The 56,314-nt window shown below is 39.2% G+C and overlaps 1 protein-coding gene across 1 annotated transcript; it reads left to right on the forward strand.

The window, feature by feature from the left end:
* Positions 1-28,189: 28,189 nt before the first annotated feature.
* LOC124271658 (sodium-coupled monocarboxylate transporter 1-like) lies at positions 28,190-55,678 on the forward strand. The gene is made up of 18 exons (XM_046706817.1): positions 28,190-28,273; positions 35,185-35,555; positions 36,017-36,085; positions 36,785-36,836; positions 37,485-37,552; positions 38,036-38,116; positions 42,428-42,498; positions 43,559-43,696; positions 44,989-45,124; positions 46,592-46,680; positions 48,022-48,140; positions 48,571-48,641; positions 49,126-49,212; positions 50,431-50,630; positions 51,885-51,988; positions 52,704-52,822; positions 53,919-54,211; positions 55,416-55,678. Exons 2-17 carry the CDS (start codon positions 35,190-35,192, stop codon positions 53,973-53,975), a joined length of 1,827 nt encoding a protein of 608 aa, XP_046562773.1. The 5' UTR covers positions 28,190-28,273; positions 35,185-35,189; the 3' UTR covers positions 53,976-54,211; positions 55,416-55,678.
* The last annotated feature ends 636 nt before the right edge of the window (positions 55,679-56,314 follow it).

Raw genomic sequence — 56,314 nt, forward strand, 5'->3', positions numbered from 1 at the left:
TCTACACAAAAGATCAAGTTATAATAGCCTACGTAAGACCGATTTCTTCTTTATCTCCAGTCTTGCACCTCGTTGTGTTGTTTGGGCAGAGTGAATATTATTGCACTAAAGTTTATCCATGTGCATGCTAAGAAGAAGGCATATCAAATTCATTGAAGCCTTTTAGTTAGTTGAAGTCGGGTTATACTGTACATCTCATGAAAGCATCAATATGAGAATTTAAGATTGTAATTTGTTTTTCAATTTTCACTCATTACTCACGTATTAAATGTGAATATCAGCAGAACATAACTCCAGATTCAAAGACAGGTGAACAGTTAGTATTTTGTCAAGTCACCATGGGCAGCAATGCAGGCTTCAATGCGGCGGCGCATACTACTGATCAAAGAAGTTACAAAGGCGTGGTCCATGCTGTCCCAATATCGGACCACCTCTTCTTTCATTTCAGCAATATTTGTCAGATTTTTCTTATTGACACTTTCCTTCATAAGTCCCCAAACATTTTCTATTGGATTTCGGTCAGGGCTATAGCTTGGCCAATCTAATAATGTCATATGTTAGGTCCGAAACCAGGCCTGTGAATGCTTTAAACGATGTTTTGGGTCGTTGTCCTGCTGGAAAATCCAAACATTTCCATAGATCACGTGAGGAGATGGAAGTACATGTCCCTCGAGAATATTTGTGTACCGCTCACTGTTCATATTCCCTTCAAATACACAGAGGGGCGTTGCCCCTAACACAGATATGCCACCCAGCACGTTACATTTTGGACTGTACTTCGGGCGCTGATACAAAGCTTTTTCAGTTTGTTTGGTCCAGAATTTCAGTGTCTTAGGAAACAGCCACACAGAACTTTCATCTGAGAAAATCACATTGTCCCAATTAAAATTTCTATGCTGTAAGTACCAGTTCAACCTCGCTCCTTTTGTTCAGGTTTCATAATCGGTGATGGAATTCCTCGACTTTTCTGCCAACCCATTGCATGCAGCTCAGTTCTAATTGTCTCCTTACAGACCGCCACAGTTCCTCTATCAATCATATCCAGCCTTAAGTTTTCTAAACTCCTTCGTTTGTTTTTAGAAACAAGAATACCAAGCCGGTTTCTGTCACCGACAGTCAATTTTCTAGGCCTACTTGCGCCTCCCTGGTGCTCAATGCCATATCCATTTGCAATATTTTTCAAAACGCGATAAACAGTGGACAAAGGGATGCGCGTGGATTTACCTGTTTGAATCGGGTAAAAATATTGACATGTTTTTGTGCAATGGGAAGTTTTCATCCTAGGTAGTGGGTGTGCAAGATTGGACCCGCCACAATTTATGCACTGGTTTATGGGAAAATATATCTTCCTGGATCTCGATCCACAAAGTGTTCGTAACGTTACAACCTGTCGTAACTTTATAGTATATCATAGATTTACGAATGTCGTAGTGCAAGGAACGTTTTGTGGATCAGGAACCTGTACCGTTACCCTGCTACCCACCTTACTCTAATAACTGTTCCTCAGTTTTGAAAATATGGCTGAAATACTGCCAGCGTGACATTAAGTTTGAATTCACTCAGTCTCTCAAATGTGAACAACACACACCAGGACGCGTTAATACGTTAACGGCGCACTGATCAAACTCCTACACCCACCGTCTATGATTATAATCGAGTCTGGAACAGACAATCCAGTGACTGACATCATGAGTGAGTAGGGTTTTATGCCGCTTTTAGCAATATTCCAGCAATATCGCCACAATAACAATAATAATTTACTTAAGACTTGACCGGCACGCCTGTGAAAGCAGATGAACGTGTGTTGACCTTTGCGAATATCGATTTAAAATCCAGTTTGAATTTGTAATCCTAGACAAAGATGGTCGATGAAGTAATTTGCAAAGATATGAGTTCACTATATGCTATCTTCATGTTTTGTCTTCCATGATGTCATGATGTTTGAATTACCTCATCCGTTCCAAGGTAATCATTGCTCCATTATGTTTCGCTGTCTGTAAACAATACGGAGAATATCGTGAGCGACAATATTTTAAGGGACAATGTGTCTGAAGAGTGTCGTTAAAAACGCTTTTAGGCCGATACATTACTGAGCTTCTTTTCAAGAACATAGTAAATAGCGACAATTTCTACACATAAGAGACGTAACTATAACGCCAACCAATATCTGAAGACCTCTTTGAGGTCAATGACATGTGCCTGATGAATGCATTCTTACACAGATTCTAGCAATAGTGAAAGAAGCTTCATTACACCTATTGATTTCCCGAAAGCTTTGATAATGTATGGAGAATTTGGGGAATTTGGTCATTGTGTAGATTATTAAACCGAGGTATTAAAGGTATTTTTCTGTAGGTGTAAACTGTGTATGCATATATGCGAACGCTTCTCGTGTATATTGGCTTCTTACGTTCTCTTAACCCTAAACTTTTGGCCCTGGTTCTCAAGGTTTTGATTGCCGTGTTTGTTAAGAACACAACGAATATCGACTGGAGCATTTACCATGTAGCAATGATGACATATGAGATATGTGATAATATTTTGTATTGTGTAAGGTGACAACCTTTCTGTGTGTGTAATTGCTAACACTGAAATAAGTTCCACATTAAATGTTAAACTGAAACTGCATTCTTTGTAAAGCGAACATATTGTAATGTTTGATGATTACTGCAGTCGCTAATGTGTCACATGAAGAGTTTGGCGTAAATTCAGTTGACATGTACTTCAACTAAATCTGGCAAGGAAAATATAAATAATAATAACAAACGTGACAAGTTACAAAATATGTGGTACTTACCATAATTAGTTACAATGAAATCAAATGCTCTGAAGTAGGAATAGGGCCCGTAAGTAGGTCACGGGACTTCGCAAGACATTAAGTTGTTTAGTACTGGTGACAAACAACGTTTCATACTTTTGACAGTAAGGTACCGATAATCCTTGCAGGAATAACAAACTTCCGATCTAACCATAAAAAACTGGCCTACTATTACGACTGACAACAGCTGTGACAGCGAACCATGGTTTGCACACTTGGTCCGGTCTAGTAAAGTCAAATTTGGCGGTCGCGCAATTTGGAACAGAACTGACCGGAAATCTGATACCGGAAGTAAACTGGGCCCCGTCTCGCATATCGCAAGCAAAAGGACCCGGGAACCAGCTTAGTACTGGAAGAAACGCATCGCGAGACTTACAGGCCCTATGGCACACAACAATGAGACTAGTGAGAGCTCAAGGCGTCCTCATCTGGCTTTGGTTTGATTTGTCGCTACTTCGAATATCAATCAACAATTGTTTCAGCAACATTTGATCCCAAAGACGTCGAACCACCTCTACTCAAGCAATCGTTATTGCTGCACTTTTGACATTGGACGGGCGAGAAACTTTGAACAGCTTAAATATACCGGAAGTACACTTAGGACCGTAGTGATTGGCGCGATCTATTGGCAAAGTGATAAAGGGGAATAACTGAGGAATGTCGCACATTGCTAACACTGAACTATAAAGAAGGATAACAATATATGGATGAACGTCTTTATTAGACTGAGAGCCACGTTTTGGTAAATGTGTTAACACCGTTTTCGAAGCAAATGGTGAACAGAATAAGGATTGAGAGGCATATATACATGTAATGGGAATTGTTTGTATAGTACAATGTGAATTAGGACAATCGTATGGGAAGGCCAGCTAACTACGTATTGCTTAAGATAGATAAAATGAGTTTGTAGTAGCGAAGGACTGACCTTCACGCGGAGACTGACCATCGGCAGGTTGTTCAACTATAAATCTGTTGTGAGACTATGTTGAGATTAAATATTATATTATCATTCTTCTGAAGATGAACTATGATTCAATGCAAGTTTGTTTTTTTCTTTGCTTTTGTCATGATTAATGTGTGTTTGGTTCACCACACACCACTGCAAAAAGACATAAAGACTATGCTAAATACATGGGGATCTCACAATGGCTGAGGCAGGGATATTGATATGGTTTATTCTTAATAAGATAAATTTCATCAACCGGATACGCCCTGAGACACACACTTCTTGACATACGACTCAAATAATTCGAATATTTAATTTGCATAAAGTCAGAATGATTTGTTCAGGTAAATAATTTGACCAGTACCTCAAAAATATGAATTAAGGAATCAAATTTAAGCAAGTAAAAATCTATGGCCCGTTTTTTATTGTATTGTTGTCCCTAGTGATATCTTTTTTATGATAGCGTACTAGTTTTATATTACGAGCTGTGATACTCTAGTAGTTTTACTGTCCTTCGATGACAGATTTTGTATGTTCTAAATTTATTGATTAAATGTTGATATAAATTGTTCTCGTCACGATATGGCTACATATTGCCGATGTACGTTAAATATTAACTCACACAGTCAGGGTCAGGGTGTTAGGCAAGGAACGCTATTCCTGGAACCAACCCTTTCAACCACAAGACACCTTGTTTGAGTGGCATTTTAGAAGTTGAGACGTACAATATGGAACAAGTTTTTATGGATAATAACTTCTTTATTTCGTGAGTGCGACGTTTCGATACAGATTCTTGTACCGTTGTCAAGCAAGAGTGATACATGAAGTGGAGGAGCTGCATATTTATGCTGTGTATAACAATGAAACTACATACATTGTAATTGACAAAGGAAACAACATAATTGCCATAATTGGTTAAGCAGTAAGCTGAGGAAGCCAGTGAGTACACAAAGGATAGTGAATGGAAGCCAGAGATGTATAAATACAGGAGTGGTACAATGAAGGAGATGTTTATACAATAGGTGCGATGTTTATACAATAGATTGGGCTTGGTGGAGGAGTGGATCATAAGCTGATGGAATGAAGTATCCTTGGTCACGGTTGATGGTCACAGGACACCTGTCCACATTTAGTCTCCTCTACGGAGAGCAATGGGGTACTGTTAAACATAAACCCTAAATCTGGTAATGGGGTTAACCTCTGTTCAATGGTATTACCCTTACTATAGTTCTGTACATACATGAGGAAGGGGGATTTTATGGATGACAACTTCTTAAGAGGAACACGTTGCGGAGTATATCCTAACTCCTTCATCGGGTGAATGAATGGTATGAGGCTGACAGCTTATCAACACAAGTAATAAAGCACAAAGACAGCAGCAGGCTAAACAATGGAACCCAACAGTTAAAGGACAAATGGAAACGTGCACTTGAAATGTCTGATGCATACTGGGCTTGTACCAGACTGGACCTATGATGCTGGATGCCCGTTGATGCTTGCAATCGTATCTGCATTTCGAAGATCGAATCACTGGATTGTCTGGTCCAAAACCCCGCCTAAAACAAGTATATTGCTTTGTAAGGCATGGGACACGAAAACGAACATTATCTATATATGTATCTTGAATTGACGCGGCAACCGACAATCAGTTCTAACTCCGTACGACCTCTCACTTGAGAAAGAACGGGATCTTAAAACTCAAGTTTCGTAAATATATTTATACTGCCTAGGAAAGGATATGTCAAATATGCCAAAGTTGTTCTCCTGATATGCATAATTAAAGAAATTAGCATACCCGGGTTAGAATCACTCCTCAGCAGCCCGTGCTTGTCATAAGAATTGGTAGTCAGACTTGCTGAGTTGGTTAACGCATGTCAGTTTATCCAAATTTCTTTAAATTCTCATGGTGTCAGTCCCTTGATTGTATGGTTTATACTTCACACACCGTCGTCATACAACTCAAATCCTGCTGAATAGGGCGTTAAACAACCATCAAACATGAAACGGGCAAAGTATTCACAAATTATCATGAATATTATCACACGTGTTCATATTTATTAGGGTAGCCTGGTGGTTAAAACGTTCGCTCGTCACGCCGAAGACCCGGGTTCGACTCCCAACATGGGTACAATGTGTGAAGCCCATTTGTGGTGTCCCCCGCCGTGATATTGCTAGAATATCGCTAAAGTTGACGTAAAACCAAACTCACTTATATTTATGAAAATTTGGCTCTTTCATTTCAATAGTTGAAAAGACATACATCCACAGCAAAGGTAAACCTCTTATACAAATGTTTTCACACAGCGTTTGCAAACGTTGATGTAGAAACATATAGCAAAAACACAAATGGTCACGGTCGTGCTTCCACAATTTTTAACTTTACATTCAGTCTTTTCAAAGATTAACATATTCCTCTTAATATATACATAGGAGTTCGTGAATACGTTCACCGCATTTGTTGTCGATTAGTCGTATCTATGTTTTCATAAATGAATTTTACATTTTATCTTTTCAGTATGTTAAACGATTAACACATTCCTTGAAATATAGACATACTATTTCGTGAAAAACGAGAGCGGCTTTTGTCAGTATTACAAAAGGTTTTTGTCACAGTGACTGAGCACGTGCATGCATGACTGACTCAGCATAACGTCCTTACATAAATGCCATGCTTGGTAAAGTACTAATAATTGTAGCTGTAATAACACCCTTTCACTATTGATATAGTGATTCTACACAGCAAATGTAGATCCACATCGACGTTGCACGCAGGTGACTGATCCTGAATGTGATGTTTTCCTGCGGTACTGCTGCATTGTCCGTGTGCTTTAATCATGAAAACAATCGTATGTAGTCCGTATTAATTAACTATCGCGTGATGTCCGATTACACTGGCATTTTTGTTTAATTTGCTGTTCATTTTGTTATTCGAAAACAAATCTTATTTATTGTCATATATGACCGTATTCTAACTGACAGATGTTCAGTCTATATTATTCACTTGTAATAGTGGTTATGTTGGGCGTTCTTGATGATTCTGGGGTAAGATCCATTTTAGTGTAAAAAGGCACAAAACATCTCTGACATTTCAACAGAACCAGTGTTCTATTGGGTAGTGTCCCATTCTTGACGACCGCCTCCGTGGTGTAGTGGTTAGAGCCCGGAGAGCGGAAGGTCGCGGGTTCGATCCCCGACCGCGTCATACCAAAAGACGTTAAAATATGGTACTTGTTGGTCCCTGCCTGGCTCTCGGCATTAATGGGTACAACAAGGACTGGTCGGCTCGGAGTCAGTATAATGTGTCTGAGTGGGGTATTCATGCTTCACTGCGGCATGGTATCTCAGTGGGCTAGCACCAAAGAACCAGCTTCAGTCTGGGCTAGTACCAGCAACCGCACATACACATACACACGCATTTACGTCGTCATATGAGCGAAATATTCTCAAGCACGACGTTTAACCCAATTTCACCTCACCTCACCCATTTTGGACTGATCACTGATCCGTTAAGGGGTGAAGTGACGCTGTCAGAACTGGGACTAACAGAATGACCACTATCAAAACTGGGATAACTAGCTGTACCAATTAAGGGTAATTATGTGAATGCAATCAACTGAGAGAAGTACAGGGCAAGTAACATTCCTGAACACTGATACAGAGTTATGGCGTCATATCTCTCTGCCTGTGGCAGTGTTGCTCAGTGAGTGGTGACTTTGAAGTGATTGACTTTCAAGAATAAACTGTTTTAGTTTTAGTCTTTTTTGTTTTAGTCTCAGTTTTTAGTTGCATCCGAGGTTTACTCCCACTGTGCCATTGGAAATGGGCAGTGTTAAAACAACAGAGGGATTAGGGTATAGTCTGTATCAGGCTAGTGGGCAGTAGTATATATAATACAAACCCCGCCTAAAACAAGAGTATATTGCTTTATGGGCATGGGACACGAAAACGAACATTATCTATATATCTTGAATTGACGCGGCAACCGACAATCAGTTCTAACTCCGTACGACCTCTCACTTGAGAAGGAACGGGATCTTAAAATCAAGTTTTGTTATGATATATTTATACTGCCTAGGAAAGTCAAATATGCCAAAGTTGTTCTCCTGATATGCATAATTAAAAGAAATTAGCATTACCCCTGGTTAGAATCACTCCTCAGCAGCCCGCAGCTTGTCATAAGAATTGGTGAGTCAGACTTGCTGAGTTGGGTTAACGCATGTCCAGTTGGTCCCAAAATTCCCTTTTTAAATTCCTCATGGTGCCAGTCCCTTGATTGTATGGTTTATACTTCTCCACGCACCGTCGTCCGTACAACCTAAATCCTAGTTGAATAGGGCGTTACAACAACCATCAAACATGGAAACGGGCAAAAGTATTCACAAATTATCATGAATATTATCACACGTGTTCATATATTTATTAGGGTAGCCTGGTGGATTAAGACCAGTTCGCTCGTCACGCCGAAGACCCGGTTCGACTCCCAACATGGGTACAATACCGTGGCCAAGAAGCCCATTTTGTGGTGTCCCCGCCGTGATATTGCTAGAATATCGCTTCGAAGTTGACAGTAAAACCAGAGCTCACTCACTCACTATATATGCATGAAAATTTGGCTCTTTTCCATTTCCAATAGTTGACAGACATCCACAGCAAGGGTAAACCTCTCATTAATAACAAGTTTTCTACACAGCGTTTGGTAAACGTTGATGTAGAAAACACATTGCAAAAACACTCATTTTAGGCCACGGTCGTAAGCTCCATTTTGTCATGTTCCACACCTTAAATCTTTACATTCATTCTTTTTAAAGCATTAACATATCTCTTTAAATATATGCATAGGAGTTCGTGAATACGTCTACAGCATTTGTTGTCGATTAGCTCGCATCTATGTTTCTTTGCTAAATGAATTTTGGCATTTTATCTCTTCTCAGTATGTTAAACGATTAACACATCTCTTGAAATATAGACATTACCATTTCGTGAAACACGAGAGCGGATTTTGTTAGGTATTATTGTGTGCAAGGGTTTCGCCTCACAGTGACTGAGCGTGCGTGACTAGCTCAGCAACGTCCTTACATAAATGCCATGCTTGGTAAAAGAACTAATAATTGTAGCTGTAATAACACCTTTCACTATTGATATAGTGATTCTACACAGCAAATGTAGATCCACATCGACGTTGCACGCAGGTGACTGATCCTGAATGTGATGTTTTCCTGCGGTACTGCCATTGTCCGTGTGCTTTAATCGTAGAAACAATCGTATGTAGTCCGTATTAATTAACTATCGCGTGATGTCCAGATTACACTTTAGCATTTTTGTTTTAATTTGCCATTCACATTTTGTTATTCGAAAACAAATCTTATTTATTGTCATATATGACCCGTATTCTAACTGACAGATGTTTCAGGTCTATATTATTCACTTGTAATGAGGTGGTTATGTTGGGCGTTCTTGATGATTCTATGGGTAAGATCCATTTTAGTGTAAAAAGGCACAAAACATCTCTGACATTTCAAGCAGAACCAGTGTTCTGATTAGGTAGTGTCCCATTCTTGACGACCACCTCCGTGGTGTAGTGGATTTAGAGGCCGAGAGGCAGAGGTCCTTGGGTTCGATCCCCGACCGCGTCATACCAAAAGACGTTAAAATATGGTGCTTGTTTGGTCCTGCCTGGCTCTCGGCATTAATGGGTACAACAAAAGGACTGAATCGGCTCAGAGTCAGTTATAAATGTGTCTGGTGGAATTATTCATTGCTTCACTGCGGCATGGTATCTCAATTGGGCTAGCGCAAAGGGGAACCAGCTTCAGTCTGGGCTGAGTACCAGCAACCGCACATACCACATACACACGCATTTACGTCGTCATATGGGCAGAAATATTCTCAAGCACGACGTTTAACCAGACTTCACCTCACCTCACCCATTTTGGAGTGATCACGCTGATCCGTTAAAGGGTGAAGTGACCTTCTAATCAGAACTGGGACAAACAGAATGACCACTATCAAAACTGGGATAACTAAGCGCTAATACCAATTAAAGGAGTGAAATTATGTGGATACCTGCAATCCAACTGAGAGGAGGTACAGGGCAAGTAACATTCCTGAACACTTGATACAGAGTTATGGCGTCATATCTCTCTGCCTGGGGCGAGTGTTGCTCCGAGTGAGTGGTGACTTTGGAAGTGATTGACTTTCAAGGAATAAAGCTGTTTTAGTTTTAGTCTTTTTGTTTTAGTCTCAGTTTTTAGTTGCATCCGAGGTTTACTCCCACTGTGCCATTGGAAATGGGCAGTGTTAAAACAACAGAGGGATTAGGGTATAGTCTGTATCAGGCTAGTGGGCAGTAGTATATATAATATAGTGTACTTAACTCTTAAGTCATACATACTTAATTCATAAACTAGTATGTAACTGGCATTTACTCTGCAAGACAAAAGCGTAATAAGTTTGAAATAATAAAAACATACAAGTGATATGCATCTTAGGAAACATCAGTATGAGTAACATCAATAACATCATCAACATATCTGGAAACACCAGTTAAATGAGAGACACAATCAAGGTATTGCAGAACAGATTTTCTTTTATGCTGGAGATCATCCTTCAGGGTGAGAAATCTAGTGTTAACGTCATGTGTTTATAGATAAATAAAGCAAAGATGCAATTAACAATATGATGACAAGTGAACATACAGGCATGCAAGAGTTCTAGCTTATAGATTTTGCAGTCATAATCATACGAAACTTGCCCTAACATTTACAAATCGATTGCTTTTAGTTATGAAGTGATGAACAGATTTCAGTGGCGGATCTAGAGGAGGGGGGTGGGGGGTGCGGGGGTTCGACCCCCCCTGAAAATTACTAAAGACCACATTGAAGTTAATGTTTTGCAATGGCAGAGCCAAGGTGGGGCTCTGAAACAGAAGGTGGGGTTCTGACACACACCCCCCCCTTTTGAATTTTTTTGGATCCCCCTATGGGTTTGCATATCAATGATGATTCTCTATTAACTACACTTCAAAATTCCCACGAAGAGGGGATTGCAGATTTTGTACACTGTCTTCTTGATTCAGCTTCAAGTATGAAAAGACAAATGAAACATTTTTATCCTGAAACTAGTAAACCTAAATTGAATAAAGCTTGTAGACAAGCGAGGACAGAAAGCAGGAAAGCCCTAAGAAACTTTAGACGATGTCGCAGTGAATATAATCGTACAGGCTACTGTAGACTTACAAACCTTTATAAAGCTTCTTACAGAAAATTCAAATATGATATCCATATGATATTTTGGAAAAAATATACGTTCTCTACAAAGTCGCTCTACCCCAACAGGAAATATATCGAAAACGGAATGGTTATGTCATTTTAAGAATCTCTTTTCCAATAAGGATATTGCTTACGATGTTGATAATTGGCCATTAGATTGCGACAATGATGTGCGCAGTGAAGAGTTTAATGATGTTGATAGGGTTCTGCTTGAATCACTTATTACGGAATATGATATACTGGATGCTGTGTCTCGTCTTAAAGTTGGTAAATCTGCTGGAGTTGATGGTGTTATTTCAGAAATGCTGAAATACTCACTACCTGACATCATGCCCTTCCTGGGTGAAATGATGAATCGAGTATTTGATACAGGTCGTTTTCCTTCCGTCTGGGCGCAATCTATTATTATCCCGTTATATAAAAACGGAAATGCACAAAATCATGACCAATTATAGGGGCATTTCGCTGACTAGTATTCTTGGTAAAACTTTTACATCTATTATCAACAGTAGGTTAACACAATGGTCGAATATGTAGAGATTCGATACCGGAATCTCAAGCAGGATTTAGAAAGGACTACTCAACATTTAATCATATATTTACCCTGTATGCTATCATTGAGAGATATTTATCCTTTAGCAAGCGGAAGTTGTCTGTAGATTTTGTAGATTTCAAAAAGGCGTTTGATTCTGTAGATAGAGGTAGAATGTGGAAATGTTTAAGAAATAGAGATTTGAGGGGTAAAATGTATGTTGCCATGAGATCGATGTATTCCAATGTAAAATCATGTGTCCGCTGTGGCAATGGTGTAAGTGACTTTTTCGATTGCCCCGTTGGTCTACGTCAAGGATGTGCTTTTTAAGTCCTCTTCTTTTCCGCTTTTTCATTTCGCCAACGGGATTGTATTTAGATATGATGAAGTCTGGTAAACATGGCATCCAACTTTCTCCCGATCTAATCGAACTTTCATGTTATTATTTGCTGATAATGTGATTCTTATCGCTGCAATTGGTCTGTAGTGGTCTTCAAAATCAACTTGATATACTTTCCTTACAGTATACAGATATAAATGGCAGTTAGGTGTGAATCACAGTAGGTTAACACAATGGTCGAATATGTAGAGGTTTGATACCGGAATCTCAAGCAGGATTTAGAAAGGACTACTCAACATTTAATCATATATTTACCCTGTATGCTATCATTGAGAGATATTTATCCTTTAGCAAGCGGAAGTTGTATGTAGATTTTTAGATTTCAAAAAGGCGTTTGATTCTGTAGATAGAGGTAGAATGTTGAAATGTTTAAGAAATAGGGATTTGAGGGGTAAAATGTATGTTGCCATAAGATCGATGTATTCCAATGTAAAATCATGTGTCCGCTGTGGCAATGGTGTAAGTGACTTTTTCGATTGCCCCGTTTGTCTACGTCAAGGATGTGTTTTAAGTCCTCTTCTTTTCTCCTTTTTCATTAACGAACTGTATTTAGATATGATGAAGTCTGGTAAACATTGCATCCAACTTTCTCCCGATCTAATCGAACTTTTCATGTTATTATTTGCTGATGATGTGATTCTTATGTCCAATTCTGTAATTGGTCTTCAAAATCAACTTGATATACTTTCAGCGTATACAGATAAATGGCAGTTGAGTGTGAATCTTGATAAAACAAACATTGTTATATTCCGTAGAGGTGGTCCTTTGTCGGCTAGAGAGAAATGTTTTTTTAAAGATAAACGTATGAATGTTGTGAATGATTATATATACCTTGGCATATTGTTTACCCATACGCTGAATCTGAATAGGTCTGTACTTAACCTGGCGAGGAGAGCAAAGAAAGCTCTTTTACAACTTCACTGTGTTGTTCCTATGCTCGGTGTTATTCTACAGACTATTTACTTCAAATTATTTGATTCCTCAAGTACAACCAATTTTAATGTATGGATCTGAAATATGGGGTTTAAAGAGTATTATACCTATTAAAAAATAATTTGCTTGCCTGTAAATAGTTACTAAATGTTGGTTTATCAACACCAAATGCTATGGTTTATGGTGAATGTGGGAGGTTTCCATTGTACATATCATCTTATTGTCGTTGTTTAAAATATTGGTGTAAAATAATTAATATGCCTAAAAAAGTCGTTTACCTAAAAAAGCCTTCAATATGATTTTACATCTTGATTATCTTGGAAAGAATAATTTGAATCTCATATTCACACCTTACTATTTAGATATGGTTTTGGTTGTATTTGGTTACAACAGACCGTTGGCAATGTAAACATGTTTATTAGACAGTTTCGTATGCGGGCTGTTGATATGTTTAAGCAGGAATGGCATTCAACTACTAATGAAAGTTCTAGATATGATTCATATTCTCAGTTTAAGTCGTTGCTTGAACCAGGGTCTTATCTTGCCCACCTTCGCTACAGAAATGTTCGTAATGCTTTTATACGTTTTAGATTAGGCCTTAATGATTTATTAATTAACCGTGGAAGATATTTTCTATGAAAAAAACCCAAAGATTATGTCCATTCTGCTACATTATTGAAGATGAATTCCATTTTATGTTTATTTGTCCTGTATATGAAAATCTAAGAAATAACTATCTACAGCAACTGTCTTTATCTCAAATCAATGTTAAACTATTGTCTTTCTTACTTTCCTGCAAAGAGCCTCCAAAACAACACAAAGTAGCCCTATTTATTTAAAATGCATTTTTGTGAAGAAAAGAATTGACTAGTTAATAAGTTGATTATATATGCCATTGTTAATATGTATATATTTTGTATATGGGCCTATGGCCTTTCATACAATAAAGAATTGAATTGATTTAATCCAAGACGTAGGCCTCCCCATGGGCACCAATCATCTCCATTCCTGCCGATCTCTTTCTTTATGCACATAATTCGGAATTTGTACTTGAATAGGCGAAGTTAAAATAAGATAATTTGGCCAAGAGTTTTAATGTGGTTGTCATATGTACATCGATGATCTGGTATAAAGCAGCCATGAAATGTCCACTACTAGTCCCTTCTGCTGACTTACTCACCTGAACTGTAGATATGAAGGTGATCGGTGAGACCGCCTCGTCTGTTTCTTAGTAGGTCTATGCATAAACGATTCTTTATGATGAAGCGCCCCAACAAGACTGTGTGGTGATAGCCTCAACTTTCGCTTTGTGGCCAGCAATGTTTCAGCAGCTCTAGATCTAGCTGTTGGTGTTCATATTACACCACTTTTAAGGTACAGTCAATCAAACTTTCTGCCAAGAGTTTAAAGACTTTGATATCGAAACCATTGTTTTGATCCAGGATTTTGCAACTTTTTCAGTTTCGGGTTAAATGCTGGTGGCCATCTTGGATGTTCAGCTAAAATTAGCGTTCGCATTAATATTCAGGTTGGAACCAAACTTTTTTTAAACTTCTTTAAGTAATGAACACAAAAGAATATGTCATTTGCTTTCATCAAAAACTTTCACGGAATCCCATAAGCTACTTGACTAATAGTTCCGTGTCACTCTAAACATGAATGCGTACATCTAATTATAAAACCAATGAGTCTCTAATCGGCAGTTCAGAGGAAGGTTATTGGCTATTTGACTATTTGTGAACGATAACAGGTCATCGTTGTTCTTGAATATTCTCGGAGCCTCTGGATATGCCGGAACGTTGTAGCACAAGTCTAAATATAGCAACGGAAGCAAGGCCTAATAGTAATAAATACAAGGACAAAGACACCAGCAGTGATGGTAAATTAATTTAATAAGTCCCAAGCGCTAGGAAGATATGTTCCCTGGTCACGATTGATTGTTGGTTGGCTTCTTCTGATGTCTATGGCCTCTTGCAATTTTCTTTGCCGCCAGTTGTTGTTGTTGACAGATAGGGCCATTCAAACCCCACTGTTGTTATCGGAAAGTTGATGACACATTTACAAGAGAAAATTGCAAGAGTCACTTGGGACTTATTAATTTAATTTACCATCACTGCTGGTCTCTTTGTCCTTGTATTTATTACTACAAACATTAATATTACTACTGTGAAAAAATGCGGAGCAAGCAAAGGGAGGTAATATAATTATTGGGCCAAGCCATGGATGCATCCAGGGTATAGTGGAGAGTGATCGTAACGTATACCCTGGAGATTATCGAGGATGGATCCCCTCAAGCATGGCTGGATGAAAGGCACTGTAAACAAGAGTTTGCTTCCAGTTTTGCTTCCACCAGGGACCCCACCAGCTCCCGACTACCTTCTCAAACTGCTGAAATGTTGCTGTGCAAACTCCACCTCAGCAAAGTGTGGATGTGCTGTTGCTCGACTTCCCTGTACAAGGTATTGTGAATGTGCATTACGTGATGACTGCTATAACCAGCACACGAGAGCTGCCCTGAGTGTGCTACATGAAAGCGACTGACATTTCTAATCCATTGTGCCAAATGACTAAAACTGACTTTGCCTATCACTCAGACTGATCTGGGTAATTATGATGCTGTCATAACATGCTATTATTCATACAATTAATTATTTAACATCTGCAATGTTCTCTGTAATAGGTTTCCTTACCCCTGTTTTCCTTGTACCAGTCACCTAACTTCATTTTAGAAATTTTACAATAAAATAATTGCCTTTTACCTGCTTTTAGAACATTATTTATAAGTAAAATGGTATAATTACATATTGTCTAGATAAAAGGGTTTTTAAAAATTCATAATTCCCTTTGTTTTAATACTGTAAAGAACTCCCATATCGTGTGTGAGCAAAAGTTGTGAAAACATATGTTGTATACCAAGTACATAAAATATCATTAATCACTGAAACGCTCATAGTGTGTTTCCTTGTAACCACAAACATGTAGCAGATTATCAAAAGAGAGTGATTTATAAACAATCTTATTTTTTTAAAACCCTCAAGGGTGCCAAATAGTTTATTCATCTTTAGAATCCGAGGGAATGAATTCATGGAAAAAAACTATTGTGGGACCTAAATTGCAAGGTCAAGTCAATATTCTGCCTTACTATATATCTAAATATAAAATATATAATATATGAGGCAGTTAGTCTGTATTATTTCTGGTACAATTGGCAGTTCAGTGGAAGGAAATTGGCTATTTGACTATTGGTGAACGACAACAGGTCATCGATTGGCTTAAAACGTTAGTTAAATGTTTTGGTCAAATTATCTTGTTAGGAATTTTCGAAAGCCATCAGAAATTCCTGCATTGAGAATCAGATCAACAAGGAGGTGGGCACAGTAGTATTGTCAGGGGGTCCGGAACTTCAAATACAGTTTTTTCCTAAACAGATACTTCCATTTTTCCATTTATGGCATTATCAACACTTTATCAAAAGAAACAACACCATCATGTGGAAGTTTAATGAATTGTAAACTGTATTGGTTGTTTTGTATTACAGTTTCTACAGTTGGCAATTTAGGTCCCACAATAGTTTTTTCCATGAATTCACTCCCTCAGACACTAAAGCTGGACAACAATAATAACATTCGGATTTTGTTTCAATTGGAGCATTGAACCAATGCCAGATCAAAGTAATAGTAATTATATTGTCACCGATTGTTTGAGCATGAGTTGACGAATGGTATTCTAATCTTGAACCATGTGAGACAGGCGTTTTCTGGTAGTTAGAAATGTTTGTTATCTAAACTTTTCATTCAATTCCTGTGTATTATCGAATCCCTGAATAAATAGTCTGGTTAATTAGAAATAACAAACACATTTAAGATGACCTTAGTTGTAGTTGTCGTTAAACCTATTTACAGTGTAAATGGGTGTGATATTTTGTGATATTAATGCGATGAATGATATATTTTTCAAATCCTTTTGCATTGGATACATAGCTATAGAATTTAAATTAGTTTGACAGGTGTACGAAGCAACTCCTCAGTAAGAGTGATTGTGTGAGTTTTAGTGTTGCGTTGTATTTAGCAATATTCCAGCAATATCACAGCTGGATCCTCAGTAAGAAATTGCGAGAAACGGCAATATTGCATTACCGTTCTCTCAGCTTTTTTTCCGTCCTGACACGCTAGTTTTTCGTGCTTTAATACAGCGTTCAGTCAGGGCAACTTCCACCTACGGTAGTTCGTGATATAAGAATTACACAGAAACATGTAGGTTTTATGTCGACTCAAGTTTCGGCTTTGCCAATAGGCCTGGGCCTAGATTTTCGAAGCTCTCTTAGCGCTAAGATAGTCGTAAGTTAATGTTAATGTATGGCACTTACGACTATCTTAGCGCTAAGAGAGCTTCGAAAATCTAGGCCCAGGACCTAGATTTTAAGATGGTCGTAAGTGACATACATTAACATTAACTTACGACTGTCTTAGCTCTAAGAGAGTTTCGAAAATCTAAGCACTGTATTCCAATATCTGACGGCTACTGTTAGACCGCAACTACCGCGGCGCCCCAAGCAGGCAAGCGGGCGCAACTCCAGGAATGTTCCACCATTCTATGGCCAGACTCTTATGGTGTCGTCTTGAGAAAGAACAGGATCTTACAACTTAAGTTTCATGAATATATGTGATTCCTGGAGAGAGAGAAGTATGTCAAGGTCCTTCTCTCGATATGTATAATTTAAGAAATGAGCATACCTGTGAATAGAACCCATCTGGGTTACAATCAACCCTCAACAGCCCATGTGTGCCGTAAGAGGCAACACATTAGCTTTTTGGCTTTTTTTTAATTTCAATACTTGTAAAGACATAAATCCATATCAAAGGTTAACCTCGAATGAAAATGTTTTCTGACTCCAGTTTGAAACGTTGATGTAGATATAGATAACACATGATACCACCATTCATTTTAGGTCACAGTCTTGTTTGCATTTCTTGTCATGTTCTACAAAACAACTTTATATATAATATTTTCAGTCTTTTAAAAGATTAAAATATGCCGTTAAATATATATATAAATAAAGTCTTTTCATCTAGTTGTGAAAATTCATTTTGAAAGACTGTGAACGTTGTTGAACTCTTCCCTGATGCAGGTGGTCAATATATGACTGTGAGGGTCAGATTTCCAAGCCACTAGTTACAGTGGCAGTGATTGGTTCCATGGAACTGTATTTTGTCAAGTTATGAAGACGAACATTAAGCATTCCTTTATGGACAATGGCAACACGTCCGCCATTCAGGTAAGGTATTTACAATGTTATAGTAACATGGTAACATGACTTATATAACATTGTTATCCTTGGTTTTAAGCCAGGTGCTCGTGGTATCAAGGTCATTTTCCAATACATATTCATGTAGAATGGTTGATTTGTTTCGGACCGACTGGGCATTTATGGGTAAAACCTAAATTTTAACGATGAGGAAAAATTTCTTTGAGTGACATTTTTCGAAGTTTGATATGTCTTTCAGTATGTTCAGCTACAATTAAAGAAACATGTTAAAACTCATCTGATAAGGAACTATATATTCAGGTGATATGATTTGACTAGAATGAAATTTAAAGAGGGTTGCGGGCGGAAGTATTTCCCTTGAGGTATACCTCGCTCTTTCCAAGGTTTTGATTTTTTTGTGTTCCGCAAGTCACTTTGATTTTCTTCTTACCACCGCGACTACCTGACATAATGTCAATTCAGGTTTAGGCTTTGCCAACAGGCCTGTATTCCAATAGCTGACTGTTACTGTTAGATTAACATATACCGTTTAATATATGCATACGAGTTCGTGAAAACGTGAACCATTTCTTTATGTGAAACAAACGGTTTTTGTCACAGTAAATGAACACGTCTATGCATGAGATGGTCGCATTAACGTCTTCACCGAGATATGCATGCTAGCCTTTGTAAAGTACAATTAATTGTAATGCCGTGTGTTCTCATGAATGTTCGGTGTGTGTTTTTAAACTGACTGTCCTATTACACTGACCGGAAATTATGTTGTTAATTTTGCTGTTCATTTTGTTATTCAATAAAACATCGTATTTATTGTCATATATGACCCTATTGTATTAACTGACAACACGTCTTGTCATTAGCAATACCTTTTAATGGTGATTCTGCTGGAAGCCCCATTTCAATGTCAATAAAATGGACAAAAGCATCTCTGACATCTGACTGTACGATTATATCAGGACCATCTCTCATGAGCAAGGTATTTTGTCAAGACGTGGCTGATCTGCTTCTTTATGCACATAATTCAGAATTGGCGAAGTGAAAAGAAGGTGACTTGTCCAAGGCGTTTTCCGTTGTTCGTCACTACCCTTTCTACAACATTTTGTAATATTCCCGGGATTTCTGGACAGGTTGTAGCACAAGTCTAAATATAGCACACTACTGCCCCTCACTGAATCTACAGGTACAATGTATAACAGTTGAAACATTGTTGGGCAACGCATAACACTGCCACACAATACGAATATATAATCGTTGTCAGATGTTGCACTGACTGATAGAATGTGTCACAGACACACCCATTCATGTGTGTTTTGTTTGGATATATACCCCTGCTGTGATTAGTGGAATAACGATATACAGCGCACGACTCAGTTCAGTGAACTGGTATAAATACCAGGCAGAAAATAATCAAACTGTTTCCGTGAAGCGAAGGCGGACATGCTGGTCTTCAGAGGCTGATGACGACACACACACCAAGATAAATACAGTTACAAAGCATTGACCTGATGGTGAGTTGTCAGAATAACAAATAGTGTTTTTTATATGAATAGATACATTATCTTTCCGCAGATAATACCTTTTCGTATATTTATGCATGTGTTTCGTTTCGAGACAAGTTAATCCTTATTATAGTCTATTTATATAGCGCCGAGTTCCAGCTACGCTGCGCACGGGCGCTTTTGTTTCCCTCGATCATAGGATGTCAATCTCAACTCCCTGGCGATCACACAACTTTTCAGCCACTAGCCGCATCAAGTTTATGTGACTTTCCAATCCTTACGAGGTACCCATTCACAACTGGGTGACCTGGGACACATAGTCACAGTACTTTGTCCAAGTTTACTGCACGTTGTTGTACCTGCAACTAGGTGTTTGCACATATTCATGTTGCCACCATCTGGTCATAAACCAACGGAATCGTGGTTTATTTTAAGTGCATAGGGTTGTGTACTGTACTATAGGGGTTGTGACAAGACTGAAAGGGTCTGCATACAAAGTTGACTCCAAGGTTTTTACACCCGGTCACCGGTGGGCTCGATCCTGGCACCTCAATCTCGCTGGATCACTAGCCTTGCGCCTTATACAGCTCGCCCACCACGCCCACCACGCCCCTCACTCCTCAAGCACCTGTAGTAAAGGGGCGGTGGGGTAGCCTAGTGGTTAAGGCGTTCGCTCGTCACGCCGAAAACCCGGGTTCGATTCCCCACATGGGTACAATGTGTTAAGCCCATTTCTGGTGTCCCCCGCCGTGATATTGCTGGAATATTGCTAAAAGCGGCGTAAAACCAAACCCACTCACTCACTCACCTGTAGTAAATGATCGAAAGGGTAGTTCATTTGTCAGTGGCGCCCATTGACTCAGCAGAATCATGTCATATAGGAAAGCCAAGGCATGGTATAGGTTCGAATCTCAGACTCTCGGTCAGATTTCCTGCTTCGTCATCACCGTAGCCATGCATGTGGATTTCATAAAACATGATTCGTTTGTTTGTTGTTTAACGCTGCACACAGAAATAATAAGACGGCGGTCTGTAAATAATCAGACAATCCAGTGATCGACACCATGGTCATTGAATTTTACAGTTGGGACACAATGGCATGTGTCAACCAAGTCAATGCCGTTAGCTGCCTCTTACAACAAGTATGGGTTTGCTGAAGATAAGTTATTACTCATATCTCACAATGTGATGTCCAAAGTACAATTAGATCTGCAGGAAATTACATACTATACATACCTTTCCTGAAAAAGATCATAGTCATAAAAATATCACATTTGGCAATAAGGCATATAGACATATCCCTATTTCTTGTTTACAGTAAGGGTCCAGCATTCTACAGCTTGTTTAGCTTGACCTGAGCTTCTCTGCATATGCATGACCCGGGAGGTCAAATGGCACAAACGGCAGGTCGGGCTAACTTCATTAAATAGGGGAGCAGAAAATGGTATTAATGTTGCGTTCGTGCAAAACATGCATATATGGATTCGTTACAGAACTTATCCCGGAAAACAACACTTCTGAAAAAACAATCATTTCATGTTTTAATTGAATTGTTTATACAGTTATATGCTATCTATTTTGGTTTACTAACTCTAAAACGTACACACGTCAGTAACTTTCACAATCCGATTCACTCTCGCTATCACACTCTACACCCAGGTCAATTATCACTTTTTCTATTTCATGTTCAACTGCAATATTTCTGTTCCAGTAGTCGCCTAAAGCCTGAATCGGAAACATTAAATCATCTGTAGCTTCTTTTTTAAAGAAAGTTAGGACATTGCCGACGATTTCTCGTCACTGAGATGTCAAACGGGGACCTTGTCTCGGCTGTTCGGACATGTTGACAATCAACTGACAAAGGTGCACCCCTTCACAATAATAGACTCAACCAGTTGTGACAAGGTCGCGCAATACATTAGTATTCACTTGATCAGGTCAAGCTGAACAAGTTGTAATCCAGTGAACATAATTTAGTTCCACCACGTCACAAATATTGTCGGTATGTAAATATTATATGATACGCTGGAACGCACTGCAAATTGATATGGCATACATTAATATTGTGTATGTAATAAGCTATATTACACATTTTTTAACATTTTTAAAATTCCTGTTTGTTGCTAATGTGTCGTCGCGCCCATCTGTTCCAACTGTAGATTCTGTCTCAAACCGTATCAACAGTAATGTAAGGGGGAAAATATGATTTTATCACCACCTGTTCATTATAAGACAATTCCGGTTTCTACCACACCTTGGTTAAAATTCTGAAAAGATCTCGAAAATATATAATGATGCCCACTTGACGAGTTGGGAGGGTTACGAATAAGTCGATTTCGTTAAGAGATATCAAAGAACTGTCCGACCGCGTCATACCAAAGACGTTAAAATATGGTACTTGTTGGTCCCTGCCTGGCGCTCGGCATTAATGGGTACAACAAGGACTGGTCGGCTCGGAGTCAGTATAATGTGTCTGAGATGGGTATTCATGCTTAACTGCTTGATGGTATCTCAGTGGGCTAGCACTATAAAACCAGCTTAAGTCTGGGCTAGTACAAGCAGCCGCACATACACATACACAAGTATGCACGTCGTCATATCAGCGAAATATTCTCACATACTACACGACGTCATAAACTTTGGAAAGAGTTCAAACTGGACTTGTTTACTCGAGTTACCTTGCACCTCACCAATAGTTCTCAAAGAACTGTACATACGTCCACTCGTCAGTCATGCCAAATTGTAACTTTGGAAAGAGTGGAAACTGGACTTGTTTACACGAGTTAATTCCCTTGCTTCGGGAACAAGATCACAAGGTAATAGTTTTCATCTTTGTAACAAAGTAAGGAACGACAAAGAGGTAGAGATGGATAAATTCTTGTTTATTTCGTCACATCAGCAGCGGCTTGGCAGTCGGGCGGCCTGGGACAGTCCTTGGCCTGTTTGCTGTGACCAGCTGGTGTTGTTGCTGTCTCTGCTGCTGCCGTCCAGATCTCTCTCTGTTTCCTCTCTCATTTCTGTCTGGCCGTCTTCCCTTATATACCCCCTGGGTCAAGATTAATGGTTCAGCCATCTGTATCCCACAGGCTGTGCAACCAGCTGGACATATGTCAGAAACATCAATGTTAATTCCTCATGAATTATGTTTATCACTGGTCACAGGTAGTGTTCAAACATAAAAGTGTCATTGCCGTTGTGGTGGACTACTTCACAGCAGTTCCTTGCTGGCTGTTGACACATTCAGGGGACTGACCACGGTTTTATCGCAGGTCACACTTAGTATGCAGACATTAATGTGCCATCGCCGTCATGGTGGTTTACTTCACAGCAGTTTCTTCCTGCATATTGCTTTGTTGACACAGACAGGGGCTGACCAGGGATTGACAGGGGACTGACCGAGGGAGGCGAACATCAACTATGTTACATCTTTAAGACACATGTACTTGTTATCGTCCACTTCTTAGTTAACTTGTTTAAACGAGTTAATTCCCTTGCTTCGGGAACAAGATCACAAGGTAATAGTTCTCATCTTTAAGACACATGTACTTGTTATCGTCCAATACTTAGTTAACTTGTTTACACGAGTTAATTCCCTTGCTTCGGGAACAAGATCACAAGGTAATAGTTCTCATCTTTAAGACACATGTACTTGTTATCGTCCACTTCTTAGTTAACTTGTTTACACGAGTTAATTCCCTTGCTTCGGGAACAAGATCACAAGGTAATAGTTCTCATCTTTAAGACACATGTACTTGTTATCGTCCACTTCTTAGTTAACTTGTTTACACGAGTTAATTCCCTTGCTTCGGGAACAAGATCACAAGGTAATATTTCTCTTCTTTTAGAGAGAAGTACTTGTTACTGTCCACATCATATACTTTGTCAACATCTCATGTGTCGACCCTGCCGCGTGCGGTGTAAAGTCACCACCAGCACGTGTGCAGAATATGCTGCTGATTAGACAAAACATGTTAATAATCCTTCAGAGATGAATAATTCTTATGTGACGTCTTAAACATGTAAGGTACTCAAATACCTTTTTCAAATGGGCAGCTTAGACTCGTGCCATGTGCCTAATTGAGCACCAGTGGAATATACTCGGGTGGAGAGTTGTCACAAGAGACCCAGGTACCTCAATTAGAGGGGCTCTTCAGACGACAGAAAGGGCAATACCAAGCTCAACCATACACAAGTCAGTGAAGAATCTTACAAAGCTTTGACTCTGGGATTTTGTATTGAGACTATATACGCTACTGCTGAAAAAATTAATAAGTTTGATACTTACTATTAAAAGCTTATTTTTCACAAAATCAAAGCTGACATTTTTTTCAAGGATTATCATAGACTGGGCATTTGAATTTTAGGATATCTGAGCTTCCGCCCCATCCACTTAAAATTATTGATATAAGTAATCTTATTCATATTTACATCTTGGTTGTCGAGGCTTCTCTGAGTGCTGTGATCATCCATCTTTGTTCTGTAACGTTTTCATTTTCAGTAAACGATAACCTAAACTATCATTCCATGTTCACAACAAATATCAACAGATTGAAGAGTCTATTGTAGGGTTCAGATGATATCATAGTGATGATACCAGGTATTCAGGGAAAGGTGAGCGTAGAATGTCCGACTGGCGTCATGCATCACGAAGACCGGCAATTTGTGGTCACTGGTACATCAATTCGGGACATGTCCTCCATATATAGACCATAAAGGGTTTTAAAGTTTGCTGCGGCCATGAACGTTGTAACGTCAACCCTGTTGTCACAGTTTTATGGATAGTCTCGTGTCTCTCCAAACAGGAATACGTACATGTAAATACGAAACCTGGTACAACGATTTTGAAATTGTCATCCGCATGTCTACCATGGAAGGTTTAGAAAGTATATTTGGGCCTTGAATGTTGCAACGTCAGCCCCGTTGTCATACAGTCTTGAGGATAGTCTCGAGTCACTCCAAGCATGAATGTGTACATCTAAATATTAAACCAATGAGTTAGTCTATATTATTTCTGGTACAATTGGCAGTTCAGTGTTCGGACAGATGAGAATCAGATCAACAAGGGGTTCAGGGGGTCAGGGGGTCCAACACTTAACATATAGTGTCATGAAACAATGTTGTCATGTGGAAGTTTAATGAATTGAAAACTGTATTGGTTGTTTTGTATTACAATTTCTACAGTTGGCTGGACAACAAGAATAACATTCGGATTCTGTTTCAATTGGAGCATTCAACCAATGCCAGATCAACGTAATAGTAATTATGTTGTCAGCGATTGTTTGAGCATGAGTTGACGAATGGTATTTTAATCTTGAACAATGTGAGACAGGCGTTATCTGGTAATTAGAAATGTTTGTTATCTAAACTTTTGATTCAATTCATGCGTATTATCGAATCCCTGAATAAATAGTCAGGTTAATTAGAAATAACAAACACAGTTAAGAGATGGCCCCAGGGGTACAGTGGGGGTGGTGTGTGTGTGTTTTTTGTTTTTTGGTCCTTCTCTCCAATATGTAAATCGGTTAATAATGAGCATACCTGTGAAAAAACATCTGGGTTCCAATCAGCCCTCAACAACCCAACAACCCATACTTGCCGTAAGGAGCCACAGAGATTAGATTTTTGGCTTTTTTTTCAATACCTGTAAGGACATAAATTCGCATCGAAGGTCAACCTATAATAAAAATGTTTTCACACAGCTTTTTTAAACGTTGACGTAGATAACACATAGTAAAACATTCATTTTGGGTCACAGTCATTAACAATTCATCTTTTCAGTCTTTTAAAAGATTAAAATATTCTGTTAAATATATCTAAATAAATCTTATTTATATAGCGCAGAGTTCCAGCTCACAGGCGCTTCACATAGTCTTGTTATGTCAGTTTCTGGTAGCAGAACACATAATTCTGAGGAGAATAGATGAGTTTTAAGCCTGTACAGAGGGTGCAGACTTTAAAGTAAGAGGAAGTTTGTACCAGAGAGTGGAGACTGCACACTTGAAAGATCGATTGTCTAATCGAGTCCTGGATCTTGTCTAATACAGGAGAGGGTTGGCATAATTGATGCGGGAGATGACTAGGGCAGGCGCTTTTGCTGACTCTGTTGTAAGGAAAGGCCGTAATCTGCTAGTCTGATGGAGCTGATGATGGGACGTCTGACATACATGGGTGATTTGTCGTCTCATGTCCATGGCAGAATCAAAGTGGACTCCCAGATCCTCACTGTGGCAGACGGAGTTACTTCCCCATGTCCAATCTTCACTGAAAGGCCTGACAGTGAAGTCTGCAAATGCTTTGGTCCAACAGCCAGAACTTCCGTTTTACTGTCGTTGAGTTTGAGGAAGTTTGTCTCCATCCAGCCTGATGTCAGGAATACAGCTGTCCAATTGTCTTGTGCGATCTTTCAATGATATCAGTCCTGAAGCAATGGTACTCTGGGTGTTATCAGCATAGCAGTGAAACGGAATACAATGTCTCCTGAAGATGTCACCCAAGGGTAGCATGCAGATACCGAACAGGAGGGGACCTAATACAGATCCCTGGGGCACTCCATAAGTGAGACTTGTCTGCTCAGATGCACCATCACCCACTATAACTGACAGCGTGCTGTCTGTCAGATGTGACTACAGCCATGACAATACTGCTTCTGTGATGCCAACTCTTGTCTCAAGCAGATGAAGAAGGGTGGTATGGTCAGGAAGAGCATATTTTCATCTAGTTGTGAAAATTCATTTTGAAAGACTGTAAACGTTGTTGAACTCTTCCCTGATGCAGGTGGTCAATATATGACTGTGAGGGTCAGTTTTTCCAAGCCACTAATTACAGTGGCAGTGATTGGTTCCATGGAACTGTAGTTTGTCAAGTTATGAAGACTAACATTTAGCATTCCTTTATGGACAATGTCAACACCTCCGCCATTCCGGTAAGGTATGTTGACATTTACAATGTCATTAGATGGTAACATATCTTTTATAACACTCTTATCCTTGGTTTTGAGCCAGGTGTCCGTGGTATCAAGGTCATTTTCCAGTACATAGTCATGTAGAATCGTTGATTTGTTTCGGAACGACAGGGCATTTATGGGTAAGACTTCCGCCCGTATCCACCCTAAATTTTAACGATGAGGAAAAATTTCTTTGAGTGACATTTTTCGAAGTTTGATATGTCTTTCAGTATGTTCAGCTACAATTAAAGAAATATGTTAAAACTCATCCTTATACGATGAGGACCTTATATTCAGGTGATATGATTTGACTAAAATGAAATTTTAAGGAGGGTTGCGGGCGGAAGTATTTCCCTTGAGGTATACCTCTCTGTTTCCAAGGTTTTGATTTTTTGTGTTCCGCAAGTCACTTTGATTTTCTTCTTACCACCGTGACTACCTGACATAATGTCGATTCAGGTTTAGGCTTTGCCAACAGGCCTGTATTCCAATAGCTGACTGTTACTGTTAGATTAACATATCCCGTTTGATATATGCATACGAGTTCGTGAAAACGTGAACCATTTCTTTATGTGAAACAAACGGTTTGTGTCACAGTAAATGAACACGTGCATGCATGATATGGTCGCATTAACGTTTTCACCGAGATATGCATGCTAGCCTTTGTAAAGTACAATTAATTGTAATTCATATAAAACCCTTTCACCATTCGTTACACACCGTTGATATAACATTAATACACAGCAAATGTAGATCCACATCAACATCAACAGCAGGTGACTGATCATGAATGTGATGTTCTCCTGCCATACTTTTCTTGTCATTGTACTCAAACTATGAACAAAATCCTATTTTCTCATGAATATACGGTGTGTGTTTTTAGACTGACTGTCTTATTACACTGACCTGAAATTATGTTGTTAATTTTGCTGTTCATTTTGTTATTCGATAAAACATCGTATTTATTGTTATATATGACCCTATTCTATTAACTGACAACGCGTCTTGTCTTTATCAATACCTTTTAATAGTGATTCTGCAGAAAGTCCCATTTCAGTGTCAATAAAAGGGACAGAAGCATCTCTGACATCTCACTGTACGATTCCGATTATATCAGGACCATCTTTCATGAGCAAGGTATTTTGGCAAGACGTGGCTGATCTGTTTCTTTATGCACATAATTCAGAATTGGCAAAGTGAAAAGAAGGTGATTTGTCCAAGGCGTTTAACGTGTTCGTCACTACCGTTTCTACATCATTCTGTAATATTCTCAGGATTTCTGGACAGGTTGTAGCACAAGTCTAAATATAGCACACCACTGCCCCTCACTGAATCTACAGGTACAATGCATAACAGTTGAAACATTGTTGGGCAACGCATAACACTGCCACACAATACGAATATAAAACCGTTGTCAGATGTTGCATTGACTGATAGAATGTGTGACAGACACACCCATTCATATGTGTATTGTTTGGATATATACCCCTGCTGTGATCAGTTGAATAACGATATACAGCGCACGACTCTGTTCAGTGAACTCGTATAAATACCAGGCAGAAAATAATCAAACTGTTTCCGTGAAGCGAAGGCGGACATGGTGGTCTTCAGAGGCTGATGACGACACACACACCAAGATAAATACAGTTACAAAGCATTGACCTGATGGTGAGTTGTCAGAATATTGCTTTCTATATGAATAGGTAACATTTATCTTTCCACAGATAATACTTTTTCGTATATACATGTGTTTTGTTTCGAGACAAGTTAGTCCTTCACTCCTCAACTTGAAGTAAATAATCGAAAGGGTAGTTCATTTGTCAGTGGCGCCCATTGGCTCAGCAGAATCATGTCATATAGGAACGCCAAGGCATGGTATGGGTTCGAATCTCAGACTCTCGGTCATGTTTCCTGCTTCGTCGTCACCGTGACCATACATGTGGGTTTCATGACGCATGATGAATTTGTTGGTTTATTGTTTAACGCATCATTCACCAGTATTCTAACTATAACTTAGCGATCTGTAAATAATCGAATCTGGCTCAGACAATCCAGTGACTGACATCATGAGCATCGATCTACTCTTTTGGTATACAATGACATGCCTCAACCAAGTCAGCGAGCCTGACCACTGATCCCGTTAGTCGCCTCTTATGACAATCATGACACCAATTCTCAGAGAGAATGCCCAATCATCTATTTCTGATGTCGTTTTGACTTGTATTTGTTTAGCAGACGAATAAACACGAATAGAAGTCAAATACGCACCCAGTACTGCCAAGTAAACATGGTAAAATTCGTAGAAATCAACTGGAAATAACTATTGTGTTTGTAACAATAAAACACGTGTCACAATATATTCATTCTGGGTGTCGCCAAAGCTGTTGTGTTTAAACAAATGAGTGAGTGAGTTTAGTTTTACGCCGCTTTTGGCAATGTTCTAGCAATATCACGGCGGGGGACACCAGAAATGGGCTTAACACATTGTACCCACGTCGGGAATCGAACCCGGGTCTTCGGCGTGACGAGCGAACGCTTTAACCACTAGGCTTCCCAAAAAAACTAGGCTTAAACAAATGAATACAATTAGTATGTTTACCATCATAGGCGTTTCAAATCACTTCCCATAGGTTGTACGTACATGAATGTAAAATCTATGAAAAAATGAAGGGATTATGATAAAAAACATAACACAAATGTGACACTACGTTACCACTACTGTACGGAAACATGAATAACAGCTACCTATAAAAGTGATTAGAATGAATGCTTTGTGTTTTCATAGTGTAATAAAACCGAAAAGGGAGTGCAATATGCTTCCAGTCAAGACCATGGCAGTTTGCAAACCGCGAAAGTAATCTACGTTATGAAATCTACGTTACCACCTGATATGGAATCTCACAAAAAATTACTGGAAATAGAACATTTCGCTTCGTAGCATAGTCTGAGAACCCAGGCAAATAATTTAATAACCTACAACAGTTGCCACCTGTTGCTGTCACATGATCGCAGCACTTCAGTGACATTTCACGAAATTCAAATTTGGAAGGCAAACTTCATCTTTATTCGGGAAATTCTCTATGAAACAGGTAAGAATGTTTGTTAGTTTACTTCATTATAGTGATATAGTTTCACAATATTTCAAGAGAATTGGTGATCATGGGTTGCTGAAGATCGGTTTTAACTCAGATCTCACGGGCGAATTATGATGTCCAGAGTAAGATCACAAAGACCAGCAGGAAATTGTATAATAAACATAACTTTCCTGAAAGATCTGCGCTAGTCATAAAATTGCCACTGTTGTCATGGAGACATAAAGAAAAAGCCCTATTCCCTGTTTACTGAAAGATTCATGCATTCTAATACTATTCATATACTTCTTCCACGTCTCAAATATAATGTCACTATGTATACATGACATAATACGCTGGAACTCACCGCAAAGTGTTCACGGGGGTATTCATTTGTTGTCTTTTGCTAGTTTGTCGTCAACGCCTCGTCCAGCAGTATTCCTGCTGGAGATATTCGATTCTGGCTCAGACCATATCAATGTTTATGTGTTAATAATTTGGGGGGAGGGGGAGTTGGACCTATTTTTGTCACCACCTGTTCCCTTTAAAATAATTTTGTTTTCTGCTTTGTTAAAATGGTGAACGATCTTGAAAATATTTGGTGATGCCCATTTGGCGGTTTATAAGCTTTGCAAATATTGCAATCAGCTCAAATTATCGATACAGTTACGAACTCGATTTCGTTATATGATTTCTATTGGACTGTACATACACTTGTCAGTCACGCCAAATGTAACTTCAGAAAGAGTGGAAACTGGGCCTTTTTACATCAGTTAATTCCCTTGCTTTGGGAATATGATCATAAGGTAATATTTCTCATATTTTAGAGACAGGTAGTTGTTATACTCCACTTCATATGCTTTGTCAACATTTCCTTTTCGCAGACAACTTCATGGATGACAAATTCTTATTTATTGCATAGATCGACGTTTGGATGTAGATTTTTACACTGTTGTCTCGCTGACGTGAATACAACCAAATCATGAGAGGTATATAATATATATATATAATGAGAGGTTATGACAAACAGCTGATTAACATTAACAACCACATGTAATTGAACAATAACTGGAGAGATTGGGAGAGGCCACAAGGGGACTATAGAACAACAAATGAAACTGGTGATGTAGCCAATAAACAAGGGGGATTAAGTTGTAATAACAAGCTGATAGGGTGCTTTGGTAGAGTCTATAGTTTGATTAATTCGGCTTAACCCGATGGTATGTAGTATCATTGGTCTCTGTTGATCAAAGGCGCCGATTTCGATGGCTTCCAAAGGTTTTCATTTTATGAAGTCTTGATTCTTGGTTGATAGGATTTCGAATTTGTCAAACTTGATTTGAAGGGAAGGGTGATCTGAGAGGGCTGATTTGCCGTCTGCTTTGGCTGTTAGGTTTGATGTTCTGTTATACGGGTATCAACGGGACGGGAGGTTTCACCTTTATAGGAAACCCCCCGTCCCATTGATACCTGTCGATAAATGATAAATGATAATCGGGACTGGACCAGACAATCCAGTGATCTGCGCAATTGGGAACCGATGACATGTGTCAACCAAGTCAGCCAGCCTGATCACCCAATCCCGTTAGTCGCCTCTTACGACAAGCATGGGTTACTGAAGATCAATATTCTAACCCGGACCTTCACGGGTAGAGTCCACTGTAGGGTTCAGATGATATCATAGTGATGATACCAGGTAATCAAGGAAAGGTGAGCATACAATGTCCGACTGGCGGCATGCATCACGAAGACCGGCAATTTGGGGTCACTGGTACATTAAATTTGGAAATGTCATCCACATGTAGACCATAGAACGTTTTGAACGTTTACTGAGGACTTGAATGTTGTATTATCATGCTTGTTGTCATACAGTTTTGTGGATAGTCACGATTCACTCCAAACATGAATGTGTACACCTAAATATATAAATCAATTCTAAACCGGATCTTCACGGATCTGTAGAAAAGGGGAATGGACACGTTTTCAGGTATTAGACTCATGCCAAGAGGTACTTGTTTGCTGGTTTGATTTTTATTCCTCAGTCAACATACTGTCTCCATTTATGGAATTATGAACAGATTATGAAACAATTATTGCTTCCTTTTGGAAGTTTAATGTATTGTAAACTGTATTAGTTATATTGTATTACAATTTGTACAGTTGGATGGAACAGAATATGTATCTTCAGATTCTGCTTCATGGGTTTCAGTTGAAGCATGCCAGATCAACGTCATAGTAATTATGTTGTCACTGGTTGTTTCAGGATGGGGTGACAAATGTTATTCTAACCGTTAATACGATGCGACAGATTTGTTTTCTAGTAATTGGAAATGTTCGTCATCAAAACTCTTCATTCGATCATTGTTTATTATAGAAACCATGCATGAATTGTATGATTAATTGTCACGCATTAAAAATAACATACATACTTAAGTGAATAGAATGGTGTAATACGTTTATACAAGACTGATTACCCCGGGTAACCCAAAATAACATTCAATTATAATTTCTTATTACTTTCTATTTTTCTAATTTTGATATTTTCATCTCCCTGATGCTGAAATACATCAATTTAACGCAATGATCTTAAAGGGATATTCCGTGCTATACAGATTGTGTTCTCACATTTTGGGCTTCGATTAGTTATATATGTGTCCAGACTTGGTTTGAGGTACACCCCGATTACTGATACTGACTGACTGAGTTTGGTTTTTTACGCCGCTTTTAGCAATATTCCAGCAACATCACGGCGGGGAACACCAGAAATGGGCTTAATACATTGTACCCATGTGGGGAATCGAACCCGGGTGTTAGGCATGATGAGCGAACGCCTTAACCACTAGGCTAACACACACACACACACACATTACTGATAATTAGAGCTGTCAGTAATTAAGCAATTAACGCGTTTCACTCATCCTATACACTACCATTTAGAAACCGGTCAACTGTTACAGATGTTATCGTTTGGATTACACCTTCGTGGGGGTACCCGGTGGTGTGTGGTCCTGTGAATAGAGCCGAGGTCAATTCAGTTGAAGTTAAGCAAAGAGCGTCACAGAAAGTCCTTGGATGGGTGATCGTGTTTGAAGCCTGACTCCTCAGAGTTTTTAGGACTTCAGTCCTGCCCCACAACGAAGCACACGTGACACATTGGCAGCAATGCCAATGTACACATGATACGGGGCAAGCCAAAGTACGTGACCTGGACTACCAGTTGCCAGTGGTCTTGCTCGCTGACTGGGTTGACACATGTCATCGTATCCCAATTGCGTAGATCGATGCTCATGTTGTTGATCCCTGGATTGTCTGGTCCAGATACGATTATTTACAGACCGCCGCCATATAGCTGGAATATTGCTGAGTGCGGCGTAAAACTAAAATCACTCACTCACTCACGCTTTGGGAATATCATCACACGGTAATATTTCTCATCTTTTAGACACAGGTACGTTTTATATCATAGGCTTAGTCAACATTTCCTTTGTGGTAGTAGTTGAGGTGTATATGACCTTGGATCGACTTCTAAACACTCCTTTCACCTCTTAAACATAAGAAGGAATGTCATTACCACCATATTTGCACTACGGTGGAACTGCTTGATGACAGGGCTATGTCCAGTTTTGCCAGTTTCCATCAACAGAGAATAAAAGTTTAAAATATGTGATTACATATGTGAAGAATGTATAAAACGACCTCTACACACATCTAGTTTTGTGTTTAACACTACATAGTAAGAAATATCATCGTCACCATGTTCGCACTTCATAGGAACTGCTTGGTGAGAGCGTGGTATCCAGTAGGGATCGGTATTGCAGTGAATTTTCATATTGCGATATATTGCGATGCGAAAGCATATATTGTGATATGTATTGCAATATATTGCAAACATTTTTTTAAACAAAAAAATACCTATAATCGAGTTAATGCTTGATTTATAAAGCAAAAACTCAACAAAATCACTATACCTGATAAAGCTTTAATAAAAACTTTAATCATGACAAAATAAATAATATTTGGCACAAATGAAACAAGGAAAAGAACAATTTAACATCAACACAGTGGTTAATAGTTTGAACTAGTTTCTCCACTCTCAAAAAAGACCTGAGATTTTAGACAGCACCTTGACCTGGTCAGGACATATCAGAGATCACTGGTCATTAATGAGTAAACATTTAGAACATTCAGAACCAAAACATTGCGAAACACTTCAACAAAAATTAAGAACACAACTTCAAACCGAACTTAACTTGACTTCCGGTGCGAAAAACGGAAATATCCGAAGACTTCCTAGTGTTACGAAGTTTTCTGAATGCATGTCGAAATACCGGTTTTCGATCAGTGTATCGCAATACGTATCGATTTCATTTCTGAACCGGTAAATACCGGTAAACCGGTTATATTGCGCAGCCCTAGTATCCAGGTATGTCCATTGTCATCAGCAGAGAATACCATTAACATAGTTCACTATCCATCACCACCCTTCGTGGTGAACAAGCTTACAGGTCACATGCAACCAAAAAAAAAACATAATTAAAACACAATTATCACTTATTCATGACATATAATATACATTATGAAAAAACAAATAAACAAAATTATCAGCGTACAATCGCAAATCAAAAGTGCAATATTTAGTTCTTGGGTTTACTTCCCTCGAACGAAGCAGCCGGGATACAGAACCCAGTCAGAGTGGGTGGGCGTGCACTTAAGTGAAACGAAGTCTTTCATTGGCTGGTTCATTTGCCGATACACACTGCGTGTGTGTATAGAGATGCAGTGCAGCGCAGCGCAGCACAGCTGTTGAAACCACTTTCACCCCAGCTGGGGTGAATTTAGTGAATCGTTTGAACTCCGATTTCGCGGGGTTTATTTTCATCGCGTTATTATTCAACTTTATAAGTTGAATTTGCATTTTGATCACTTGTTACTGTAGGTCCATACCGAACGGCATCAGAATCTGCAAAGTTGTGTTTTATGTTGCATGTGACCTTTAAGTGAACACGCTACACGTTGCATTGGTTAGATCCTATCATTATTCGATTTTAGGAGCAAAAAAACATTCTAGTCACAGTCTTTATTTCATGTACTCCCAAGTGTTCCTAATGGAGAGGCAACAACATTTTGAAATTAATGGTTTCATGTTGTTTGTTTGTTGTTTTGGCCTCAGTACTTTTTTAGACCTTTTCTGCATTGACGTCTTTGGGATGCCGGAAAAGGACTCAATACATTGACGTCAGTAGTTCGTTAGTTCGTTCGTTAGACCGACGTCTTTTCTTTTTTCATTCATTCATACGGTTGACGTTATACGCATTTCGACTAAAATATACAGTTCGTTATAACCGTATTTCTTTATAACCGTTGTTCACTATATTTCACTCCTTAATCAGCATGGTCACCCGGCACAGTTATTGGGAAGGATTTAACTCTCGTTTTTCTTTGCTTATCCTTTCAACAATATTTCATTGATTCTATATAATTTATCATTGTATTTTTCTCGTTTTACAGCAGACATGAAAGCCATGAATCCTTCCGACACAGTGAAAAAGGTATCTCTCCATGTAGCCGACTTCGCAATTTTGGCCATCCTTTTGGCAGTGTCTCTGTCAATTGGCCTGTACTTTGGAATCAAGAACCGGAAACGACAGACAAGAGATGAATACCTTCTGGGAGGGAGACACATGAGTCCCGTCGCCGTGTCGTTGTCCATCTTTGCCACGTACATGTCGGCGGTGTCGTTGCTGGGCATCCCGGCTGAAGTGTACAGTTATGGCACCATTAATTTCCTAATAACCATTGGCATCACCCTGAGCTACGTCATGGGATACTTCACGGTGGTGCCCTTGTTCTATGAGTTGCATGTGACAAGCATCTACCAGGTACGATATTCTCTGTAATATTTAATTGGTTACGGTAAAGCGATGGCAGTGACCAATTCATGTCACTTGTGTACAGTGTTACAGTCAGTGAGTGAGTGAGTGAGTTTAGTTTTACGCCGCTTTTAGCAATATTCCAGCAATATCACGGCATGGGACACCTGAAATGGACTTCACACATTGTACCCATGTGGGGTTTCGAACTCGGGTCTTCGTCGTGACGAGCGTACACTTTAACCACCAGGCTACCCCACCGCCCCTTACAGTGCTACTACGGGACAATATTGTTACATTTCATATTTATCATCTAAATTATCACGAAGCTGATGACCTTGATGTTGTTGTTGTTTTTGTTGTTGTTGATGATGATGATGATGATGATGATTAAATCATATATAGGAAACTACACATCAACAGATTACATACACAAATCATACTTGAACCTTATGTTGATTTTTTTTCAGTACTTTGAAATGCGGTTCAAATCTTATGCAGTCCGTTTAATAGGAGTATTTCTGGGAATTCTAGTTCAGGTGAGAACGATTAACCATTGCTGAAGAAAATAATTTGAATACATCCAATTCAGTCAGATACATTGTTTAATTGTTCGGGTCATTCTTGAGTGTTGGATATATCCATAGGGGTTCGAATCAATGAAATGAAATTAAGTTAAACATAATTCATATGGTGAGCAGAAAGGTAAAATAATGATCTACAAGCTCGACACAAGTTGGTTGTGTGTGTGTGTGTGTGTGTGTGTGTGTGTGTGTGTGTGTGTGTGTGTGTGTGTGTGTGTGTGTGTGTGTGTGTGTGTGTGTGTGTGTGTGTGTGTGTGTGTGTGTGTGTGTGTGTGTGTGTGTGTGTGTGTGAGAAACGTTAGGTTTGATTGAATTACAGGTTATAATAGTCGGGCCGTCCGGTTTTCGATCAGGCTTTAGCATCGGAAGTGTCAACCCTTGTGTATTCCATAAAGAATTGTAGAAGTTTCTAAAATCTATATTTCTTCACTAATTTCGCTAAAATTGGGAAAATATAAGTTAATCATAACATATAAAAACAATTTATGATTGCAAAAGTCTAGATTTTTTTTTTTTAAAATATTGTCCATACAGGGATTCGAACTCATGTGGATATATCAATGAAATTCCACTGAAGGAACCGCGTTTTTGTTTCCCGTCACAAAGCGAAACAAACTGTTTTCAGCCTAACCATGTATAAATATATTGTTACAGATAGTGTACACAACGGTCACATTGTTGTCCCCAGCCTTCGCTATGCAAGCAGGTTTGTGTGTACGCAAGTAGGTTTGTACGTTCGCAAGTAGGTTTGTATGTACGCACATACGCAGTTAGGCAAGTAGATTTGTACATTCCCAAGGTTTGTACATATGCAAGTAAGTTTGTATGTACGCAAACAGCTTTATATGTACACTAGCCGGTTTTTAGATTTGTAATCACAGCTATGACATGATACGGTTTCAAGCATGTCGACTTTTTGTGAGGACGCATATTTTCAAACTTATTCTATTTGGAGAACTCCAACGAGGACGGGTAAAATGCTCCCAGACGAAAGATTCGCCAAATCAGGAAATTGACCACAAGCACGACACGGTAACTGCACGCAACTGTGCAAAGTTAATTGTGGCCATTTAGATAGCTGACCGAACCCTGCCCTTTCTGGATAATGTGACCATAACAACTGGCCATTTGAACGTTCCCTCCCACACACCTTGTTGATAGGTTAAACTGTGTCACAATACGTAAAGAAGCATAATAATTATCATAGGTTATATTTTAGGTGCCATTTTAAAGCCTAGATCGATGTAAAGGAAACTGTTATTTTCAATGTGTTCATCGTTAGAAAAATAAATATTACGTGTAAAAACAATATATCGGTCAGCTGATGGATTTATGTTTACATTCTATATTCCAGCTATTGGTCTCCCCCTTTGGGTATCAGCAGTGGTCATCGGTGGTATTGGCACCATATATACTGCTCTGGTGAGTGTCAGCATCTGGCGCTATTAGCAATACCCCCATTATCAGATCATCAACATTAGACATGTCCAATGTCTGTAAGGAACCGGCATTTCATATTCTTGAGGAAAGATTGGGATATTTTGGGTGTTTTAACACACTAGCTAAAAAGATCCAGTCAAGAATCCCAAAATCCACCCATCAGGTATTAGTTCGTTGGTCCCTAATGTTGTGTTATGTTATGATCTCTCGTCCTAAGATGAGGATGACAAATCATCACAGTCGCTGAGTCTCAACAGCCTACTCAGACTGGGCATCTATTCTAATCCGTAATGCCAATGACCTCTAAAGCAACTGAGAAAACTATCAACTGTCGGTAGGATGGTCCACCGTACAGCAGAAGGCCATACTGACCAGATAGTGTGGACACACAATTACAATGTTTCCAATACTGTCCTCAAGATCCAACAATGACGTTCTTCATGTGACTCTTCATCTCTCTTTCAGGGAGGCTTAAAGAGCGTTGTCTGGGCAGATGTTTTTCAAACAATAGTCATATATCTAGGTCTGATTGCAGTCTTCATTAAGGTAAATATAAAACGTGATACGCATGAGGTATGTTCTGTGGTTCTGGATATATGACCAATATATTTCCGACGTGTGAAATGCCACAATGCACGTGATTTTTCGGAACGTTTGGTATCAATTTGTACCATGTTTCAGCATTGAGTTTGTCGATGAGCTGGGTTTGACGCCCGTGTATTCGAGTTATATGACGGTGAGTCAGAAGACAGGCTTTGACGTTAGGCCACAACTTAAGCATTGGCAAAGTTGAATAATTCAGGCTTATATTGTGGATAACAACTTATTATGGATAGCATTTGTTACAAAGGGTAACACGAGTAATGTTACAACCAAAACATATTTTTCGATAATGTTATGATATATACTAATGAGTAACCTTATCAGTTTACGTTCTCACACCAATTCAGCTGGCATCTGGTTACTCTAGCATACACTTCCAAAATTACTCTAGGTTAGTCGAGGGTATACTACTACTCTACATACATACTTATCTTGCCGCAGAAATAAATGTCGTTTTCTGATTGGCTGAGCACTCTTCTATTATTTTCAATGTACCCGCTTACAAGCGAGTAACATTTTCTATGTACCCCCGCTGGGAATGCCGACTGGTACTTCGTAGTAGTAATTCTTTATCTCGAATAACATTGAATCTCGTATGATGTACGGAAATTACCGATGTTTTGCGAATGCAAATCGATGGAAGGGAGATAACTCTAAAAAAAATATTTTGTGGTATGGTACTCCATGCTATGATCCGATACCCGAGCGTCAAACAGTTCAAAATTACCATTGAGGTGATCGGTAAGATAAATACGTTTTTCACTGGTCCCTCGGGGCCCATGGGTTGATGTACCCTCGATGTTTGTTTGTGTTCCCTCTGCCCGAAGGGCGAGGGGAACATAAAGTAACATCGAGGGTACATCAGCCCGTGTCCACCTCAAGACCAGTGAACAACTTTTAATATCTACCAATACATTAATGCATCAACACATCAGCACATCAAAACATCAAATGATGTATATGAACTATTTCTCGCTCACATGTAAACGTAATTATAATAAATAGCGGAAACAATGTACACAAAATCACTCTAGCAATAACATATCTTCCAATAATCACTGTGCATTGTTTATTGTTCATTGGTCACTAGTCATTGTTCACCTGAGCCTCGGGGGCGGTGGGGTAGCCTAGTGGTTAAAGCGTTGGCTCGTCACGCCGAAGATCCGGGTTCGAATCCCCACATGGGTACATTGTGTGAAGCCCATTTCTGATGTCCCTCGCCGTGATGTTGCTGGAATATTGCTAAAAGAGGCGTAAAACCAAACTCAGTCAGTCAGTCACCTGAGCCTCACACAGATATTTGATATTAAGGTCCAGATGTCACACTTGGTCATCTGGTGGCCTAGGGTCAGGAGTCATAACATCAATGTCACTGCCCCAGGAGCCCACGTGGCTCTCCGGACACCAGTACTAACGTTCATCATTAGTCTACAAGTAACCATTCACCTTCATCGACTATTATATTCCCAGATTGGTACCCGCGTAGTTCTCCAATATACAGAAGAGCACAGGAGTATGCTCAGAACACACGGTCGTTCAACATACATCAAACACGCAGAATAACAATGATACACTCAGAATAACATACGTACAGTTATTCACATTCAAGTTCTAATCGGAATAACCAATCTCAATATGAAAAGTTAATGTTTATAATAGCTGTTTCAAATACAATGATAACTGCCAAAACACAACTAAATCAATGCCTTGTGTTAGATATTGATGATAAAATGTTTCTATTCAGGATGGATATGCACCAAAGCACATATACTCCAACATCGGTATACTATTCAGTCCAGAGGCTCAGATAAGCTGCGTATCCGGGTAAAATACGCATAGAAAATTTCCAATTACGCATTGAAAAATAATTGTTGCGTACCAATTACGCATTTAAACTGTTAGATACGCAAAGAGTTTAAAACAAATGCGTACGGAATATACTTATAAAAATCGCTTGCGTAATGAAAAAGACATCGATTGCTATCAAGTTGTACTGTTAGTATAGGACAAGTGTTGTACTGTCAGTATAGGATGACTGATTTTTTATGAAACCATTTCCCTTATATTTAAGTTGGTTTTGAGTAGGTATCACATAAGGCAGAACATACCTGCTTAGTAAACTTACTCAATGACACAATACTTAGGCGTGTAAAATGACTGAAATACGCACATATTTGAAAGCAGTGGGTAACGTAATGAAATACCCACTCAACATTCATAATACCCACTCCAAAAAAATACAGTGGGTACAGTACCCACATTAGCTAAATCTTATCTGGAGCTCTGAGTGACTATTCTGTTACTACATACCAATACACGTAACTACACAGATTATGCATACATGCCCGAATGTTCAATCTACGAGACAATAAGTATAGACAATACATGTATATCAAAGAGTGCAATGCAATCTTACATGCCCTTCACACCCTACAGTCTAGCCACATTCTAATACATACAGTCCAACGTATAAGCATACTTCTCACAAAGACAGGAGTCACCATCAGTCGACCTCCGAGACGCCACAAGGACACATCTTGTATTAGTAAAGGTCATATCGAATCCACTCTCAAGCCCATGGGGATATATGTTGATAAAAGCTCACAAAACTGAATATTGAAGAGGCTACACACCCCACAGAGATTAGAATAACATAGAACCTTGATATCTGCTCTGCAAGAAAGATTGCCCATACCAATATCGGTCATGGGGAAATAACTTCCGTGGATTTTGGTTTTGAAATCCAGTCGCCTACATAGACTTGTGTGTCTACCAACCCAGCGTGTATTTCATTGTGCTTTAATCATATCATCAACCACAAAGGACAACTTGTTTTTCCTGATTGATATAGGCGGATCCAGTGTGTGTGTGTGTGTGTGTGCGTGCGTGCGTGCGTGCGTGCGTGCTTATGTGCGCGTGTGTATCCGCCCCTGATGGTCATTGTTACCATATCTCTTCGAAATTACACACTTCCCAGTCACTATACCTTGTACTCTTTTTGCTGCTCTCCTGTTGATCTCATTGACTTTGGAGCATTGATTTCTTTCAACGAAGGAAGAGGAAACATATAGTTCTGAAACGCCGATGTAAAGGGAAAAAGTTGTTATCCATAAAAAGTGTCAAGCTTCAAGCTATAAATGTCCTGGGCAGGGGATGTTTACAAAAAGGTTTCATACATCATATTATATTTTCAAGATGATTTAAAGTTATGCATGTATTTATTCATTCATTCACTCATTTAAAGTCTACATTTGATCACCACCACACTGGTTTCAGACAATGTTATTCACCACCACACTGGTTTCAGACAATGTTCACCACCACACTGGTTTCAGACAATGTTATTCACCACCACACTGGTTTCAGACAATGTTATTCACCACTACACTGGTTTCAGACAATGTTATTCACCACCACACTGGTTTCAGACAATGTTCACCACCACACTGGTTTCAGACAATGTTATTCACCACCATACTGGTTTCAGACAATATTATTCACCACCACACTGGTTTCAGACAATGTGATTCACCACCACACTGGTTTCAGACAATGTTATTCACCACCCCACTGGTTTCAGACAATGTTAATCACCACCACACTGGTTTCAGACAATGTTATTCACCACCACACTGGTTTCAGACAATGTTATTCACCACCCCACTGGTTTCAGACAATGTTATTAACCACCAAACTGGTTTCAGACAATGTTATTCACCACCACACTGGTTTCAGACAACCACACTGGTTTCATTGTTATTCACCACACTGGTTTCAGACAATGTTATTCACCACCACACTGGTTTCAGACAATGTTATTCACCACCACACTGGTTTCAGACAATGTTATTCACCACCACACTGGTTTCAGACAATGTTATTCACCACCACACTGGTTTCAGACAATATTATTCACCACCACACTGGTTTCAGACAATGTTATTCACCACCACACTGGTTTCATACAATGTGATTCACCACCACACTGGTTTCAGACAATGTTATTCACCACTACACTGGTTTCAGACAATGTTATTCACCACCACACTGGTTTCAGACAATGTTATTCACCACCACACTGGTTTCAGACAATGTGATTCACCACCCCACTGGTTTCAGACAATATTATTCACCACCACACTGGTTTCAGACAATGTTATTCACCACCAACAACAACTAAAAAGTTGCAACACTCAACTCGCTATAACCTCCCGATTGTTTTATGACAATGTCGAGCGTGGTTCTACGTTTCAGGGAATTGTAGATATCGGGAATCCCTCCAAGATACTGGAGCTGAATAACATTGGAGGCCGAGTGCAGTTTGAGTGAGTACTATTAAGGCTTATATACCCTGGAGAGGACCCAGACAGCATATGATAATATTCAGGTATACCTTATGGTTGAATGTAAACTTAATGCACACACAGATTGATAATATATATGCCATTCAGCCTGAGGTCACATCATCTGTCAGCGTTCAAAGCAAATGTAAAGACCTACTTCTTCTGAAAGGCATTCGATGTTCCTCAATAGGGACCCACTGCCAGTCCCTCGCTCAGTATAGCGCTTTTGTGTGGTTCTACAAAATGCTAGCGCTCTACAAATATTTGTATAGACAGACAGACAGATAGATAGATAGATAGATAGATATTATGCTTTAAATGTAAACTTAATTAACATACATATTGGGTGTTATAATATACAGTGTACCTTATGCTTTGCACGTCAACGTAATGCAAATACTAATTGTATATGTAATGCTCTCATTATACTATATAAGCACTAATATCCCGTACTATAATATTTGTGTATATCCAGATATGTTAAGAAATAACATTGTTATTTTTTCCTATATTGTTTGTTGTTCAACGCCACACACAACAACATCGAAGACATGCTACGGCAATGAACTAGTCCGGATAGGATAATCTAGTGCTTGATATCATGAGCATGAATCCAAGAATTAGGTTACGATGACACCATCAATCTTGAAACCATGCTTGTCGCAAGAGGCGACTAACGGGATCGGGTGACCAGGCTCGCTGACGTGGTTGACACATGTCATCGGTTCCCAATTGCGCAGATCGATGGTCATGCTGTTGATCACTGGATAATCTGGTCCAGAGTCGATTCTTTACAGAGGGCCGCCATATAGCTGGAATATTGCTGACTGCGGCGTAAAACTAATCTCACTCACTCACTCTTGAAACCAAACCTAATCACTCGATCAGTTATAGGACTTTTAGGATAAAAGCCTGTTGTCCCCCAATCATCTTGCAACACATATACTGATGTCATGTAATTAGATGTCAGTTAATTAGATAATTTCTAAATTAATTAATTAAATTAATTGTTTTATGTGATGTTTTTTAAAATATTTTTCAGAACGAGTGCGGATCCACGTATCAGCTACACGGTATGGAGCGTGACTCTTGGCAGTGCCTTTTCTTTCTTCTCATACACCTTTGGCCAGGCCACAATACAGAGAACAGGTGCCGTTGCAAGTCTCAGAAAGGCAAAGCTGTAAGTATTAAACTTTGAGAGGACTGAGAATGCAATGGGAATATGTACGGATCCATTTATCCGCTGTACACGTCTTCTCGTTTGCTTCTAACACCACAGTCAACTTCATGAAGATGGCCTAGAAAATTTAGAATCGAGTCCTTATCAAACAGTGATTGAATAATGACAGATGTGGACAGGGATCATTATCATCTTTCATCTCCCAAAAAGACACTTCGTCAAGTGATGGCTTGGAGTACCTTCAAACAAGACCATACCTCTTTGTGTTAATTGTCTAAAAGTCAACCTATCAAAAATGCTAGAATCTGTACTTTCCCGAGAAAATGTAATCTCAAATGTAACATATATTACATTGGACATTTTCTAAATGGCAATGTGTGTTTATCTCTGCGTTTCTATGATAGTAATTAAGGTAGAATGCTTTCTGGTGTCAATATTTTTGTAGTATACACAAAGAACTTAGTTAAGCAGGATTGAATGAGCCCCGATCTTAACCCTTTTGAGCATATCTGGGACATGAATGGTCGCCGTGTGCAACAAAGGGATCCTCCTGTACAGAACCTTGCCCAGTTGGAAGCTGTTTTACAAGAGGAATGGCGTAAACCGCCCCTTCGGAGTATCAGGAGGCTGACAGGGGGTATGAGGAGGAAAGTGCTGGCTGTCATACAGTCATATGGAGATTACACACGGTATGGACCTTGAATCGTGTGAGACACGCACAATGACATAAATTCAAATTAAACATTCCAGGTCCATACTTGTACAGACATGGTTTTGTATGAAAATCAGTGGTGTTTTTATAATGAGCAATTATCATAATAAAATCAACATGGATTCCATCAAAGGATCATACGGGTCAGAAAAACCCCACGACAAGGTTCATGTACGTGTTGAAAACATATCATTGCAAAAATACAGGGGCTGCTTAATTACGTTCTTTGTGTATATGTTCTTTGTAGTCGTTCGTTACTTACTTACATGACAGGCCCGTGAAGATCCGGGGTAGAATTGGTCTTCAGCAACCCACGCTTGCCACAAAAGGCGACTATGCTTGTCGTAAGAGGCGACTAACGGGATCGGGTGGTCAGGCTCGCTGACTTGGTTGACACATGTCATCGGTTCCCAATTGCGCATATCGAAGCTCATGCTGTTGATCACTGGATTGTCTGGTCCAGACTCGATTATTTACAGACCGCCGCCATATAGCTGGAATATTGCTGAGTGCGGCGTAAAACTAAACTCACTCACTCACTCACTTACATGACCAGGTACTGAATTCATTTCTCCCACAGCGCCTATCTGATGAACATTCCAATGCTGGTGCCGTTCTTCATGATCTTGAACTTTACAGGCATGTTGATCTACGCATACTTTCATTCCATTCATTGTGATCCAATGGAAGCTGGCTTTATATCCAACGAAAACCAGGTGAGTTGGAAATACCTATCTATATATTTAATGTTGAAAAATCAGATTAAGACATCGAATTTGTTGGGATTAAATCGATGTGTAATCGTGGACAAAGACTACCGTTTCTGATTCATGTTGCTGATGAGTGGACAATGTTCAGTCAAACACTGTTGTGGCGAAGTTGAAGGGACTTAGGTGAATACTCGAGTTATAGGAAGTTCGACACAACCGAAACTATATGGATACAGACAGGTTACGAAGGGACCATGTTTTTACTTTGAAACAACCCTAAGATCGGCACATCAAAGTTCGACACAACGATGGTAACTGTTTCTTTGGCCAGGGGTCATGCCAGCTCATTGAGATACCATTCCACAGTTTGACGGTTTGGTTAATGTTTAACACTCCATTCAGCAATAGTGCAGCCACATGACGTCAATAATACACACTATCTCCTCAGTGACACGAACCCGTGAAGATCTGGGTTAGAATTAATCTTCAGTCACCCATGTTTGTCGTAAGAGGTGACTAACAAAATCGGGTAGTCAGACTCGCTGAATTTGTTTACACATTTCATCGTATCCCAACTGCGTAGATGATGCTTATGCTGCTGATCACTAGAATCTGGTCCAGACTCGATTATTTACAGACCGCTGCCATATTGGTGGAATATTGCTGAGTGCGGCGTAAAACTAAACTCACTCACTATTAACAACCTCTGTACTTCTTTGATAGACATTTACAGCTTGAAGTTGGAATAATCCAGTATGAATGATTGCCACTTTTTATGGATAACAACGTTTTCCATTGACATGGACATTTCAGAACTACGCCTTTCCCATCCTTATAGGTAGAATATAGGTAGAATATGGCTGAATGTGGCGTTAAACTAAACTCACTCACTCACATGACGTCGGTCTTTCATCAATTGAGTTTTTACCAGGCAACCCAGTGGTCCCCCACTGACATACGATGACCTTTTTCGTCAACCAAGTCAGGGAGCCTGACCACTTACAACGATAAGTATAAATGGCTGGAGACCAATATATCTACCCGGCATCTTACTGGGTCTTTAAATCCATTTCATCCGGGTATTGGCAGACAAACAACCAGTACCGTATTTTAGCGTTATTTGTTTTAATCCACAGCTGGATAATTGCTGCACCGCAAAGCTATATTCAGTCATTGATTCTGAAAAACACCGACCTTCCGTACTGCTGTTTGTGTGTTTGTTTGTTTTCCGCTATATTCCAGGTACACAACAACGGTATGTAAATAAACCAGTGGTTGATATAATGAGCCTCGATAAGGATACCATGACAACCGTGGGTCACCCAATGCGAGAAACATGGGTTGCTCAAGGCCAATTCTAACCAGGATCGTCTAAGACCACAGATCCGGCCTCTACTTGTAGGGAACTGTAAGCAACATTCACCAAAATCCTTTCGTTCTATTTTACTGTGATTGTTCCTTATATATTCTCAGATAGTTCCTTACTACGTTTTTCACATCTTGAGCTCAGTGCCTGGACTGTCCGGGTTGTACGTCGCCACTCTCTTCAGTGGAAGCTTGAGGTACTTCAAATAATTATCTCTGGAATAAAAAATAATAATTGCAGTCAAACACCGTTGGCCGAAGTTTATTGGACCTACGTAAATACTTCGAGTTATCCGAGGTTCGACGCAACCGAAAAATAAATCGATGAAGAAAGTTTTAGTTTTAGTTTTACGCCACTTTTAGCAATATTCCAGCAATATCACGGCGAGGGGCACTAAAGTGACTGAATGGATGTGTTGAGAGAAATCACCAACACAACTATAACAATCCTCGCAGATGCAATGGATGGACGTTATGTAATTATTCATTCTTGCAGCTTCATTTTACACAAGGCACAACATGTGTGAATACAACTAGGCATTCATTCAAAGAAACCAAATGTCCTGTTATATGAACTTGTTGTAGGCATGGCTGCAGGGTACACAACATTATAAGTTGTTCACTGGTCTCGAGGGGGACACATGGGCTGATGTACCCTCGATGTTTCTTTATGTTCCCCTCGCCCTTTGGGCTCAGGGAACATAAACAAACATCGTGGGTACATCAACCCATGGGCCCCGAGGGACCAGTGAAAAACGTATTTATCTTACCAAACAACTCAATGGTAATTTTGAACTGTTTGACGCTCGGGTATCGGATCATAGTATGGAGTACCAGACAACAAGACAAGAAAAAACAATTTAGAGTTATCTCCCTTCCATCGATTTGCATTCGCAAAACATCGGTAATTTCCGTACATCATACGTGATTCAATGTTATTCGAGATAAAGAATTACTACTACGAAGTACCAAATGTGTTCGGCATTCCCAGCATGGTACATAGAAAATGTTACTCGCTTGTAAGCGGGGTACATTGAAAATAATAGAAGAGCGCTCAGACAATCAGAAAACGACATGTATGTGTGAGGCAAGATAAGTGTGGATACAACTAGTATAGCCATTAATTCAAAGAACACAAATTTCTTGCCATCTGAACTTATGTCTCTATGGGTGGAGGAAATGGGGAAATCCAATGCAGATTTGACACTTATGAGCATAAAATAAAATAAATATGTGATATAAAGAGTTGTTGTGAAGACCAGCCCATAAGGAGGGGTGTTGGGGTAGCATGCCGGTTAAAGCGTTAAGGGTTACGTCAAAGACACGGGTTCGATTCCCCACGTGGGTACAATGTGTGAAGCCCATTTCTGGTGTCCCCTGGAATATTGCTAAAAGCGGTGTAAAACTATACTCACTCACCTGCCTGAAAGAGTTACATACTGTCATAATACTAATACAGGTATTACCATGTTGTCGTTGCACCTTGTCAAAACAAGGCAGCTTCAGTCGTAATGCTGTTGTGATTATTACGTTACCAGCACTGCATCTTCGTTGATCAACGCCCTGTCTGCAAACACCGTAGAGGACCTTCTGAAGTACCCTATCAGCAGGTTCAACATAACAGAGGCAAAGGCAACCATCATTGCTAAATTATCAGGTGAGGCAACAGCGGATTTCATGTGTCCAATTCTTGTAGATCCTGTTCTTTCATTGAGGATATTAAAATTGATTTTCGTCCTGTTGTAAAGTGTTGCTGTAGAGGGGCATTGGGCAGATCCACTGCAATTAACTCAAGGTCCTCATCATCTCTCATTATCATCTCCTTTTTGTCTAGTTTAAAACTGATAGCTGGCTTTCTTTCTATCAAACAATCTGGTAGAAAAAGAGACACTATCTAAGTTTCATACGAGGTATTGATGACAAGGTGTAAAGCTGAGCTTGGTATAGGAAACGATAAGTCTTCTTCCACATATCTGTTCGATCGTGACGTACATTGATGGACTATGATGTGGACTATGAAGTTTGGAAGATTGTAAAGTTTGTTGATCCTGAAAGTTCTGCATAGGATCTTGTTCCTTTGCCTTCAGGTTTCTTTTACGGAGCTTTAACGGTAGGCCTGGTTTATGCTGCCAAGTCCTTCCCTGGAACTGTTGTCAGGGTATGGGCATATTGTTTTCTTTAAATCTGAGATATCAGCATTTTGTTCTCTTTTTGTCTGTTAAAACACATGTAGTAATCTAAGACCTGGGCATATTGTTCTATCTTTTGTCTGTTAAAACACCTATATTTATCAATCTAAGACATGGGCATATTGTTCTCCATTTTGCCTGTTAAAACACACATATTTACGTAAGAAATTGGCATACTGTTCTCTCATTTGTCTGTTAAAACACACATAGTTACCTAAGATATGGGCATTTTGTTATCTCTTTTTGTCTGTTTTAAAAACACATATATTAACCTAAGATATGTACATATAGTTCTCTCATTTGTCTGTTAAAACACATATACTAACCTAAGATATAGGCATTTTTGTTTTCGAAAGAACACTTTAACACGAAAGAATTTTCGACACCAATATAGTGGCAATACACTGAATAGCCATCCAGCAGTTGTATGTTCATCTCACGCTTCTGTTTCAGACGGTCATTTCTGTCGTGGGAGCCTGTGGAGGTCCTGTAACTGGGATGTTCTGCCTCGGTGCTAGCGTTCCATGGGCAAACAAATATGTACGCTGAGGTCATTTTAACCACATTATGTTATTACATCCTTTTGACAAACACAAAAGGAATAAAATTGGGAAGTGTTCACATGGCACGTCAAAGGTCAAAACTGGTGATTCCGAACCGATTCTAGGCATTTTTATAATGTATGCAGTTTTTTGAGGACACATAGTCAACTTTACCAAACGGCTGGGGCAAGGTGCATAGCTGTGTCTCCTATGGTTAGGTTTGAATTTCAGTTTTACTGTGATTATGATTTTGGGTTTGTCTGTACCATACACGTGCTTCTGATGACGTTATTGACGTGGAAGGTCTGTATCACTTACGTCTTCCCTACCGCATAGCATTGACACTATGTGATGTGACTGAAATATTGTTTAAAGCGACGTCAAACCAACATGACGAAGCTCACGTATATATTTAGAAATATAACCAATAACACTGTAAAACACACATAAGCCACTGTAAGGACATTTGCCTGTTCCATGTGATTCAACGTCCGCTGTTGACAAAAGTGCTCTTTTCATATCATCGTTCTCAGAAATATTGTAGCTTTAAGTAGTGGTGTTCCGATTAATTGAAATAATCGAAGATTGGTCGAAGTGACCAAACGACCAAGCAATCGATCACATTTTCTCATAATCGAACACAAACGATTTTGGAACTGCTGTTTTAGTGTGTAAAAACACTTGACGATGGAACATATCTTCGAAGTTGTCAGGGCCTGAAAACTTGTTTAATTCTTAGAAAACTCACTTCACTAACTGAAAAGTCATGACTGAATATTTCTTGTCGACTCCAGAAAGTTTATGTTCATGATATATTACTCATCACTTTAAAGTAGCAAGTTGCATCATGTTATACATATCTACAATATTGAGTGAGTTATCATTTAACGTCACATCGGCAATATTTATATCTACAATAACAACCTTGGTAGGAAAATGTGAAAAATGACGCTAACCAATTCTTTTCGATGATTGTTCGTTGGTAATGAAGCAATCATCAATTCTGAGATTTCAACCAATTCCCAACACTAGCTTTAAGACGGTGTCCTGTAATATTCGAGTCTGGGACAGTGCTTGATCAGTCCATCCCATCACGTTCCTCTTACGAGCATGGGTTACTGTAAACCAATTCTAACCTAGACCTTCTAGGGGACTAATAAATGTAAATTTGGGGGGTGAGCTACATCCATTTCCTACCAACGTTCGTTCTCCCCAGGGCGCCCTGGCTGGAGGACTAGGTGCACTGACATTCAACCTATGGCTGACTATAGGAAGCCAGCTGTATGGGACACCGACTCATCATCTTCCTCCTGCACCATCAGACAAATGTGATACAACTGTTTTTCTTAATTCAACTCATCCTGTCTACAATAGGACATCAAGTGTGATGGAAGAGCACGTTCTGCATGGAGCAAGGTTAGTATCACGTATCACGATGATTCAATTAGAGTACAACAAAGAGAATATATGGATAGACACAGATTCATACTCCGATGCAATTAGAGTGTACAACAAATAGAATATATGAATAAGCATACCCAGATTCATACCCCGATGCAATTAGAGTACAACAAATAGAATATATGGATAGACACAGATTCATACTCCGATGCAATTAGAGTACAACAAATAGAATATATGAATAGACATAACCAGATTCATACCCCGATGCAATTAGAGTACAACAAATAGAATATATGAATAAGCATACCCAGATTCATACCCCGATGCAATTAGAGTACAACAAATAGAATATATGAATAGACATAACCAGATTCATACCCCGATGCAATTAGTGTAATAGAATGTATGGATAGACACAGATTCATACTCTGATGCAATTAGAGTACAGCAAATAGAATATATGAATAAGACATACCCAGATTCATACCCAGATGCAATTAGTGTACAACAAATAGAATATATGGATAGACATACAGATTCATACTCAGATGCAATTAGTGTACAACAAATAGAATATATGAATAAGCATACCCAGATTCATACCCAGATGCAATTAGAGTACAACAAATAGAATATATGAATAAGCATACCCAGATTCATACCCAGATGCAATTAGAGTACAACAAATAGAATATATGAATAAGCATACCCAGATTCATAGTGTACCAGATGCAATTAGTGTACAACAAAATAGAATATATGGATAGACACAGATTCATAGCCCGATGCAATTAGTGTACAACAAATAGAATATATGAATAAGCATACCCAGATTCATACCCCGATGCAATTAGAGTACAACAAATAGAATATATGAATAAGCATACCCAGATTCATACCCCGATGCAATTAGAGTACAACAAATAGAATATATGAATAGACATAACCAGATTCATACCCCGATGCAATTAGTGTAATAGAATGTATGGATAGACACAGATTCATACTCTGATGCAATTAGAGTACAGCAAATAGAATATATGAATAAGCATACCCAGATTCATACCCAGATGCAATTAGTGTACAACAAATAGAATATATGGATAGACACAGATTCATACTCCGATGCAATTAGAGTACAACAAATAGAATATATGAATAGACATAACCAGATTCATACCCAGATGCAATTAGTGTACAACAAATAGAATATATGAATAGGCATACCCACATTAATATCACACATTTGTGTATGCTCTTTTACAGTTCTTCTCCACCATCGTCGATTTACGACATCTCACACTACTGGTATGGAGTGTTCGCGATGTTCATTGTAATGGTTTTGGGTTCAGTTGTCAGTTATTTCACAGGTAATAACCTTTTATCTTATCTATCGTATTTGGCATATCCTTTCTACTTTAAATTCCCAGGTACATCCTGTCAAGTCAAGTAAATGGTCGTTTTGATCACAAATAAGTGCCATTACTAAGCAGTCCCGTATGACATTAGCTGTTTTTGCTCAAGCATTAACCATTGCTTAAAGCTTGTGACATGACTTCAAACCTCATATGCCTCCAGTATCCCTGCCAGGAGTTATTCTGTTATATGATTGTGTATTAAAGGTAACGGTCACTTTGAAAGAGCAAGGCGTCAAAGCCGTTGGTACGCATTACACATTGCAATTTCAAACTTGGCATACATAATCCCTACCGCGGGTGTTGAAATTTACAACTTTGAATATAGGGGCAGAACTGCATCGATCTTGTATACAATGTGAATCTCATTATAGATTTATCATTTTCCGTCGCCAAGTCCTTATCCCCCAAATTCTGAGGAAAATATGTTTCATTGTCTTCTCCATCTCATCTCCGATCACTCCATTAAAGGAAATAAAAGTTTCAACAAGACATTTCGTTAGACGCCAATGTATAATTCCTGATGAAATATACACACTGTAGTTCACCCCGATATATATTACTGTAGTTCTCTCCGATGCAATCACATATAAAGAGAAGTGTCTTCATTCCGGTCTGGGGAGGTTGTATCAAGGGTTTGATTGGCTGTACCATTATGTTGTTTGCCTAGGGTCTCTTGATTCCGGCACGAACGACCCCAAGCTAATGTTCCCGTTCGCACGCCGTCTGTGGCGGATGAATAGCACTTCGATCAACAACGATGGATCCATGAGCATCAGGCTGGCGAAGGTTGGGCCGCTTTTACTTTCGTTACAATAGTGTTCAGAGGTAGGCAATCGTCAGCACACTAAGTCAGCCGTGTGTAAGTCGCGATGGCTGAGTGGGTTAGATGGCTGACTTTGTGTGCTGGTGAGGAGGTGCCTGAATCTGAGAGTGTGGGTTCGGATGGGAATATGTACTAGAATATGTACTTTACTGAGAAGGTGCAATCTTAAATATCTCATGTCTTACCTTCGCGACGTTATTCCATTATTCCAGCAGTGTCTCAGTGAGGTATGTCAGGACTTGTGAGGAAATCCAAAGTAACGCAGGTCGTGTACCCCTTTGAGGAACAAAGGGGTACTCATGTTCCCAACCCACGATTAATTCTAGCGTGCCCATTGGGAGTAGTTGTTGTTGGTTTGTTGTTTAACGCCGTCGCATTCAGCAATATCCAAGCTATATGGCGGCGGTTTGTAATCGAGTCTGGACCGGATAATCCAGTGATCAACAGCATGAGGATACGATGACATGTCAACCAAGTCAGCGAGCCTGACCACCCAATCCCGTTAGTCACCTCTTACGACAAGCATGGGTTGCTAAAGACCAAATCTAACCCGGATCGTCACGGGTCCCATTCGAAGCAGTTCTGTAGAGTGAATAATGACGCCTGAATAGTATAGCCTTCAACTTCATGGATAATAACTTCTTGTTTATTGCATAGAGATGTTTCAGTGTGCATTCAGTGTGCACTGTTTTCAAGCTAAAACTGACTACAACCAAGTGGTGAGAAGTATATACATAACATGTTGTGACAAACGTGAAATTAACAATAACATCAGCATGTAATTAAATACATAATACATAACTAGATGGGGTCAGGTCGGGAGTAAGAACAACAGATAGCACGGGCCATGAAGGCAATGATCAATAAATTGTTATCCATAAAGTCGTATGCTTTATTATTGACTCGCCGAGTTTCAGAATGTCGATCAAACAATTTTGGGACACCTAAGTCGGCTGGGCCACCCCCTAGAACTTCTGAATATGAAAGATAGTACTGTTTGTATGGTAAATGATATTCGAGAATGCTTCAGCTTGAACGATGTCATCATTGTCATTGCAGGAACACCCGGAGGACTTCAAAATAATGGACGCAAAAGAACGAGATTTAATGCTCTGAAACTTACAGAATCTTTCCAAACGTTTCCTGGTGATCATTTACAAACTTTCCATTCAACACAACTTCAAAAGTAGACGTTAAACTACAAGACGTTCAACTGCAAGAGCAGACGTTTAACACAACTACAAGAGAAGATATTAAACACAACTACAAGAGAAGATATTAAACACAACTACGAGAGAAGACGTTCAGCACAACTACAAGAGAAGATGTTAAACACAACTACAAGAGAAGACGTTCATTCTACAAGAGAGATGTTAAAAACACAAAAGAAGATGTTTGATTAATTACTACAAGCAAATGATCTTACGTGGATGTTTTCCAGCACAACTACAAGTTGTCAAATACAAGAGATGATGGAGCTGTAAAGCTGAGACACAACTACCAGACAGTAACTGATGCCAAACACGATGTTCCCTACTACAAGAATCAGTGACACAATAATATCTGGTTCGCGGGCAACAGGGACATTTGTCCGAAGATGATGGCAAGCCCCCTCACCTATTCTGTACAAACATTCACTGTTAGAAGAAAAACAACCCCTGATAGTTGGTGTTTAAACATCAAAACATCTATACCAATCTGACCTGCTATTTGTTTTAAATGTACAAGAGTACCTAATGTTCCTGAATCTTTATAATAGCTAAGTGGCATAGATAATACCGAATTTATATACATTTCATAATCAACGGGGATTTTGGAGATTCCACATATTTATAGCTACAGCTATATATACTGAACAACAAAAGAAACGCAAGTCTGGCTCTTTATCAAGTCTTTGAATAGAAGACAACTAAAATTATGTCTAATCATTTATTCTATAGAAAACAAACACATCACTTTTAACAGCTAAAAGTTACTGTTGACATTGAATTACAATAGGGTTCAAATTGATCACAGTCCGTCAACACCCTACAAGGTTGCTGATGACGTTGAGCAAGTCGTGTAATGGTAGTAAGATGACAGCCCAATTGTTCCAGCTACAGCGATGTCAAGACACAACTACAAATGAAGATATTAAACCTCCCACATGAGATGCTCAGTCGTTTAGTCACAACTAGGAGACCGTTTGTGTGGCGTGTACACCTCCTAGCGTCAATACAACTGAACTGTGTTTCACGGCACAGAAGATTTCAAGCACACAAACCATTATAAAGGATATTCAACACAAATACAGAGATGTTAAATGCATGGAAGATTTTCATCCAGAACCGCCGATGCACGTGCTAACATTTACATGGGAAATTTAAAATCACAACTGTTGGTCTGAGAAGATGTTCAACACAACTGTTTCATTCCAGTATGGACGTCAAACACAACTACAAGAGACATCATCACAACTATGGGATGTTAAACGTACACTTTTACACATAAACATATGAACGCTTACTTCCTTCAATGATTTAATTTTTTCTGAAACTTGCATTTCTTTTGCAAGAGAAGATGTTAAACACAACTACAAGAGAAGATGTTAAACACAACTACAAGATAAGACGTTCAACACAACTACAAGAGAAGATGTTAAACACAACTACAAGATAAGACGTTCAGCACAACTACAAGAGAAGATATCAAACACAACTACAAGAGAAGATGTTCAAACACAACTACAAGAGAAGATGTTAAACACAAACTGCAAGAGAATACGTTCATTCCAACTACAAAAGAAGATGTTTATTAAATTACCGCAAGAAATGATCTTACGTGGATGTTTGTTGTCAAATACAGATGATGGAGCTGTAAAGCTGAGACACTACCAGACAGTAACTGATGCCAAACACGATGTTCCCTACTCCAGCAGTGACACAATATCTGTTTCGCGGGCAACAGGGACATTTGTCCGAAGATGGCAAGCCCCCTCACCTATTCTGTACAACATTCACTGTTAGAAGAAAAACAACCCGATAGTTGGTGTTGTCAAAACATCTAAACCAATCTGACCTGCTATTTGTTTTAAATGTACCTAATGTTCCTGAATCTTATAATAGCTAAGGCATAGATAATACCGAATTTATATACATTTCATAATCAACGGGGATTTTGGAGATTCCACATATTTATAGCTACAGCTGTATATATACTGAACAGCAAAAGAAACGCAAGTCTGGCTTTTTATCAAGTTTTGAATAGAAGACAACCAAACTTATGTTTAATCATTTATTCTATAGAAAACACTGTCAATTTAACAGCTAAACAGCAATAAGTTCAAATTGATCACAGTCCGTCAAATGGAGATACCCCTGAACGCGAAAAGTGACAGTCTCCTTAGTAGCGCGTATAGCCACCTTGAGCTTGCACACAGGCCGTGCAACGTGGCCTCATTGAGTTCACTAGAGTCT

This window comes from Haliotis rubra, unplaced genomic scaffold, assembly GCF_003918875.1.
Source record: "Haliotis rubra isolate DU_JTF1 unplaced genomic scaffold, ASM391887v1 Scf162, whole genome shotgun sequence".
NCBI classification, from domain to species: Eukaryota; Metazoa; Mollusca; class Gastropoda; order Lepetellida; family Haliotidae; genus Haliotis; species Haliotis rubra.

Coding starts and splice junctions, on each gene's coding strand:
- LOC124271658 (XM_046706817.1), top strand. CDS start 35,190: ATGAAAGCCATGAATCCTTCCGACACAGTGAAAAAGGTATCTCTCCAT. Junction 37,553..38,035: donor GCACCATATATACTGCTCTG/GTGAGTGTCAGC, acceptor TCTCTCTTTCAG/GGAGGCTTAAAGAGCGTTGT. Junction 49,213..50,430: donor TTCCATGGGCAAACAAATAT/GTACGCTGAGGT, acceptor CGTTCTCCCCAG/GGCGCCCTGGCTGGAGGACT.